At 45.7% G+C, this 72089-nt stretch overlaps 1 protein-coding gene across 1 annotated transcript; it reads left to right on the top strand.

The window, feature by feature from the left end:
• Positions 1 to 9167: 9167 nt before the first annotated feature.
• Positions 9168 to 39983, top strand: LOC310770733 (E3 ubiquitin-protein ligase TRIM39-like; the record flags this gene model as incomplete). Its single annotated transcript, XM_083663452.1, has 2 exons — positions 9168 to 9390; positions 38557 to 39983. The coding sequence occupies 2 exons, from the start codon at positions 9168 to 9170 to the stop codon at positions 39981 to 39983; spliced, it is 1650 nt and encodes a 549-aa protein (XP_083519578.1).
• Between the last annotated feature and the right edge of the window lie 32106 nt (positions 39984 to 72089).

Genomic DNA, 72089 nt, shown 5'->3' on the forward strand with positions numbered 1-72089 from the left:
TATTCTGTCGAACTGAAGTGGTGTGTGAAGTGTGTGTGTGTGTGTGTGTGTGTGTGTGTAGGTCGCTGTTAAATCTCCTATGGTGCGTTTGCATCAGCTTTATCGCTTTATCGGGGGATGGGTTGGGCGACGGGCATGCGCAAGCATGGGCACGCACTGGCACAGACATAAATCGGCGCCCCTGATTCCATTCAAGTTTTAAGACAATGTGCATTACAAGTGCCAACTTCACGCAGCATGCTCGCACAAGGCCGCGCCGCGCAGCGCACTTTGCGTGTGCTCGCACCTCGCACGTGCACGCGCACGCACCTCACACGTGCACGCGCAAAGTGCTCGGCCGCGCAAGTCCGAGTATATGCTTCAGACCCCCTCGTGGGAGAAAGCTTCCCGCGCGCCTGAGCACTAAGGATGGCTGTGTGAACGTAGCCTAAGGTACAGTGTAGGAGTGATCAAGACAAGACATTTATAGACAAGACTTTCATACGTGAACAGTAGTTAATCATATGTGGATAGAAGTTGCTTCTTTAAGTTTTTCTTAAAGGTGGAGACAGAATATGACATTTTTAAGTTTGCATCAAGCTCATTCCAGATCTGCGGTCCTCTGCACACAACACTGAGGCTGGTGCATTTTAACCTTCGTTTTTTTCCGGTGATTAGCTGTTTTTCTCTAGTGTTATAGGTGTGCAGGGGAAGGCAGATTAGAACAAGGTTACATAATTTATGATTTAATTTATGGACAACTTGGAACATCATATAAGCATTCTGGAGGTAATTATATTCTACAAGCCTCTTCACAACAGCGATGGTGTGCTGTGTAATAATAGACGGCTGTAGTAAATAGCAGCAATAAAAGCCTGGGTTAGTTTTTAAGCAATCCCTACTGTCCGCAAACATGAAGGGAAGAGACAGAGGCTAACATTAGTAGCAAACACTGGGCTAACATGCAAGCAAGCGTCAGATCATATCAAACAAACATTTAAAGGGATACACCACTTTTTTCGAAGTTTAGCTCATTTGCCACACCCCCCCAACATAACCAAGATACACCATGCCTTACCGGCACTGTCCGCTCAGTTTACAGTGAGCTACAGTTGTGAAGTTAGTAATTATCGCCATAGAATGGAGGTTAATGGTACAGCTGTTAAAAATCTGCCAAAACACACATCTCACAGCGCCAAAATACATGTTGTGCTTTGGGTACACACCACACGATGAAACGTGAAGGGAAACGTGAAGGGAAAGAGACAGAGGCTAACATTAGTAGCAAACACTGGGCTAACATGCAAGCAAGCGTCAGATCATTATCAAACAAACATTTAACATTAAGGTTATTTACCTTTGCTGTCACGACAATGTTTGATGATGATGATGATGTTGTTGGTGGCACAAAAGTAAGAATGTCACAGACCTTGCCACAGAGGAAATAGTTATAGGACTCTAGAGATTTGAAAGCCTTCAGCTCCTGAGACGTGTATGCCAATACTGTATTCACAAGGTAGTTATAAATGTATGGTATGGGATGGGCATTTCTAGCTAAAACACTATTCGAAAATTCGCTGGCCAAAGTCGACTTTTAATCGAAATTCGGGGGGGGGGGGGGGGGGAAATGTAAAAAAAATAAAAAATGTAAAGCTTCTGCTGTGGATTTTTAGCTCAAACAAGCATTGCACCACTGAAGTAAAGAACATGTTACATGACATTGACATTTTCGGAAAATAAAAAACAGTTTTGACAATCATAAATATTTAGTAGGCTCAGGTCTGAGTGCCAAAGGGGTGCCAAAGTCACCCCCTCTCCCTCTTCATGGGATTTCATCCGCCATTCATTTTTCCATAAACCTTGCTTAAGATGCTTATAAGAATTGTTTTACTTGCTCAAACCAAGCGATTCGACTATACTTAGAATCAGGGGAGACAATGCAACATTTCACTCACAAAAGAAAAAAGAAAAAAAACTTTTTTTTTCTTCGAATTTCGACTTTCAATAATAAAAGTCGACCTCGATAATAACAACGATTATTTGAAAATTCGAAATTCAATGCCCATCCCTAGTACGTTATACCTGGGCACCTGGCAATATAATGAGTTATCTTTACTCATGGTGGCTAAGTCAGTTTTTTTATAGGGGTCCACACCACCGACCAAACTTATTTTTTCATCACTTCTCTTTGACGAAGCCCTAACTGTTGCTATACGTTCAGTTAAACTAGCCGGCCAGACTATGTTATGGCTGCGGCTTGTCAACAATATGGCACCGTCCGGGGTTAGCGAATAAGGTCTATTCACCTTATCATTTGCCCATATTATCAGGACGGTTCTGCATACGTCGTTTTGTAATCGTTATTCCGTTTTAGACCCGGAAGTAGATATTTTATAAAGTTTTAATATTTTTTCTAGGGATGCACCGATTGCCATTTTCTTGGCCGATTTCCGATTTTTGAATAGTCTGACTTGCCGATACCGATTTTTGCCGATTTCCGATTTTTTTTCCTAAAAACAACAATTGACAGCTTACACAAACGTTTTTGTAACTGTGTTTGAAAATTAAGATTCAAAGAACAATTCTTACATCTAATGGGGATCCAAATAAACAAATAAACAATTATTATCATTTGCATGAAGTAGGACCATCTCACTCAAACACATCTCAAAATAAAAGTGTTCCAGGTTAGGCTACTGGACAGAGCTTTTTTGTGCAAATACAATGAATTCAAAAATTAAATTAAATCCAATAGCCTATATCCCACAGCTATCATGCATTTACTTTTCCAAAAGAAAACAGGTGCAACAGAACATCAAAATGATCCATGGACAAGGAGTTTATAGACTGGCTCCAGACCAGTCCTCTTGAGTAGAGGGGAAATGAGTTTATGAGTTACAGTAACGATCTTCAGTCTGAATATCAGGCAGAGTTTACACACAGTCCGAAGTTTGGTATGCGTATTTTTATCTGCCATCCGAAAAAATATCGTCACGCACAGAAAACCTGGCACACTTGTGAGTCCGATGCATTTTTATTATTATGTCCGTCGTTCTCATGTCGTTCTATTTGCAATACGAAACAAATAGTCTCTCCTGTTTCCACGTTACAACATGAGTGACAGGCTGAGGCAGCAGCGCTGATGTGGAATGGAGAATGCAGGTCGGGGAATGGTTATACTGGACACAATGCTCACGTTCACCTCGCCAAGCCGGCTGTGCGCGGTGGCGGGTTGCTGGAGCACCGCTTCCCGGGAAGAGAGAGCAGAGAGAGAGGGGCCAGTGAGGTGAAGCGAGCCGCTCAGACTGGACTCCAGCCGAGCGGGACTCGGCCGCACCTCTGTCTCCACGGCTTATTTTCGACTTGCATGTGTGACAAACTGCGAGCTTTGTCTACTTCACTGACGGTGAAAAAAATCCACAACGAGGAAGGTATGCTGGCGTGTGTGGTGTGGTGGCTGGGTGCCTGTCTCGGTGCTTTGGGGTGCGCGCACGTCTTGTGAAAATCGGCTCACAGAATCGGCTATTTAGAGTGACCGGCGCAGATCACCGATCGAGGCCGATCACGTGAAAATCGGCCATTTCCGGTCATGTGCCGATCGATCGGTGCATCCCTAATTTTTTCGGATGAGAACGTAACGTCCAAATATGTGACCAGTTTATCAGAATAACACCTATTTGGACATTTTTAATGACCGTGACCGGTCGGACTAGCTAGTATCTGTCAACCCAGCTGGCAGTGAGAAAACACTGTTGACGTGCTTAATTGTAACTAACGTTATGCCGCCCACCCGCTCGGCATAGCCATCGGCTCGTCGCAGCAGTAACGCTATGAGCATGTAACTGAAGTTGGCCACACTCGCTGCAGTGTAGCTGCTGAATGTTGCCAAACTTCATTCATAGTTTCCAGTTTATCGATGTTTACAATAGAGCTGCCATGATTAATCGATTAGTCGATCGACAGAAAATTAATCGACAACTATTTTGATAATCGATTAATCGTTTTTAGTACGTGACACCGTTCCAGTGCGCCAGTAGGTGCGACCAGAAACGAATGTCTGAACGACAGCCTTCGTCAAGCATGATGACGTCATGCAACTTATTTACTGAAGAAGCCAAAGTTAGCAGTCTAGAAATGAACGAGCGGCCCTGGGGAATTACGCGGATGGCAAAATTGAAATGGCCGAGGAGCGAAAGCATTTGCTGCTTGGTTACAGATGGAGAAGATGAAAATGACTTTGAAATGTCTCGAATTCGCTCGAGTTTCTCCTCTGGGAGAGAAGCCTTCATCTCCACTAGCCTAACTTTTGTGGGAAGAAATAAATCGAAAACTAGTCAGATATGACTTGAATGCCACTTGTAAAATAAATCACCCACAGTGATTGACGATGGTGCGACCACTATTTTGACTGGGCGGTGTAACAAAGGCAAGTGCTCATTTTTGGCACATTGCCACCCCTCGTTATTGCCTGAATGGTCGGAATGGATCCTCCGTTAAAACTGCATGTTTTTGAATGGAGTTTGGTTACAGATTCGCTAAAGCTGTTTCCATATCACATTTCTTGTTATCGATACATGCTACTGCAACCCCTCCCCCCGCCCACTGGCAGAGAGAATACGGACCATTTCCAGCTGTTTCTAAACACAGACTCCTCATGTCTAGAAAGGTAAAACCGGAAAATATCCTGCTCTTCATGTTTAGAAGAGGCTTAACACACACACACACTGGCTGATAGTCTGCTTGGCACACGCCCCCCTGCCCCCTGTCTCTCTCAATTCTCTCTCAATTTATTGGCATGAGATTATGGATCAAACATTTTACCAAAGCAAAAAGTCACATATAGACGTCAAAACAATATATTCAGTCGGTCTGTGTGGGAATGAACGCCCACAAAACGTTACTTCCGGGAACGTTGTGTCAGTAGGACGAATGGTGGACGGTGGGGAAAACCTCTCTCTCCTTGCACGGACGTAGCCTACAATGTAGGTCTAACAAAACGCATTCTTATAATCATAGCCTTGCGATCCAATACACTAGAGACTTCCTACTCCAGTGCAATACGAAAGCCCCAGCCAACATGGATTCAATACCGAGCTTTCTGCGGAATTATCCCCACACACAATCTAAACGTAAACGAGGACGGAGAGGCGGGATCAGACAGAGACTGAAAAGAATAAAGGACAAACTTCCCCTGCCCACCTGCCTGCTGATCAACGCCCGGTCCCTGAGGGGGAAAACAGATGAACTGACAGCAAATCTCCGCCACCTCCACGAGTACCGGTCTACCTGTGTGATGGCGATCTCGGAGACGTGGCTGGACGGTCAGGTTCCGTCCAGTGAAGTGGAGCCGGCCGGTTTTACCGCATACAGACTGGACCGGGACCCCAGCGTCACAGGAAAGTCCCGCGGCGGGGGGGTGTGTCTCCTCATTCGGGACAAATGGTGCGCATCAGTGGTGGTAAGGGAGCGTCTCTGTACTCCTGACATCGAACTACTCTGTGTGTCACTCCGACCATTCTATCTCCCACGGGAGTTTCCACAGCTGTTTTTCACCGTGGTCTATATTCACCCCCAAGCAAACAGCAACAAAGCATCAGAGGCGATCTATAATCTCTCTCAAAAACTTGAAAATATCTCTCCAGATGCTCCCAAATTTTTTTTGGGTGATTTTAATAAATGCTCCCTACGAGGTAGCCTACGCACCTACTACCAATACGTGAAATGTCACACACGAAAAAACAAGATTCTGGATATGTGTTATGGCACTGTAAAAGGCGCCTACTCTGCCTCCCCCCTGCCTCCACTGGGGGCATCAGACCACAATGTGGTGTACCTCCGACCAGCCTATCAGAGGCTCCTGGAGAGGGAGAAACCCCAGGTCAGAACTGTGAAGACCTGGAACGAGGACAGCATATCCCGTCTGCAGGGCTGTTTTGACTGCACCTCATGGGAGGTTTTTGACTGTCCAGACCTGAATGAACAGACGAACGTGATCTCGGACTATATACAGTTCTGTGTGGACTCTGTAGTACCAACTAAAACTTTTAAAACATTTCCCAACAACAAACCCTGGGTATCGAAAAAACTGAAGCACCTTTTAAATAAAAAGAAATTGGCCTACACCCAGAACGACACCACAGGCATGAGAGACATACAAAGAGAAATTAAGAGACAAATCAAGATCGATAAGAACATCTACAAACAAAAAATGAAGAACAATATGGCCCTGGGTAACCCCAGACAAGCATGGGAAGGCATCAAAGCCATGACCAGCGTCCCCCATAAGGGCAGACAAAAGCCCCACACCAGAGTATTAGAAGGTGTAGAGGAGCATGATATGGCCAACCAGCTAAACATCTTTTTCTCCAGATTCGAACATGACTGTAATGATGAGATGAAACAGATTAAATCTTCCCTTATTCCTACACAGAATAGCATTACCATCAACGAATTAGATGTTCTAAAATTGTTTAAAACCTGTAACACACGTAAGAGCCCAGGCCCAGATAATATCTGTGGAAATGTGTTGAAATTCTGTGCAGAACAACTGTCCCCAATTTTTTGTTCTCTCTTTCAGTCATCGTTAGACCGGCATGTTGTGCCACTCTTATGGAAAACATCCACTGTCGTCCCCATCCCTAAAGTTCCCAAGCCGTCCCAACTCAATGACTACCGTCCCATCGCGCTAACGCCCTTGGTGATGAAGTGTTTCGAAAAAATCATGAAGAAGCATATAGTGTCTCACATCCAGCAGTCTTTAGATGTCCTACAATTTGCCTACCAGCCTAACAGAGGCGTAGATGATGCCATTTTAACCCTGTTGCATCTTGTCCAGTCACATCTCGAGGCCCCAAATACACACGTAAAAATTTTATTTGCAGACTTTTCTTCTGCTTTTAACACGATTCGGCCCCACATACTAGCCCAAAGGCTAATAGACGAATTCTCCTTAGATGGAAGTCTGATTCTGTGGCTGCTGGATTTCCTCAGTCAGCGAGTGCAGCAGGTGAAAGTGGGAGCTGCACTCTCCAACAAAATATTCACCTTTATAGGTTCCCCTCAAGGCTGCGTCCTATCAGCCTTGTTGTTTATCTTGTATACAAATAGCTGCACCAGCTCCTTTCCTGGAAGGCTCTTAATCAAATTTGCTGACGATACAGCACTGGTCAGCCTTCTCCAGGGTGACGAGGAGGAACATGGCCAGGTTTTAGATAACTTTATCAAATGGTGTGACGACTCCTATCTCCTTCTGAACACCTCCAAAACAAAAGAAATGTCCATTGACTTCAGGAGAGAGCCCACATCCTGTCTGACCAGTATTAAAGGACAGCCTATACAGTCAGTAACAGAATACAAATACCTCGGCGTTGTCCTAGACAATAAGCTGAAGTGGGACAAAAGCACTGAGCTCATCAACAAAAAGAGCCAGCAGAGACTTTATTTCCTTAAAAAGTTAGTTTTATTCGACGTTAATCTGTCTATGCTCAAGATGTTTTACAGTGCCTTCATCGAGAGTGTTTTGACCTTTGGCCTTATCTGTTGGTTCGGTAACGCAACAGAAGCGCAAAAGAAAACACTGCGGAAAACCGTAACCGTCGCCAGCAAATTGCTGGGTTTTAAACTGACCAGCCTGGAAGACATATATAGATCCAGGTCTCTCACCAAAGCAGAGAAAATTATTGCAGACCACAAGCACCCCCTGTGCACTGCATTCGAGCTGCTGCCCTCCGGTCGCAGATTCAGGCAACCTGCCTTCTCAAAAAACAGGTCTAAACAATCATTTATCCCACAGGCGATCAAAACCCTGAACGGCAAGGCCAGATCTTAAATATTTATGTTGCTTTTATGTTTTTATGTTGCTTTTATGCTTTATGTTATATGTTTTATGTTATATGTCGTCCCATGTGCTGTACTCTGTCTACTGTAACATGCCAAATGATGATTTTACACCGAAAACCATTTTCCCCACGGGGACAATAAAGTACCTAACTAACTAAAAATCTCTGAATTATTTTTTCCATCCCGAGAGGCTATTAGCCTACCGGAGTGTCTCCTGGCCAATCCAGGAGGCTTGGCAATATAATTTGGACCGTTGGATTTGTGGCTGTGTGAACACAAACGAAACAAGGCACAAATGCAACAATTGTATCAATTAAGCCCCTGAATCGGAACAAAGCAAACGACCTAGAGGTGTGAATACACCCAAAGTCCTCTCGTGCAGCATCACTAAGTTTGGGTATTTCAAGAGGGTCAAAACAATTCTTTTCTATATTGGTTTTTATTTCTATTTTGCAAGTTACTGAACAGTACAAGTACAACCAAACTAATTTCAGTGTTGGTACGGGCATGAAACGGAAATTTAAAAGACAATTTCCAGACCCTGGAAAAGTTATGATTTTTTTTTTTTTTTTAGTTTTGGAAAAGTCATGGAATGTTTCATAAATGTTTTCATGTCCTTCATTCAAGCTGAGTTTACAATAATTCATGTGCTAAGAAATCAAATGTTCACAAGCAGGCATGTGCTCACTAACGTTACCTGAAAACTATTGGTGGTGGCCTGATACAGCTCCATAAACTCGGGGAGGCAGGCAAGCGGGGCTAGCCGCTTGGCTAATGGAGAAATACATGTCATGGGCAAACAGACCAAGCCCAGGCAGAGCAAAATGCAGGTTGTGTTGTGGCAAAACATTCAATATTTGCCTGCAAAGGAGGCAAACATCAAAGTGTTTCTCACCACAGCACAGCAGCAGCACGTCTCTCTTATGAGCTACCAAGCAGGCAGCGATAACCAATGCTGTAACGAAAAATGAAGTCTAAACTGAGGTAACATTAAGGTAACGCAACATTGGCCGCTGAAGGCAGCTAATTATTATTGTGTGTGTGTGTGTGTGTGTGTGACTGTGTGCATGCGTGCATATACAGTCAATGGCGTCAAAGGGATTTTCACAAGTCAAACCAACTCTCCCTCCATGTTGTTGTCCTACATGCTGCTCGCACTTTGCCAAATGAAAAGCGGGAGTGGAGGAAAACTTTGGAGACATAGAAATGCAACTAATAGAATGTGCACTGCATGTAGTACGATCTGTCGTACGGTCTGTCTGGAAAGGCAGATCGGGGAGACATTCTAATCGTTAATGATCTAATATCGTCATATCGCCCACCCTGTTATTTTTCTCCAAGATAGAATCATGGCCTGCCCCCCGGCCGCGGTGTCTGATGACCCGTTCAGAGACGAGGATGACTTCACTCAGGACGACCTGGATCAGATCGACATCATCATCTCGCAGGCACTGAGGGGACCCGCCCAACAGCACCCATGCCACCCAGTGGTCGAAGCCGGAACCAACACGGACAGGTTGAATGCCCACGGTTACGGCACCAGTAGAGAGGCGTCCGGGAGAGAGAGCATCGGTGAGTTTGGCCTTGAGGGAAGGGGGGGGGGGGGGGGTAAAAATTTGAGGCTGTCTTCCATTGTGCCAAAACAACATAGGAGAGCTTTGTGCAAAGGTAGTATAATATGGGTATGTATTTGGCCATTGGTATTGTTATTATTGCTACTACTCTCTCGCTCTCTGTCTCGGTCTCTCTCTCTCTCTTTCTCCCCCTGTCTGTCTCTCGTGCTCTCTCGCAAATGCGAGACATCTTCTCAATTTGCGGGACGTGTAAAAAGTCATGAAAATACTGTGCAGTCCCGCACAAAGTGGGACATCTGGTCACCCTACTGGCTGCCTCAGGCACGCCCTCAAACCAGGCAGAGAGGCCGGAACGGAGAGAAGCTCTAAGCAGATCAGATGCAGCTTGGAGCAGCAGCAGCATCAACATTTATAAGCTTGTCAAAGCAAAGTCGGGTTCCTGACTTTGAGAAAGCAGGAGAGCAAAGAAGCAAGCAGGAGAGAAAAGAAGGGGTGACAGTTTGTCACTCAGGTGGGTGTAGTCTGTGAATCATCAGAGATCTATGACATCATAGTAGGAATGATGACATCATCCTAACAGAAGGTGGGTGTAGTCTGTGAATCATTGACTTTATATCATCTGAACGGAGTGAGCCCATTGGATTTTGATACCAGAAAATGAAGCTAAAATCTCCTGCTTCCTGGTAATGTTTGATTGGATGAATGGATTTTCCTGGAGCATTGTGGGAAGTCCTGGTACTGCAGATGCAGTCTCGCAAGCCCAGCCGACCGGCGTCCGCCTGACTTGTGTTCGTTTTCTTGTGTTCTGTACTAGGGATGCAACGATTATACATTTTGATGTACGATTATAGTCTGAGAAAAAACCACGATTATTGTTATGGACGTATACAAATCACATGAGCATTCTTTAAATATAGGTTTTACTTCGTTTCGAACTCAAGCTCTCACTCTAGTGCCTAGTTCGCTGCTTACGCAGCCAATGGAAGATTGTCATTTTGCTCCGCAAAATTACTTTACATTAAAACCGTCCACCCACCCGTAGGTGGCGTGGTGTCCCCTGGGGCTGACGTGGATCCACGTGACTACGTCACGTCCTGTCATCCCAGGGAAACGTCTCTTCAAATCTTCCAGCCAGCGGGAGGTTGTGTTGTCTAAAGCTCCGGTGTTAGCTCGAAGTTAGCGCTCTAAACATAGCTTAGAAAATAGGCTCGTTCCGTCTGAACTGCCCACCTTGAGGGGTTTTAGGTGGATGAGGTAAAACAGGCTTCGGGGACCCGATCCTGTTCTCTTCACCAAGCGGCGGCGGATCAAGTCATCAAAGCTAAGCGTGTCTTCTTACAGTTAACACTTGTTGTGCTACCGCCGTGTAGCTGTGTGAAACGTTCCCCGGCTGGGGTAGCGTTTATCGGATTGTTCGGTTTTTTTGAAGTTGGGTCCTATCAGCTAGTCAGATACACTAACGTAATTAGGTACAGTGGTCTGGAAGCGGGCCGCAGTGTCTAACGAGATCCGGCACCCAGAGGAGCAGCCTCGCGCAGCCTCACCAGCCTTTTCTCTCTCAGTACTGGGGGTCAACAACTAAAACGTAATTTAGCCACCTCAAACAACGCCCACCTAATAACTAAATAAATAACGTGAAAACGTGCCGATTTCGTCATGCATTTAGACAAAAGAGGAAAAAAAATTGCGATAGTAGCCTACAAGCATGATGTGATTCCTATTTCATATCTCACCTGTGGTTTAGGTACAGCATCGCTCTTCAGAAAGTGCTTGTCCTTCTTATCTGCTATGGGTTGTTGATAATCCTCTTCAGAAAAATGTGCACTGCAAACGCGAAGTTCTGCCAAACTTTCGGGAGGAGTGCTGATGTCTCTATTCAGTGCAACAAGCCACAACTGTGTAATACTTCGGTCCCTCAAAGGAATACGGTGAAACCGATAACCAGACCAGGATCTTTGTCTGTTTGAACAGCCAGGAAATACACAAACACGCACCATCGTTGAATTATTGATGGGAAAAATACTCCAGACGTGCTGTCGCGATGTAACTACTTTGTGAACTGAGATAACCTGTGATCTGCGGAGTGATCCAGCACCGCGGCTCTGTGCAGGAGTTTAGCGGAGGAATACGGTAGTGATACGGTTGGGAGAAAAAGTAGTGCCGAATGAAATGACTGTTTGGCGGAAAAGTAAAGTGCAGAAAATTCTCAAATAGAGCGTGCATGTACACAGATATCGATTTGTTTAGGTGGGCGTTGTTTGAGGTGGCTAAATTACGTTTTAGTTGTTGACCCCCAGTACTGAGAGAGAAAAGGCTGGTGAGGCTGCGCGAGGCTGCTCCTCTGGGTGCCGGATCTCGTTAGACACTGCGCCCCGCTTCCAGACCACTGTACCTAATTACGTTAGTGTATCTGACTAGCTGATAGGACCCAACTTCAAACAAACCGAACTATCCCTTTAAGTGAGAGTAGTAGCTAGAAGCCATGCTCTTCAGTTAGCTAGATAGCTGGCTTGCTCCCGTGCAGCCAGTATCTAGCGTTGTGTAGCACTCCAGCTATCTTACCGTTGCAGGCTACTGTTAGTTAGCTTACACGGTAACCCCGTTAATTCCTGTTAGCAGAGAGAGGGGGGAACAGCTAGGTGCTGTGTTAGCTGTGAGGCTACGCTGGCCGGTTACGACCGGCACAATGAAATGAATGTGTGCACTGCCTAAGGGCATGAGCACGCTGCACAGGCATTGCTGGGACCTACATACGGCTTGTAGTGTAGCTATTACTGGCGTCGGCCCCCGAAGGGGCCACTCTGAGATATTAGCTGAGCGAATGCGCTAGCTAGGTGAGCTCGCTCCAACATTGTGTTGGCCGCTTCTCTCAGTACTTACGCCATCTTAGCCAGCTTGCTTGTCTGCTAAGTGTTGCTTGCCTCGTGCAAATAGCATCTACTAGATTGTAACTCCCTCTGAGGAGTTTCTTCTGAGATTGACTAGCTTCGCGGGCCGCTGGCTTCAGCTTGCGGTCACGCTTGCTTCCCCGTGTTACTCAGGGTAGAGACTCGCTGCACCGGCTTGTGCGCAGGCTTGGGTTAGCGCACGCTTGTCTCTCAGTGCTTATGCTAGCTTAGCTAGTGGCTTGTTCACGCCTGTTCTCTCGGGTTAACATGTTGTGGGTATTGTTGCCTTCCCTTCGGGCTGGGCTATTGCCGCTTACGTTACCGTTGCACGCGCACGTTCGCTAGCCTCCGGGTTGCTTACTGTCTAGCCTGTGCTTCTTGCTAGTTTGCTAGCTTGCTCAAATGGTACTCCCGCTAACAGGGTGCGGCCTGCGGGAGCTTGCTATTTAGTGATTAGCTTCCTGCTTTTCTTGCTACTGAGCAGGGAAAGTCAGCGAGGGGATGGGCCGTGTGTAAAACTACATTGGCCGAGTATGAACCGGCACGATAAGTGTGTGTTCTGCCTTGGGCATGAGCACGCTGCACAAGCGCTTTGAACCCTCGGTCTTGCAGCTGCTGGGCTATCTTCACGAGCGAGCCCTCCAAGGGAGCAGTTCGTGGGGCGATGCCCAGGGCCGCAGCTAAAGCGTCCGCTCTCAAGAGAGTGTGAGAGCTAGCTTGCATACGTGCAGATAGCATTAGTACTGTTAGCACAGAACGATAGTATTGTTGCAGATAGCTGGCGTGCACCCGTGCAGTTAGTATCTGTGTGCTAAGTACATTGGGCGCGAGCTACCTCCGCTACACGCATTCCCTTGTTGGGGCGTCCCCTGCAAGTGCAGGGAGCCTGACAGGGGGCACAGCGCACCTTGGTCCATGGCCACGGCCTGGCCTCGGTTGGCAGCGCTCAGATCAAGTTCACCGGTTGGCTCACCAAGGCTGGGCTCAGTCCCAGCCTGCGGCTTGTAGCTTTAGGCCCACCGTCCTCGGTGCCCAAGGCCCGAGTTCGGTCGGGAGCTCCCCCAGGGTCTCATACCCGTCATCAAGGCTCGCCGTTGGTCCATGGCTAAGGCCTGGCCTCGGCTAGAGGCTCCTAGGACAAGCCCACCATCAATGGCGCCGTGGGCCCATTGCTGGTCGGGAGCTCTCCTGGGGACCGCACTGCCGGACAAGTCTGCGTGCGGCTGGACTCGAAAGAGAACGTTACCTCCGCAGTCCCCCCCCAGCCTGCGAAAGTCGCACGGCGGGGGGGTTTACTTCGATACAACGCACCCAACGGGGCGCGTCAGTAGGCGGAGCTTGCGTAAGAAATTCTCCCCCAGCACGCACTAGGGATGGGCATCGAATTTCGAATTTTCGAATAATCGTTGTTATTATCAAGGTCGACTTATATTATTGAAAGTCGAAATTCGTTTATTGAATTTTTTTTTTTTTTTTTTTTTTTTTTGTGTCTGAGTGAAATGTTGCATTGTCTCCCCTGATTCTAAGTATAGTCGAATCGCTTGGTTTGAGCAAGTAAAACAATTTTTATAAGCAACCTCTCCCTCTTCATGGGATTTCATCCGCCATTCATTTTTCCATAAACCTTGCTTAAAATGCTTATAAAAAAAATGTACTTGCTCAAACCAAGCGATTCGACTATACTTAGAATCAGGGGAGACAATGCAACATTTCACCCACAAAAAAAAAAAAAAAAAAATATTGAATTTTGATTTTGATTTTTTTTTCTTTTTACATTTTTAATTTTTTTTACATTTTAATTTTAATTTTCGAATTTCGATTAAAAGTCGACTTTGGCCAGCGAATTTCGAATAGTGTTTTTGCTAGAAATGCCCATGCCTAGCATGCACAGCATGCCCCCCCATCAGGGTACCGGATCAGTCCTGGTGCCCAACAATATACTCAGGACGGGTTCCGCTCCTTGGCCACAAGAGACCATCTTTGTAAGCCAACAGGCTCGATGCCTGGGAGCATCTATGTTCCCCGTCCCCTTTAAACGGCGCACCCTCCAGAAGGGATACGCTCTACAGTTGCCAGGCCCCCACCCACGTTCGACGGGACCCCCGATACGGCCGTGGAGGGGGAGTCAATGGACATACTCCACAAGGAGGTTATTCGTTCCTCGCCAAAGCGGCGATGCGCTCGGTTCCCAAGGCAGAGGTGCGCTTGGGTTCTACCACAGGTACTTTGTCGTGCCCAAGAAGGACGGCTCCATGCGTCCAGAATTGGACCTTCGGCGGCTCAACGAGGCGCTGAGGAAGTTCCCGTTCCGAATGCTCTCTTTTCCCCGCCTGTTCAACGCGTTGAGACAGGGGGATTTCTTACTTCCGTGGATCTGAAAGTTGCATTCTTCCATGTCCACGTGGTCAGGAGACACAGGAAATACCTGAGGTTCTCCTTCCTGGGGAAGGCTTACGAGTTCTGTGTCTTGCCATCCGGCATGTCTTAAGCCCGCGAACCTTCAAAAGAGCAATGTGCGTGGAGACAGCCTTGGCTCCCCTCCGCGCGAGGGGGATCCGCGTCTTCCTACAGTGGTAGACGGATCAATAAGCGTCTTTTACCGCAACGCGGCGTTAATTCTGTTTGCCGTTAGTATGTGGTATCAAAGTGGGACACTAGGGGGCGGCAGTGCACAACTACCTACAGTACAGTATATGCAGCAAGCAGGGAGGCTCTCGCTCTCAGCCTACGAAATCAATCGTGTTTTGTCTCCCCTTGATGATTAAAGTCCCTGGAAACCAAATCCACAAACTAACTATTAAATTAACTATTAAATGTAGGGTCTTATGTGAGTAATTGTGTGCCTCTGAAAAGAGAGAGAATTACTTTCAACCCTAACCCCGAAAATCGACACTTTTCTACAAGGTCTGGATTTCCATTTCCTCATTGAAGAGAGCGGAGCGCGCGGTGCTAAAATGAATGATCTTATCACGTCATAATTATTATTATTATTATTATTATTCCTTTGTGTGACATTTGTGCATTCCTGCTGAATATTCTACATGCAGAATAAAATCACTTGCGATGGGGGGTGGAATGTTTCATGTACTCTGCCAACAGTATCCTTTGTGTGTGTATTTGTACATTGTTACTACAAATAACAGCAGTGGCTTGACCGGCGCGCGGCCGCATCCCTTAAAGCAATAGCCTATAATAGAGAGAAGTCTATGATCAACCACATTAAAACTACTGCGCACTCCACGGCAATTCAGCTCCTTTTATTTGTTCCCTCTAGACTATACGAACTAATTTTTATGGCCTTGCTTTATTCGTATTTAGTACAGCTGCAGAGGGCCATCCATAATAATAATAATAATAATATAGGCTAGGCTACCATAAAAACTATAATATATGTTTTATTATAAATATCTGTATTATTATAAATAAAATAAATAACTCCCATAGCCTACACCTTAATCAAGAGGTGAGAGTAGCTACTTTATTTATTTGTCATCTGGTTCTCGGCCACGCTGGCCGCCCGTCATGTCGCTCAGCAGGCACAGCAGCGTGCGCAGAGCCTGCGGTTCTCGTAGGGGAGCAGTGTGTGTGTGTGTGTGTGTGTGTGTGTGTGTGTGTATGTGTGCGCGCGCGCGCGCCGTGCCCATTGTCTGAAAACATATTTTTATCAAACAATATAGGCCTACTCTGGTTATGTAGGCTCTTTCACACCAGCCTTGAAAGCCACAGATTTTATATATAGCCTATTGTAATATAGGCTACTGTAGGCCTATTCTCATCGGGACTGCCCCCCCGGACTGCCCCCGTTCCTTTATTTACATTTCAATAGGTTGGCCACATGAGACAATAGACAGGGTCTATATGGTCTAATAGGGGTGAAACATTCCACCCTCCATCCCCCTCCCCCAATTCCAGTCTCCAGTGTCCCTGCAGAAGTCACAAGGCTGATGCAGATCGCAAGTTGTGGAAAGGGTTTGGAGGCCTTCAACTTTGCACATGCAGCGGAGCAGTTCAATGCAGTGAAGTCCCGACGCAAATAAATGCTAAACGAAAACGGGCAGAACCGAGCAGCCAGCCACTTTATTAAAACATTTTTTTACAAGTGATTCTTCATTTATTAGTTTTCAAGTTATTTAATTTCACGTTCTAGAGACATTCTAGGCATGCCAGACAGTGCATGTATTTACTTAGGTGCCCAATAATGCTGCTATAGGCTATTTGTTTAATTTATTGTTGCTTGCTGAGTTTGCACTTTGCAGTTAGGCCAAAGGCCTTTAATAGGCTACATTCAGCAGTCAGACACCTCAGGCTATCATTGAAAATGTTTTTAATTAGGCTACATGAATAAACAAACGTCTTCAGTCAGGGTTCCATAAGTCTCTACTCTTCCTTCATGTTCACTTGTCCGACTATCCCAGAAACTGAGAAAATGTAAACATAAAAATATGCTTCTAAAATATAGAAGGCTAAATAAAATAAGTAACCGACCAGCATATTTATTGTTGTTTTTAACTGAGCAGCCTACTAGCCTGCAGTTTGAGTCGCGCCTGACTCCGTACATGACATGTTTGTGAATGCGCATTCGCAGCAGTGCCGGGCCGGGCAGCCAAACAGCACCGCAACGACTTCATAAAATTTAATCAACCCCCCCCTCCTAATAATAGCCATATAAGACAAATAAAAATGTTACTATAATAAACAGAAATAAAAGAAACAAGCTTGTTTCCGTACAACACTTTTTATTTGCAAAAACACAGTGGGACATTGGGAAAACCTTCATCATTTCACACACAAAAATAAAAATAAATTAGCCTGGTAAAATTAACCAGTAGATATTGCTGTGTAAAATAAATACAAAACGAATTATGCAATTATCTTAAATGAATTAAGCTTGTATTAACGAACTTCAGGGATTTAAACAACACAAGCCCACCACACGATCTTATAAACTTAAAGGAATTCGAAATTAAACATTTTGGGCTTGGTTAAATAGGCTATAGGCCTTTAGCCATTAGCCTTTTTGCTTCGTTTTACCATTACAGGTTTCTGGCCAAGAATACCAACAGCTTTACCTTTTCGGGCAATAATTTGCTTCGGAGTGGCATTGCAACAATCCCTGCTGTGCTGAACACACGCTCGGATGGTACACTGGTGGCACAAATACACAAATATTTCCCTGCCAAGCCGGCCATGAGTGGAAGCCGTGCCTGGTTATCTTTCCACCAGCACCTGACTCGTCTTCTTCACCCTCCACTCTCACGCGTGCAGCGGGGCCGACTGCTGCCACAATCTCTGCTACCAGCTCAGCTTGGGTATCACTTAGATCGGTGGGATCCATGTTTTCCGCCCGGTATCTTGGGTCCAGAAGAGTTGCTTTCCGCATAATCCTCTGGGTTGCATAGTGTCATATTTCTGCTGCATCTGCTCCAGGATGACTCGCTTCAACACCTGCCCCTGCATGCATCCAGACATGTCCAGACATGCCCACCATCCCCTCCTTCCCTCTCTCTGCTGGATGGCGCTAGTCTTACTTTCGGTTTCAACACCTGCCCCGCATATGACACGAATAACACGTCGTTGCACGTTCCAATTCTTTCATACTTTTGGTAAATGCGATCAGCGGTATGGTGACCCTAGTGATCACAGCCTAACAGAACGGTGTGCCCCTTGAACGTCCCGTCAATGAAACTGGCCACGATGCCCAGGAAGCTGTGCCCTCTCCTATTTGTCCAAATGTCAGCTGACAAGACAAATCCATCACCCTTTTCTAATAGCGCCCGCAGTCCATGTAAATCATTTTGAAAAATGATATATCCAGCTCCCTTTTTCTCGCTGCTGTCACGGTTGGGCAATGAAGAAACTCTCAGATCTCCGTTTCTCTTTCTCTGCTTGTTGTTGGTTCGCCTCTCTATAAATAAAACATATTCAGACGGTCCGAAATTAAATTAACATTACAGGCTACTTTTTGCATGATAGCCTACATTTTTATTTTATTTTAACGCTATATTGGGGCCTATTTAGCTGCCGTAATTACCTTTTGTTTTCTTCCCGGCGCGCCCTATTGTGTCACATTCAACACTTGATCTCAAGGATGCTCACAGATGACACCTGGTGGTCAACGGTGCAACTACACCTCAATTAGTTTTAATGCCGCCGCGCGTCAATACACAGCTTGCGGTAAGGCACGCTTATTGATCCGTCTACCACTGTATATCGCGACGACGCTCTCATAGAGTTGGCCGACTCAAGGGTCTGTGCCACGGAACATACCAAGGTGGTGACCGATCACCGGCAAACCTTAGGGTTTTTGGTGAACTGGCAGAAGAGTTGCCTCGTCCCAGCACAGGCGGCGACCTTCCCAGGGCTCGAGCTAGACTTCCTGCGAGCCTTTCGCCAGAGCGACAGGCTCGCACAGTGCGGACAGCAAGCCAAGGACGTTAGGTCTGTGCCCTCGGTGTCAGTGCATCAGTGCACAGTGATGTTGGGCCTAATGGCCTCAGCACTGCATGTGCTCCCACTGGGGAGGCTACACATGCGCCCATAGTCCAAATCTGGTTCCTCAGGCTTCGCCTGGACCCGGCCGGGGACCGTCATCGCAGGGTTCCTCTGACAGGTCAGGCCCGGCAGGCACTGGCCATATGGGCGGACCCCCGTTACCTCTCGAGAGGTACTCTGTTGGGCCCTGTCCTGCTCAGGATGGTGATTCGCACCGACGCCTCCCTCTGGGGATGGGGTGCGATTTGCGGGCATTTTTCGGCGAACGGCCGGTGGGAGGCTCAGGAGCTTCGCCACATAAACGTGCTAGAGCTGAAGGCGATTCGCCTGGCTCTGTTTCAGGACAAGCCCGCCATCAATGGTGCCGTGGGCCCATTGTTGGTTGGGAGCTCTCCGGGGGACCGCACTGCCGGACAAGTCCGCGTGCGGTCGGACTAGAAGGAGAACGTTGCCTCCGCAGTCCCCCCAGCCTGCGGAGGTAACACTTCCAGCGGCTCACACATGGACACCATGTGCTGATTCGCTCGGACAATACGGCGGCGATCGCCCACCTGAACAAACAGGGCGGTGTGCGGTCAAAGGCGCTGAACCAGTTAGTGGCGGGGATTCACCTGTGGGCGTATCCCCGTCTCCTGTCAGTCTCGGCGGTTTATCTGCCGGGACGGCTGAATTACGGCGCCGACCTGCTGTCTCGAGGCTATCCCCGTCATACGGAGTTGTGCCTCCACCCCCAGGTGGTGGAACAAATTTGGGCCAGGTTTGGTCGTGCCCACGTCGATCTCTTCGCATCGCGGCGCGCGACGCACTGCCCATTGTGGTTCTCGATCCAGGAGGACAGCCCCCCGTTGGGACACGACGCACTAGCGAACGTGTGGCCACGGGAGGGGCTCTATGCGTTTCCACCAATCCCCCTGATCCGTCAGGTGTTGGACAGGGTGAAGGAACAACGCCTCCGGCTTGTTCTAGTGGCCCCGTTCTGGCCTAGGCAGACATGGTTTGCGGTCCTGCTCCTGAACGGGACCAGTTGCTAGCCCAGGGCTTGCCCGATAAGGTGGTATGCACTATTCAGAGTGCTAGGGCTGCTTCGACCCGCACTCAGTACACGTACAAGTGGCGGGTCTTTTCGCGTTGGTGCACAAGTAAGGGCCAAACAATATTAAGTGCGGTAGTTTTCGCGGCAAAAAAATTGGACCAGAAAACCCAGAAATTTTTTCTTTTCCTGTGCCAACAGGTTAAGACAGAGATAATTTAATATAACATTAGTATTAAACATTAATTCAGTATTTTTTTTGTTTTTTAATAAATAGACAATGTCAGGGTGCCCAAGTATAACCCATTTTCAATGGTTTTAAATTGAAAAAACGAAATGGGGGGAATCCGTTGTTTGTTTTTCAGTTTATTTTTCTTAATGTTTTTGTTTTCCCGATTTTTCCCCCGTTTTCGTTTTCGTTTTCGTTTTCGGTTTGCGGTCCTGCTCCTGAACGGGACCAGTTGCTAGCCCAGGGCTTGCCCGATAAGGTGGTATGCACTATTCAGAGTGCTAGGGCTGCTTCGACCCGCACTCAGTACACGTACAAGTGGCGGGTCTTTTCGCGTTGGTGCACAAGTAAGGGTGTGGATCCAGTGAACTGCAGTGTGCGACCAGTTCTCTGTTTCCTTCAGAGCCTGCTTGACGCGGGTCAGTCCCTGCAGTCGCTTAAGGTGTACGTAGCCGCGATTTCTGCTTGCCACATGGGAATTGAAGGGAGCCCCGTGGGGGCGTGCCCTTGGTCTTGCGCTTCATGACGGGGGCGCGTAAACGGCGGCCGCCGTCGCGGGCGTTTTTCCGAAATGGGACCTGGTTACGGTGCTGGACGGGCTAACGGGTCATCCGTTTGAGCCCTTGGACTCCGCCGATTTAAAGGTTCTGTCCTTAAATACCGCGCTGCTGCTGGCCTTGTCGTCAGGAAAGAGAGTTGGTGACCTGATTGCCCTCTCGGTGCAGCAGGCCTGTATGGTTTTTGGGGATGATGGGCGCAGGGTTACGTTGCGACCTAACCCGGCTTACCAACCCAAGAGTATTAATGCCGGCTATAGGTCTATGGTCATAGACTTATCAGCATTCTGTCCCCCGCCGCTCAGTTCGGGTGAGGGGAGACGCTTGCACATGCTGTGCCCTGTAAGGGCGCTCTCGGCCTATGTGGCCAGGACGCGTTCATCACGCACTACAGACCAGTTGTTGGTCTGCTTTGGGCAGAAGGCCCAGGGTGGGCCCCTTTCCAAGGATCGCTTATCACACTAGATCAGGGGTGGCCAAACTTTTTTGGTTGTGGGCCGCATACAGAAAAATATAAGGAGTCGCGGGCCAAACAATATTAAGTGCGGTAGTTTTCGCGGCAAAAAAATTGGACCAGAAAACCCAGAAATTTTTTCTTTTCCTGTGCCAACAGGTTAAGACAGTGATAATTTAACTCATTCACTGCCAATATCTGACTGGCATTTTTGGCACAGGCCAAGTATTTCCATAATGTTTGGTCATCTTTCAAGACCCACAGTAAATTCTGTACTAGGACTACAGTGATGTCCAATACCTCGAAATGAAGATCTAAGTCTCTACTTTCATCCCCAAAAAGAAAGTTAGCTTTTAGCATGTTCTGTACTCTACTTATAACCCTTTTTATACACCCCATGTTCACCAAAAAAGCCTGTCTGGGAAGAGAAAAGGGAGAAAAAAGCATTTTTGTAAAAGGGCACAATCTCAGGCATAACTCACTCTCAATTCTTTTATTTTGAACTGTATTGACATCAGACATGTAAATATTATTCGTTAGGACACAAATGACAAAAAAAAAATATATATATATATATATATATACACACATGAAGTGCTTTTTTTTTTACATTCAACAATACAGTTTACTCGGTGTGAGTGTGCAGACAGACAGACAGACAGACAGACAGACAGACAGACACACCGACAGACAGACAGACAGACAGACAGACAGACACACACACACACACACACACACACACACACACACACACACACGATCCCCCTTTTAGATTTCTAACCCAACATAGGATAAGCAATAACCACGCCCTGTGGCGCTGGGATTGGCCAGGAGCAACACTGGAGGGCACGCAGCCCAGCGATTTCATGAACCAAGAGCTCTTGAGAAGGACAGCGGGCTGCTGTGAGTGCCTTCTGCCCGCTGCTGCCTAGCTGTTCCTGTGTTTATTTTTGATTTGTTCTGGTCCTCGTCCTCGTCCCTGTCATATCAACTCTGCTATTTGATCGTTCCCGTTTTCTCCTCGGCTATTCAACACGTCCTCACCGCCCTCGCAAACTGATCGATCATTTCCTCATTCCTCCGATGATCAAACACATCTCTTGATTACTTTCTCCCGTTTTCTCATGGCTGGCACAGAGGAAGGCGACTCCAGCTCGTGCAACGCGCCGAGGGCGTTTCAATGTAGTTTCTCCTGTCTGCACAAGGAAGCGTTACCCGTTTTGCTGCTTTTCCTCTCGCTCAATTTCAAAACAACAGCTGCGGTATGTGTTTGATCGCGTGCTGTCGGCTACCCTTTGAAGGCAGGGACCTGTGTCTGTGTGACAGGCTGGGCAAGTGTTTGCTGCAGGCGCTGCACCAATAAAAACAAAAACACGTCAAACACGTCCTTGGCGGGGAAGGCCATTGCTGATAACACGTCAAAGACGTCTTTGGCGGTGAATGAGTTAATATAACATTAGTATTAAACATTAATTCAGTATTTTTTTTGTTTTTTAATAAATAGACAATGTCAGGGTGCCCAAGTATAACCCATTTTCAATGGTTTTAAATTGAAAAAACGAAATGGGGGGAATCCGTTGTTTGTTTTTCAGTTTATTTTTCTTAATGTTTTTGTTTTCCCGATTTTTCCCCCGTTTTCGTTTTCGTTTTCGTTTTCGTTTTAAACTTTGAAACAGAAAAAACGGAAAAACTTTTTTAGAAAAAATAAATAAAAAATAAAAATCCCTAAATTCATGGCGGGCCACTTAAAAACGGGCAGCGGGCCGCAGTTGGCCCGCGGGCCGTAGTTTGGCCAACTTTGCACTAGATAGTGGAGGCGATCGCGTTGGCATACTCTGCCATGGGTAAGATACCCCCGGAGGGTATCAAGGCGCATTCTATGCAAGGTGTTGCGACATCCTCTGCGTTGTTGCGTGGTGTTTCGGTGGAGGACATGTGTGCCGTGGCCTCATGGTCCTCTCATCACACGTTTGTCAGGTACTACAGTCTCGACGTGTCCGGTTCGCGGTTCGCGCACGCGGTGCTGTCGGTGGCAAGGAAGTAGTATCGTTGCCACTCTATGTCAGACGGTCAGGCATGAACGTTGCCATACGGCCGTGGTTCACGGACGCCTTTCGGGTCGCCCTGCAGGGTGCTCCCGGCAGCAAGGGCGGTTGAATTTGGCACTAGAGTGAGAGCTTGAGTTCGAAACGAAGTAAAACGTTAGGGTTGTACTACAACCCAGGTTTTACGAGTGAGAACGAGAGCTCTCACTACCCAGCCTTGCTGCGTCGATGCGTCGTTGCTTGCGTCGGATCTCAGCTGGCTGGAAGAATGAGTGACGTTTCCCTGGGATGACAGGACGTGACGTAGTCACGTGGATCCACGTCAGCCCCAGGGGACACCACGCCACCTACGGGTGGGTGGACGGTTTTAATGTAAAGTAATTTTGTGGAGCAAAATGACAATCTTCCATTGGCTGCGTAAGCAGCGAACTAGGCACTAGAGTGAGAGCTCTCGTTCTCACTCGTAAAACCTGGGTTGTAGTACAACCCTAACGTTTTATTGTATTTCCCCTACAATCTTAACAGTTGCTGCCTTCCGGAAGACTAATAATACAGTAACCAAAATTAGGGATAGGGATATTCATCAATTATCGAAAGTCGATAATTGATCGTTAACACATTGAGTGCCAGCCATTTTTTCATCCTGTAGGTAAGTTGTGCCAGTTTTTTTTTTGAGGATTCTGGCTCATTTTACAAGAGCCGAGGATTATTTTCTGTTAAGAATTCATGAACACCAATCATCTAAAAATAACTAATAGAATGTGTGCTTTCTCTGTCTAAAAGAGTTAGTTTGCAGAGTTAGTAGTTATGTAGATATTAGCCGTTGAGTACAGCATGGTTTCAGCGTCTGGAAATTTATTCAGAGATAAATGGCTTTTTGTGAAATTCGATAGAACAGTCACTTTAACCATTCATTTTTGGCATCAGTAAGACCGTCAGACATTCTAAACAATAGTTTTGAACAGTAATTTCCTCCATAACAACAGGAAACACCCCTCTCATTCAAACTCCTCCCTCCGTGTGTCTTCTCCTCCTTCCTCCTGGCTCTACAGCGGGCGTGTCAGAAGCGCGTTGCTGCTGCCTGCCTGCCTGCCTGCGTGCCTGCCTGCCTGCTTGCCTGCGTGCGGACGCTCCTTGTGCGAGTCAAGATGGGCCGGGGAATGCGTGGGCGATGGGCAGATGTTGATTCTGGCCTTTCTGAGGTGTTTCAAAGTGTGTTTCACCTATAATCTATTTTGCAAATCGCTCTCCGCTCTCTGTGTGCTGCTGCCTGCGCGCGGCCGCTCTCGGGCAAGACAAGTCTGGAATGGATTACTGTAAAATCGCCTCGCCATTTCCTTGAATGGCTTGCTCCCGCGGCAGTTTTTTCTTTGATTTCGCTCGTCTGGGGGAGCACTGTCAACACTTAGTGGGTCGGTAAAATAGATTATACACATTCTCTTGCTCCAATAGTGATCTCGAAGATGTAAAAGTTGTTGATTGATGTCCCACCGTCAAAAAAAAAAAATGTTTATGTAAGACGAGATATCTCGGCTCTGGCACTCAAGCGTTGGATTATGTAAGACGAGATATCTCGGCTATGGCACTTAACGTGTTAAGGATTGGAATCGATCCTGTGGCATTTGGATCGATTTTTATTTTTATTTATTTTATTTTTATTTATTTTTTTGACTAGGTTTGGGTGGAATTCGTTCCTCCTCGCCCCACTCCATTGCACAGCCGACTAACGTGAGGTGGAGCTTCATATAGTCTCTAGTTTTCTGGCTGGGCACGGGCCTTTGTGCCAACAAAACTGTTTTAAACATGGGGAATTCACACCGGGGACAGCAGTGTTGGAGAGGAGACACAGTGAAATAAAGAGTTCATTGAGGAGAACACGTTGTCTTTCGTATTTTCTGCGATAGGCATTCATTTTGTTAAAAAAAAAAAAAAATCTGAAAATTTTCTAAGTATTAATATGATCGATAATCGATAATTGATTGTTAATTTTCACCGATTATCGATTTTGGAAAATTTTCTAAATGAACATCCCTAATTAGGGATGCACGATTATGGATTTTTACAGCCGATAGTATACGCTAACCGATAAATATTCTCCTGGCCGATAACCGATACGATAAACCGATTTCACATGTTTGTCTTTAAAAAAATAAGTTCTTAACCTGTAGCCTATTTTACGCACACCTGGGAGAAAAAAAAAGAAAGGAAGAAAGGGCAGATGTAGTGAGCAAAGATGATTTAATATTCCATAGCTCTGACCTAACCAAATCTAACTGACATCACTATTGTGAACACAAAACAAACAACACTTCTGATATAATATAATTGTTTTAGTAAAGTGTATCACTCAATATTCAATACAAAAAATAAAGGCTTTTATAGAAGCGAAAGCCTATAGCTGCTTAGTCTGCAGATAAAACACAAAAGGCATAGTAATTTAGACTAACTAAATGGGCCGTCTGAATTTTGCATTGAGGTCAGTTCTATTGAGTGATGGGGCAGGCATGGAAAGCCTCACTATAAGCCATCATGTGTTGTTTCACTTTTTAGTGAAAAATGCTCCCTCTAGATTAAAGAAACAACACTGTGATGTTGACTGGTGTTTTTTATGTAAATGTACGCATTTGTTTTCCTTATTATTGGTCTCAGTCAGATCATGACTGCCAAGCAGCTAGCTACGTTAGCTTCATATTAGCTTAGGCCTACATGTAACGTCAGCGGGTTGCTTTTGGAGTTAAGACACAAACCCTGGACGTTTCTTTTCAGGTAAAGCATGAGGTTCTCTATGGTTTACGCCAGCTCTGGGAGTATGAAGTGCTTTAAATGCGGGGATGTTTTGTCACAACGAGTTGAGGACCGCTGCCTGTTGAACTATGTACGCTAGGCCACGGCCAGCTAACAGCTAACGTTAACGCCATTGACTGTGTGTTAACGCTAAACAAATCCGCTGCCTCCTCCCCACGTTTGGTTTAACATAACACCAGCTCAGACTTTCCCCTAATCTCAGAAACCTTGCGGGACATGTATTGCAACATTTATGTTGGGCTGGTGTCCATGGCTAGGCTACAGACTGGCTACTACTGGGAGACATGCAGCTGCCTGTGTTTGGTGCTTCCGCTAAATAGTCCGTGCGGAAACGAAGTGAGAGAGACAGGTTCCTCTCCTTCCAGCGCTGTCTGCGCCGCACGGGAGTTTAACCTGACGGACTGTTGTGAAACAAAACACTCGGTGTAGCGGAGCCTCTGCGGTTATATAACCGTGACGTTTTAAATCACGGTTAATAGTCAAACCGGTTGACCCCTGCATCCCTAGTAGTACAGTAGTGTAGCAAGAGCTAGCATAGACTGTAGCAACAGCTGAGCAAGAACGCTAGCAAGTAACCAGTCGTCCAGAGCTAGATCCATGGTCCAGAGCAGCAGCAGCATAGCATACAGCAGCATAAGCGGACAACAAGATGGCGGTAACATTTTTCGGAGAGCAATTCAGACACTCCCCCGACTCACGCCCCTTCGCCGCTCCAGATTTGAACAGATATCCCACAATGCTCCAGGAAAATCCATTCATCCAATCAAACATTACCAGTTAGCGCGAGCTTCAAGGCTTCATTTTGCCGTCACGCTCATTATGTCCATATATTTACAGTCAATGGTAACGACCACCAACACTGCTTACCATGTGTACCAAGGTATTAAAACAATGTGAACGGCGAGAGACTATACATTTTTGATCCCGTTTGAATTGTGCCATGGTCCACATGATGTGACATGTGACATGTGCCATGTGCCATGGTCCACATAAAGATTTTGTCAATTTAAAAGACTAGGTTATCAGAGAACTGCAGGAGGACCCTCCTTCATCTCCCTGTGATACCAGGAGGGGGGTCTGGACCGGCAGTCCAGCAGGCGCTGGAGCACAGCGTCCATGTGGCAGACTTCAGGTGACACTTTGCCAATCTGAGTAGGGGCTCCACCCTTCATGGGCAGGCCTCCCTCTAAAAATTAGCCACCTTCCTGGGGGACCTTGGATCAGCGGACACAGCAAGGTGGGGTTTACTCCATGTACCTTCTAGTCCCCAGAAAAGGTGACGGGATGAGGCCCATACTGGATGGGGGGGGGGGCTAAACCAGTTTGTGAAGGTGTTACCATTCCGCATGTTGGGTACCATGGACGTCCTGAGGGCGATCGGGCAGGATGCCTGGTTCACCTCGATCAACCTTGAAATGCACATATTTTCAGTTAGGCTGGACCCATACTGGCGGTGGCATCAACGGTGGTCCCGCTGGGCCTCCTGCACGGCCTGTGCCTGGACCCCTGCCGGCAGAGTCACAGGATGGTTCCTGTGTCCAGACGGTGCTCCCTCAGCCACAGTCAATGGAGGAGCTGGCAATATCTGCTCGAGAGTGCCCCCTTAGGGGCAATCACCTCTTGGAGAGAAAGGTGACCATGGAGGGTGGTGGTTTGGCGCCACACGGTGGCGAGGGGGCTCTGGAGTGCACAATGGTGACAGGAGCACATAAATGTACTCAAACTCTGCGCCATTTTCCTGGCTCGCCTCTCACACAGGGCTTTGGGGTATCCCTTTGGGGCAAATGTGTCCTTGTTAGGTGAGACAGCACCTCAGCAGTCTGCTACGTAAGTCACCAGGGTTGTCAACCTCTTCGCATCAGAGGCCTCCACTCATTGCCGTCTGTGGTTCACAAGGCCGCTGGGGCAACATGTGCTGGCCGATGCTATGCAGGGTCCAGAGGGACGGCCACAGCATGCTGCTGTACTGGTCCAGAGCACTCTGGGTTCCTGTGCTACTCAGACTCCTCAATAGGGAGCTGTGGGCTTTCCCGAGGAGGCAAGACCTACTGTCGCAGTTAGGTATCCATGACCAGAGCGCATGAAGCTGTATGTATGACTCAGCGGTGGTGTGGATCGTCCTGAATGCCAGGTCGTCCTTCACCAGACAGGCATATGCCAATGAATGGAAACTCTTAAGCGAGTGGTGTGAAGCCTGGAACACAGATCCTAACTGGTAGTCTTTGCCCAATGGCAATGTTGTTTCTATAGTCCCTACTGGATGCTGGCTGAGCGGCCGCCACCATTAGGGTTTATGTAGCCGTGATATCGGCTCAGCATGTTGGGGAAGGTCACTGAACCTTTGCTGCGCTGAACATCGTGGACCATTTCCTGAGGGGGGCTCTGTGGGAACAGCAGGTAAAGAGGTTCCCTTCATCGGACTTGCTGCTGAGGTGCTTGAGGGCTTCTGCCAGCCCCCGTTCACGGCTCTTGGACAGGTGGATCTGAAATGGCTGTCAGTTAACACTGCGCTGTTGTTGACCCTCGTCTCAGCACACAGGCCTGGTCTGTATGCGCTGGAGACCCGATGGGTCAGGAGTGGTCCTCTGACCCAAACCCTCCTTTTTATCCAAGATGCTGTGCCCTGCTTTTGCCAATCAGGGCATTGAGCTAGCGGCGTACACTTCGGCCAGGGGTCCAAACTCCACCCTTGCAGCCTCGTGGGCTCAAAAGTCGCTCATCCCGATCGTGACTCTTCTCGTCCCTGCGGCCACAATGCTGGAACAAGCTCCCCCCTTCGGGAAGGATGGCCGAATCACTGCCCATCTTTCGGCGATGACTAAAAACACCTTTTCAGGCTCATGGGCGGAGTTAATGGGGGTCCAGGGAGGCCAGAACCCAGTAAAAAAAATGTCATGTCATTGTCAATGTCTGGCTGAATATGATAAAAAAAATTATATCCACTTTGACAAGCATCACAGGTATCTCTTTGCTAAAGCTGTGACAGGGGGCCACTGACAGGCCAAAACTCTTTGGGCTCTATCTTTCCAACAGCGGTAATTTTGCATTAGCGCCCATTTTGGCCTGGAATAGCGCCGCGCAAAGCAGGGCCGGCGCCAGGATGAAATTACTTAGGGGTTATAACTGGGGAGGGGGCTGATATTTTTATATCGTAAAACATAGGTTACATACCCGCTATGCCTATTTCTGGAGTTTTTAACCATAATAACCTCTGAAAAGCACAATAACAACACAAGAAAGACTACTATTCAAAATCAAATAAAACATTTATTTCACAGCAGCTGATTAAGGCATTAATAGAGCTGAGCTTTGCATAACGTGAAATGCGGGATCTGTCTGGAGCACTCTGAACATATATGTCTATGAAAAGTCATAGAATAAACAATTGCTGCAAAAATCAACAAAAATATACAACAAAATAATAGCCAGTCAGTGCCAGGTTCATTAAATTAAAGAAATAAAGTGATCAGATGCGTTGTCTCCGTCTCTGCTCATGGCATGCTGTGTGCTTGGGTGCAGCTGATTTCTCTGTGTGTGTGTGTGTGTGTGTGTGTGTGTGTGTGTGTGTGTGTGTGTGTGTGTGTGTGTGTGTGTGTGTTTTAATCACGTCATGATCACTACAACATGCAGTGAGGTTCAAATTTAATAAATAGCTACATCTCTGGCACCAAAGCACAGGAAATAGCACTTCACTGCCAATTCTGAAACAACAGAGCTATGTTTATAGGGGGTAGCCTACATCAACTTAAACTGATCAAATTTGATGAAGACTGCAGAAACAGCAGCCGAAACATGTCAGGTACAAACATTGCCTAAGTGGCCTTTATAGATTAACTATTCTAAAAAAAAAGAATAATAATAAAGTGAGGGGGCAGAAAATTGAACGGAGGGTGCAAAGCCCCCTGGTGCCCCCTCGTGGCGCCGGGCCCGGCGCAAAGCCCTAATTGTGGGCGTGTCGGCCCGCTGCGCTTCACGTCATCTCAGCGCAAACGTCCATAGGCGTGTTTATGCCCATAAAGGATTCACAAGGTGAGATCACTCCCCTTAAAAGCCACAGCGTCATCGCCATCACGTCACCAGCTTCTTTCTTGCTGAGAGCAAGCAGAGAAAGAGAGAGAGAAAAGAGAGAGGGTGAGAGAGAGACAGAGACAGAGCGAGAGAGAGAGGGCGGGGAGAGAGAGAACGAGAGAGGGAAGAGAGAGAAGGCCGCCGCGCAATTACGCAGTGATGTCCATACGTTCATATAGGCTATAACATAGGCCTACACATCTAAAAATATTTGTTTCTTTAATAGGGTAGGAATGTGTGAGATTTTACTTCTAGCCTATTTCAATAGCCTGTGTCAGAATTGTCCACTCTGGTTAAGCCGACTGCGGTCACGCCATCCGCGCTGTGGAGAAGCTGGTCTTGCATGCGTGCAATTGCAGGGAAAGAGGTTACTGTACTGGCCGGACACTACGGGTCGGTGCCCTGGGTGCTTTGGGCCGGCCAGGGTGGGCAGAGGCAGCTTGGCGCAACATCTTCACAACTTTCTCAAAAGCAATCTACTGTTACCTCACACCACAAACCTGTATGGTCGGGAATTATGTAGCCTAATAAAACCATGACAAATGAATTCTCATTTTTAAATCAAGGTGTGTTTTTTCTGCAATGTAGGCTATAGTTGAAAATAGGGATGTTCATTTTGAAAATTTTCCAAAATCGATAATCGGTGAAAATTAACGATCAATTATCGATTATCGATCATATTAATACTTAGAAAAATTTCAATATACGGTATATATATATATATATATATATATTTTTTTTTTTACAAAATGAATGCCTATGGCAGAAAATACGAAAGACAACGTGTTCTCCTCAATTAACTCTTTATTTCAATGTGTCTCCTCTCCAACACTGCTGTCCCCGGTGTGAATTTCCCATGTTTAAAACAGTTTTGTTGGCACAAAGGCCCGTGCCCAGCCAGAAAACTAGAGACTATATGAAGCTCCACCTCACGTTAGTCGGCTGTGCAATGGAGTGGGGCGAGGAGGAACGAATTCCAGCCAAACCCAGTCCAATTTTTTTTTTTTTTTTTTTTTTTTAAATACCTAATTAAAAAATCAATCCAAATGCCACAGGATCGATTCCAATCCTTTAACGATCAATTATCGATTTTCGATAATTGATGAAAATCCCGAAAATCAACATGGCATTCCGAGGAGAGAAGAGTGTGTGCAGGCGCGAGGAGAGTGACATCCATGCCGTGCGTAAATGTATCCAAGCAAGGATTTCCTGCACTACACGGAGAATACTGTCTGCGCTCAGGCGTACGCCTGGCGTAGTGGGGTTGTTTGCGCTAAGACCAGCTATTTGCTGGTGTTAAAATTGAGAGCACCCAAGGCCCTTTTTCTAACACATTGCGCTGGAACGCCTATTTTGGAACGGGCAAGGCCCAAACCTCTCTTTGCGCTCGGCACATACCGACGGTATCTTCCCCACAGCGCTAAATGACACTTGCGCAAGACACATGATAGGCTAGAGGCCCACTGACACGCCTGGGCCACGCCTACACCTGTGTCATCCCAGCGCAAAACTGGACGGTGGAGGCAGACGATAGCTTCCCAGCAAGCAAAATTACGTCATGGTAACGTTGTGATGACGTATTTCAGTGACGTCCAGGACATGGCCAAATCACATGCTGGTTTGGGGATGATTTAGATGTCTACGCGGGAACGTCAAGCTGACGTCGAAATATGACCATTACCATGAATGGGCATGTTCAGTTATTCTGCTATGTACACAGTGTATATTCAGCAGATTTATATGTAAAGCTATAATTATGTCCAGATTAACAATTCATGCTACATTTTCAAAAAATATAATACTGCCGTGAGTGGGATTCCGGCCGGCTTCTACCACTACACTATCTGTTCACTGAAAGATTCCGCTGTACGTTGGAGTAATATAGCCTCCCGTTTCAAAACATGGACCCCTTGTTCTTTTTATACCGGTATGAGTCGGGACAGTTTTAATAAAAACGAAAGCTAATTTAATTCATACCTTAATCTGGAACTTGTTTTTTATTTAAAACGTTGGCGTCAAGTCTTTGTGGATCGCACATCACAGTGTAACCGTCTACAATCTGTGTAAACAGAACCCCGAAACACATTAACGCACAATGCTACAGCATGCAACTCCCAACTCAAATGTATAGTTTACGCCTCGCAGTGTATTTTCTCTCTTTCAAAACAATCTGGCAACACGATATGCAAGTGAGACAATTGGATTCCCCTGCAATTCATCTCCTTGTAGTCCCACTTCCACGAATAAACAGTTTGTTAATCAGCGCAGATTCTCCAGTGTCTACATGCAAGTGCTGATCTCTCTGATTTTGGATAAAATAAAAAATAGCCCAGAATAAGAAATACGTGATTGATTGCAACCATTTAGTTATCCTCATGGATATTTCAGTGGTGAGTGAAATTAGTTGGATAGTGATACAGTGATAATCTGGGCCAGATCTGACTCGTCATGATATGACTTGAGCTGGCCCTGATGGGGCTCTCTCGATTCGTCCCGGCCCGTCCGTGCTTGCTGGGTTAAGACACTGGGAAGATAGCAATAAGAGGCGTGCAAACGCAGCGCAAACGATAGCGCCGTACGACGATAGGCCCTTGTCTTTCATACTCATATGTCATCTTCCCCACCCCCAAAAAAGCCTTCAAAACCCACCTTTTGTTGCTTTTGACCTATAATCTTTTTTCTCTCTCCCCCTTATCTATTTTAATAATTTCTCTCTTTATTAAAGTTGCTTTATCGTGTGTTTGTAAAGTGTCTTTGGGTCAAAAGCAACAGTGAAGCGCTATATAATCTAAATGTACATTACATGTAAATGTAGTGTACATCATTATATTACTAAACATACAATAATGAGTATTGATGTTTTGTAATTCTACTCATATTCTAATATTTCTTATATTTCCATTCTTATACTTAACAATAATTACAATAATTACTCTTATTAAAGCAGCTACGAGCAAGATTTTCGATTGTTATTAAACAGTCTAAATTTAATATCGATGCATCACATCTTACCTCTAATAGTAGACGAGACCAACGCCGAGTAGTCTCGCTTGAACCCCGAGTGAATCGGCCAGTGTTTTTTTTCCCCCCCCCCGATTTTTTATCCCATTTTTTATCCCCCATTAGTGCTCATTTTATCTCAATCCTGGTTGCTACTCTCTCCTCTGCCGATCTTGGGAGAGCCGAGACTGGCTCCATGCTTCCTCCGAGACATGGGCAGTCACAAGGCCGCTTCTTTTCACCTGCCAGAGGAAGCTTCACCGGTAGGACATAGCACGTGGGAGGTTCACGCTATTCCAACCAGTTCCCCTCCCTCTGAACAGGCGCCCTTAATGATCAGAGGAGGAACCACATTAGCAGCCAGGATGTTGCATGTTTTTGTGAAGGGGGTTCCTATATGAAGGAAACCCCCGGGAGGCACGGGGAGAACATGCAAACTCCACACAGAAAGGCCATTTTGCCGACCCCGAGTCCTTGCACTCGAGGACATGCGGTGTGTGGACGGGCACGCATTCCTTCAGCGTTCACCTCGTCCCCAGGTGGGAATCGAACCCGCGACCTTCGAGCTGTGAGGCGATAGTGCTAACCACTGCACCACCGTACCTCCCGAATCGGCCAGTGTTGTCTTGACGATTAGTCTGTCTGCGGCCGGGGCAGATCAGGAAGTGAAATGAAACGGTTTGCGGCAGCCACTTCGGCCATAACCACAAAATAACAAAATTACTTCCAGACAAACTTTTAGAATATAACGAGAGATGTTCGCGAGAGTAGCAAGCCCCTGCATGGCGTTCTCTGTGTTTATGGTCTGTTGCTAGGCAGAGCGAAACGGTTGAAGGCAGGCAGCTGCTGTAAGCCGTTTCGTTTCACTTCCGGGTTTATCCAGCCCGCCGGTAGACAGACACAGACTCTATAATCATCAAGAGAGCAATCTCCGATTCACACGGCTTTGGTCTCAGCTAAAATTATAGGTAAGATGTGATGCATCAATATTATAATTATACTGTTTAATAACAATCGAAAATCTTGCTCGTAGCTGCTTTAATACCACTAACAATAATAATAAAACAACAATAACAATAATTATTATTTTATTATTATTATTAGTTGTAGTAGTAGTAGTAGTAGCAGCTTATAATACTACTTTATTATTCAGAGACTAATTGTTGTAATTATTGTACAGTAATAATTCCTCTAAATCTGGTTTCAAACTTTCAAACAGCAAAAACATTTCCCTGGCCGGCAAAGTCCCCCCCCCCCTTCCTTGCAGCCCTGTCTGGTGGCCCCCCCAAGTATAAAAGTCAAACTCCGCCTATGTTCAGGCTCCACCTGCGCCCGTCTTGAATTAACATCTTTCTCTCTCTTCTAAAAAAAAATCCAACTAATGTGACTTATTCCTTCTCAAACTACTTTCTACAAGTGCTAGTCTATTCCTTCAAAAACTCATAGCTGTCATAGATTGTGTTGCATAGTTGCTTTCTCTACTGTTGACAGAATGTGATATTGTTTGTTGCTTTGGATAAAAGTGTCTGCTGAATGACGTAATGTAATGTATGTAATGTGTCGGGCACGTTGCCTGAAGCAGCACAGCTGTGGCCAGTGAGGACTCTTCAGTATCTGGAGGTGACGGCGGGCTTCTGTCACTACAAAGGCTTCTGCCTGTTAGTTTGCTTGGGCGGGTCCAGGAAGGGCGCCACCTTGTCGAAACAGGGGCTTTTGAAATGGATTGTGGAAGCCATCGCTCAGGCATACAGGTCCATGGACCTACCTGTTCCTTCGGATGTGAGGGCCGCAATATTTCTTCCCCCCAGGATGGCGAAAGCATGACCCACCCATGTCTGCCTCTGATTGGCCTAGGCTAGCATCAAACGTTGTTCATCCAATCACATTCGCTTGGCTATCCTGCATCTCTTTCTACAGTCTGTGGTCAGACAGATTCACTTGTTAGCATGCATGAAAGACGGCAGTGTTTATATATTTTTTTATAGTCTGGTCTGTGGTTAATAACGCTGTCGCTACTCTGACAGTGCACATATATGTAGCCTATAGCCTATATAGACATATATTTTTTTTTTATGATATAAGATTCATGAGAATTGATCAAGGGTGATATAGTGATAAAACAAAATAGGCTCAATAAGCAAAGTGAACTTGAATTCAGCTTATTGGCTCAAGAGTAACATTTGAATTGAATAAATAATTAGAGGAAACAAAGTTTAGAGTGACAACAAAAATAACGGGCCCCGTGAGTTAAATTGCCAGGAATCCCTTGTCGCCAAAACATCAGGGGCCCTATCTTCCCAAACGTGCTAATTTAGCGCTTGCGCCCGTTTAACGCCGTGCGCAATGCAAATTAGGGGCGGACACAAGCGCATGCCTGTGATAATTGTACTGGGCATTGGCTGCCACAAGCCAAAGCAGGCGTTTCAGCGCTAAAATGTGGTGATAGATGGCATTATGCTATCGTCAGCAGCGCGCAATTACTTTGCACTAAGCTTTGAAAAGGACCTCTTATGCGCAAATACCTCTCTGCGCTGGGTCGCGCACCATAATCTCCGTGCAGCGCAGCGCAGTGCAAAAAATAATTCCTTTTGGATATGTCATTACGCACAGCCTTGACATGCCAGGACATCAAATGATGCTGCTAAAATTGGGTATTGGCAGATAATTCAGTGAGGCAATCAACTATAACTCACTGAGAAACTTTTATCACATCGCAAAGAGGGAAATGAATTGAGAAAACTTGTTGGACAATGGACATAGGCTATTTACCTTCATAACCACCCGGAGGGTCGTTGGCACCACAGACGATCTGTCAATAAGCTCTCTCTGTCCTCGCATGAGTGAGTACACTCTATTACGCATGGAGAGAATTACAGCATATTGCACGCCTCGCGCAAACAGCCATTGCGAGACGGGAATCTGATTGGTTTTGATTGACGTAATGCCCAGCCTTGCCTGGCCACGCCTGTGAATAGTTCTGGTAGTTAAGACCGCCCAAATCCCATTTGCGCAGGCATTTTGGGGCGCAGATGATTTTGGCACGGCTCTAATTTGCGCTTGCGACACGTGCCGTGAACCTTTCCGCATCCCGGCCGAGAATTGCATCTCCAACATATTTCGGGGCTGTTTTAACTTAGAAATCAGGGAGGTCACGTCTAACAGACAATTATATCACTTTTAAACAGTTAAATTTCTGTATAAATCATTACAAGTACGCTCCCGTGAGGTGGGGATGCTGTTTTTTTGCTGCTGGGCGGGGGAGCAAAACTCGGCAGAACACTGGCAGATGGCGCAAGGCGGAATGCTATCTTCCCTGCTATAAGGCACGCGCAAACAGGTGCGCAAGCGCTATTAGGGGATAGCGCCTGTCGGAAGATAGGGCCCCAGAGCCCTAACATTGGTAGCCCAGTAATAATGCCTAAACACTGGTAAGCCCCCCCAAGTTCCCCCCCTAGGGCACAGCGGACAGGCCCCCCGACCCACCAGAGGAGGTACTAGTGCAGTGACCAGGACCAGGACAGAGAAAGAAAACCTATTCAGGATGAACTCTGTCTGATCGGGATGAATAATGGATGACAAATGTTTATTTAGCTGGGTAGCCAGCATTTTAGTGATTACCTTTCTGTCAAAATTCTGGAGCGCTAGAGGTCTGTAGCTGGCCGGATCAGCTTCATCCTTCCCCTTTTTTTTAAATGAGTGAGATGTTAGCTTCATAATGTTTTAGGCAAGACTTTGTCCTTCACAGAGTTAGATGCCTTTCTGAGGAGGAGTGGAGACCTTTTGTTTATCATTTAAAGTCCCTGGAAACCAAAACCCACAAAAACCTTCTAACTATTCAATTTAGGGTCTTATGTGAGTAATTGTGTGCCTCAGAAAGTAGGAGACATTAGTTTCAACCCAAACCCCCAAAATCGCCACTTTTCTACAAGGTCTGGATTTCCACTTCCTCATTGAAGAGAGCGGTGCGCGCGGTGCTAAAATGAATGATCTTATCACGTCATACGATTTAATCGAATCACACGCACGCACGCGCACACACACACACACACACACACACACACAGTAGCGCTGTGCACTCGCAGCGGCAGTCTCTCTTCCTCTCTGTCAGTATGCGCTGAGCAACGAGCGAACACACACACACACACACTCCATCTCTCTTTCCTTCTCTCTCTCTCCGTTTCCCTCCCTCTCTCTCTCGCTCTCTCTCTCTCTCTCTCTCGGAGGAGACCTGCAGTCCTGCACGCACACACACGGGACACGCCCACACAGTCCGCGGGAGAAAATACACTCTAAAATCGAATTGATTCTCATGACTTTTGTCATGACTGTCAAACCTAAATTTATATACTTTGCGACATTCATCATCGTTCAAATTTGGCTGGTGGCTTATTAACATAGGTTCCTGTGATGTGATGAACTCAAAATGCTAAATAATAAAAAATATATTTCTGGTTTCCAGGGACTTTAACTCATTGAGTGCCAATGACGACAATCGTCGTCAATTGCTTTAGTAACGTAGAGTGCCAATGACGACGATTGTCGTCAATTGCCTTTTTTGACGGTGGGACGTGGATCAAAGCCTAATATATATATATATTTGGGGCATGTTGAATGTGTATAACCTATTTTACAGAACCCTTAGGTGGCGACAGTGCTCTCCAGATTACAGAAAGGCGAGGAAAAAACAGAGAAGAAGTCGTTGGGGAAACGGAAATCGCATCGCATCCGTATGCATCGATATGCATGAAGCATAACGTTAGCTGTGCCTGCAGCAGCCAATCTGCTGCCACAATTGAGCTCCTCCGTGTCCGCTGCGACAGCCCATCCGCATGATCAGCCGTGGAGTTGTTATTATTCTCAACTGGAAGCATGGGAGCTGGTGACAAACACACGTGGAACGCTGTAAAAAAGCTGGATGTAGCGCACCCTTCACTGTGCACAGCAAACGCAGCAGAAAGCCACCAGAGACACTCCCACGGAGGAGGGGTTTGCAGTTGAGGGGGGGGGGGGGGCACGCAGAGCAGCACACAACACTGACCCAGACAGACCCAGACAGCAGGACAGGATTGGCAAACGCAAGCCAGAATATCCGATGCCCACCAGCAGCAAATCAAGACCAGCAAGAAGCTGCAACCAGCAGCGCACGCAGGGGCCAGCGCTGCTGGTTGCAGCTAAAAAATATTATTCTGCCAAACAAAATTCCCTGGCCTTCACTGTTTTATTGAAGGAATTTATTTTTGAGGTGTGACTACATCAGAAAATATTAGCTTCAGAGTCAGTGATGTGCTTGAAATGTTTAATTTCACAAAAGGCTCATTATCTCAGCTTCTAGAAAAAAACGGCTGTTTTTGGTTAAATCAAGCTATCTTCTCCGGCTGATAACTAAAGAACGGAAAATGATATCAATAAACCTGTTTTTGCTGATGATAGAAGAGAGTCTCATCGTTCTTTTTGCGTGTTCGGTGTTTACATAGTAATATCACACAATATTCTGTGGGCCTCGAGAAATCACTGAAAACGCTCTGAAACTCTGGCACTGGAAGCGTCCGTACTCCAATGAGTTAACATATCTTATCTCTGTCTGGTTTGTTTTCAGCTTCACTCAGAGAGAAAATGCCTTCCACATCAGAGGAGCATCTCACCTGTCCTGTCTGCTGTGACATCTTTAAAGATCCTGTCATCCTGAAATGTAGCCACAGCTTCTGTAAAGCCTGTCTGCAGAGATGGTGGACAACGAAACCCGTGCGTGAGTGTCCAGTTTGTAGGGCTGCATCTTCACAGAGAAAACCACCATGTAACTTGGTGTTGAAGAACATGTGTGAGGCCTTCTTACTGGAGAGAGATCAGAGAGCTTCAGCAGAGTCTGAGCCTTTCTGCAGTTTGCACTCTGAGAAACTCAAGCTCTTCTGTCTGGACCATCAGCAGTTTGTGTGTCATCGCTGTCTGGATTCAGAAACACACACCAACCACACAATCAGATCCATTGATGGAGCTGCACAGCATCACAAGAATAAACTCCAGGAATATCTGAATACTTTAAAGGAGAAACTGAAGATGCTTAATGAAGTTAAAGGAAACTGTGATCAAACAGCAGCACACATTAAGGTCCAGGCCCGACATACAGAGAAGCAGATTAAGGAGGAGTTTAAGAAGCTTCAGCAGTCCCTTCAAGGGTTTCTACAAGAGGAAGAGAAGGCCAGGATCAATGCACTGAGGGAGGAAGAGGAGCAGAAGAGTCAGACGATGAAGGAGAAGATTGAGGGTCTGAACAGAGAGATAGCAGCTCTTTCAGACACAGTCAAAGCTATAGAGAAGGAGCTGGGAGCTGACAATGTCTCTGTCCTGCAGAACTACAAGGCTACAGTGGAAAGAGTCCAGCGCCCCCTGCTGGAGGATCCACAGCTGGTCTCAGGAGCTCTGATAGACAAGGCCAAACATCTGGGCAACCTGAGCTTCACAGTCTGGGACAAGATGAAGGAGATGGTATCCTACACTCGTGTGATTCTGGACCCAAACACTGCCCATCCAGCATTCAATCTGTCCGAAGATCTGACCAGTGTGCAATGGGGAGAGACACAGCAGCTTCCTGACAATCCAGAGAGGTTTGACAGAGATATATCAGTCCTGGCCTCTGAGGGCTTTAACTCAGGAACTTACAGCTGGGATGTTGAGGTTGGAGACAGTCCATTATGGGGACTGGGTGTGTTAGCAGACTCTGTCCACAGGAAGAGAGGCCTATGGTCTGGATTATGGGGAATATGGTTCTATGATGGTAAATACAGAGCAATCTCCCCATCGGGTCCAAACACTGATCTCACCATGAATGAGCTCCAGAGGGTCCACGTGAGTCTGGACTGGAACAGAGGAGAGCTGTCATTCTCAGATCGTGATACTAAAACACACATACACACCTTCACACACGCCTTCACTGACAGACTGTTTCCATTGTTCACCACTGGGGTTCATGGAACTCCTCTGAAGGTAATACCAGTGAAGGTCTCTGTGACAGAACAGCCCAGTTAGAGAGAGAGAGAGAGGGGGGGGGAAGGGAGAAGGCTGCAGGGATCTTGCACATTGAGCCGTCTCATAATAGGGCTAAAGTAATTCAGCAGCACCGCCATGTGGCGGTAATCTGTAATTACATCACAGAAAGGGGTGAGAATGCATGGCATTCGAAGTAACTCCTGTATTTGCAACACACATTTGGAACAAGTTACGTATTGATTTGAAAGCATCCCTGTTATTTAGCCCCTTATCACTGCCACAAGCACAGACAGTTTGTCAATGAAAGTAAAGCATATATTAACACGTTCACTGCCAACGACGTGTTAACACGTTTTCAGAATCCAGCTGTTGACTGCCAACGACGTGTTAACACGTCGTCAGAATCGATTTTCTTTTTTTTGACGGTGGGATGTGCATCTAACCCTTTTACATCTCTTATATAAGTATTGGACGTGTACAACGTGTACAACCCATTCCACCGACCCACTAAGTGGCGACAAGGAAGGAGGAAGGCAAGCAAAAAGCAGTGTGACGAAGCCATTCTCATGAAAATGGATTGGCGAAAACGCTTTCGTTTTCGCGCTGATTGCTGGCAGTGCGGGATTGCAAATTTGCATAATATATTACGGATGGAACACACTTTGAAACACGCAGCATAAATATGACCAGAATCGCAAAAGCTTTATCAAAGCTCTCAACCAAAACTCCAAGAAGCGAGCGAGTCCAACCAGACTTCCTCAAAGAGCGGCCGCGCAGACAGGCTCACAGCCGCACAGCAGCAGCAAAGCAGTGAGACTGGTGACAAGCTTGTGGTGCAGCAGGCCATTTTGCCTTGCAAAATAGCACCAAATTGGAAACAGCCATAAAAGGCTTTTAGAATGGGATTTTCAACCCATTCTTTTTTGTTTCTTTTTCGCTCTAATTTAGAGTAATTTAATTTCTATTCAGAAATTTATTTGAGAGGTCGAGAGTATGAGAAAGTGCATTTGCACAGGTAGGAAAGTGCTTGTGACACGGCGCTGCAGCCAAGAAGAACGCCCACGGAGGGAGGAGTTGGAAGCAGAGGGAAGTTTCCTGCTGTTATGGAGGAAATTACTGTTCAAAACTATTGTTTAGGTCTTACTGATGCCAAAAATGAATGGTTAAAGTGACTGTTCTATCGAATTTCACAAAAAGCCGTTTATCTCTGAATATTTTTTCTGACGCTGAAACCATGCTGTATTCAACTGCTAATGCTTACATAACTACTAACTCTACAAACTAACTCTTTTAGACAGAGAAAGCACACATTCTATTAGTTCTTTTTAGATGATTGGTGTTCACGAAGTCCTAACAGAAAAGAATCCTCGGATCTTGTAAAATGAGCCTAGAATCCTCAAAAAAAAACCTGGCAGAACCTACCTACAGCATTGAAAAAAGGCTGGCAGTCAATGTGTTAATGGACGCTTTTATTCTAATTTAGGGGCACTCACAAAATTTGAATCCAATAGTGTGAATGTTATCCCCCCAAAAATGTATAGTTTTCTATCATGTAGCCTACTGTTAAATAGGCCTAGTAGTTCATTTTCATACTAATACATGAAAGTACTTTGTAAAGATGTACATTTGAGAAAAGTTTAATCTTGTATGCCATAGGTATGTTTTGTAATGCTTTAATGTTTAAGTTAATATTAACTTAAAGTTAGTTAGTTTAGATTAGTTAGTATTAATCTTTCTGTGTTTTGCTTATCATTGAATAAAAAAAGTTCTTCACAACATTGCATATGATTCACAACATCTGATGACCAGTCGGATGTTTATTATTGTCAGACACTCCAGCTTGAAGAACGCACGCTGTCACTGCATAGGGATATTGCATAATAGTTGTATTTTCTATCAGGCAACTTGGATTTACAACAGTATAAGTGGAAATGAAAACGGGTACAATATGAGCTCTCAGACATTTATGAAATTGTTCTAAATTTGAATGTTATTCTTTTTGTAGGTTTCCAATTCCTCATGAAGCCTTGGTTCGACGCTCCCACAACTCCCCTCATTCTCCTCAACCGAAAAATAATCCACAAGACCATTTGATGAAGTTTAACTGTTTACTGAGACGAAAAGGACAAAAAACAAAGCTTACAGTACAGAAAATATGTCCATTTCCAAATCCTCGGTTAGAGAGGGAAAAAGAGAGATAGAGAGAGAGAGGTCAAAAAACCGTGTGGCTCCACTCTCTGTTCTGTTTGACTGCCACACCCCCTCCTCCCACCAGCATCAATTTACCCAACTTAAAGTGACAGTGTACGGTTACTCCACAACAACAGCAATATTCAACCATGTAACTTTATGCATTTTAAATTATCCACAGACTCTATGAAATTACTGCAGCAACGTCTGTAAATACATTAACTGTAAATACTGCAAATATCAATCAAATTACTTTTAAAACAATGCAGTCTAACTTGCTGATATTTTAATTATCAACTTCAATTATTGCCTTTTAATTTGTCACCCATTAATGAATTGCATTTACGCTCCTACACTTTTAATATGGAATTCCAATATATACGCTTATGTCACATAGCCTATGTGATCACATACTGTATGACATGACATTTTCATAATCAACATTTATTTGTCAGTATGGGAGCTGAAACTAGGCGTTTCCTTTCAATCTAAATTTTGCATCATTGCTCATTTGCTCTGCTGGGTGAGTCTGGAGCGGAGGATTTCTGGGATGATGGTGTTAAACACCGAACTGAAGGAACCTTGCATATGTCCCTGAGGAGTCGAGATGTTGCAGTATGTGATGCAATCCTATGTTGACTGCATCATCCACACCGACCTGTTTGCCCGGTAGGCAAACTGCAGGGGTCCAGCAGGTGTCCTGTGGCGTCCTTCAGGTGGGCCAACACCAGCCTCTGGGAGGATTTCATGACGACAGACGTCAGAGAGACGGGCCTGTAGTCATTTAATCCTGTGATGGAGGCCTTCTTGGGAACTGGGATTATGGTGGAGCTTTGAAGCAGGAGGGGACTTTACACAGCTCCAGTGATCTGTTGAAGATCTTTGGGAAAGTGGGGGCTCGCTGGTCAGCACAGGCTTTCAAGCAGGATGGAAACATGCCATCAGGGCCCAGAGCTTTTCTAGTCTTCTGTCGCTGAAACCGCTTCCTCACCTCCTCACAGATTTCCAATGCAGGTGGGGGGGGGGGGGGGGGGTCAGGGGAGAGGGGAAGGGGACTAGGAGGAACAGGGGAGAGGGGAAGGGGACTAGGAGGAACAGGGGAGAGGGGAAGGGGACTAGGAGGAACGGGGGAGGGGTGGTAGCAGGAGAGGATGGCAGGGTGATGGTGGGAGAGAGGGGACTAGTGGCAGGGGGGGCGGGGGAGGGGATGGCCGGAGTAGCAGAGAGGGATGAGGTGGTGGCAAGGGGGGAGAGGGGAGTGGGGTGTGAAAGACTTATCAAACCGGCAGTAGAATCCATTCAGTTGTTCTGCAAGCTGAGGGCTCTCTGCAGTGAGAGTGTTGGTTTATTGTAGTGGGTGATCTCCTTAAGGCCATCTGCGCAGGAACCTATTTCCCACAAGGGGGGCTGAAGCATATACCCTGACCTGCGCGGCGCGCGAAGCGTGCACGCACTTGCGCGTGCACGCACCTTGTGCTGCGGCAAGTAGGTTGCACGCACCTTGTGCTGCGGCAAGTAGGTTGGCACTTGCACATTGTCTTAAAACTTGCAAGGAATAGCCTAATATTACAGCACAATGGCTCTAAATAAATCTTGGTCAGCATAATTGTAACTAACAAACACAAACTGTAGGCCTATTAGCTATCATGCTTTATTCCATCTATCACAAACATTCCCACTGAATCCCACACATCATGCATTAGCACTGAAAGGGAAAATACGGTAGGCTAAACACATGGCTATTCACTTTTCCACTTTTCTCCTTTAGCGGACATTTCAAACTGTCATTTTATAGAAAACCACACAGTTAAGTTCACATTTAGAACGAATTTGAAGAGAGAGAACCCCGACAGTTGATATGAACCACAAACTATAGATTTTTTATTTTATTTATTATTTATTTAACTCGGTCTCTTCAGTCAGCGGATTTACATTCTGAGTGTATCTTACTCCAGTTTCAAGTCTCTCTCTCTATCTCACACACACACTCATACATTCGATTCAAAGCTTTGTTGCGCTTTGTTGCGCTGTCCTCGGTGCTGAAGTTTCCCCAAACACTACAAACAATTAAAGTGGCTTTGGCAGTGACGCTGTCCGTGGTGCTGAAATCGATAGTCTGTAGTCGTCAACTTTAAAGCCGTTAGAATAGCGCAGCGGCAGACGGGAGATCACGGGAGTTTCGCCAAGTGAAAATGTAGGGCTGGGGGTGGGGGCTGCGTCAGGAAGGTGCAGGGGCTGAGGCCGCCACCAGGGGGGGCTGCAGCCCCGGCAGCTCCCCACTTCCAGCGCCATTGCTTATGGCCTCACCACACTGATGCTTGGTCATTGTCTGTTTTTCATGGGGTTTTTTTTATCATGCTTTATATCTCCAAGCCCAAGTGACAGCAGTGTTTGAAAGAAGAATCTCAGTCCTGGGTTACATAGTAGCACACAACTACCATAACTTTCAGATCACAATGACTTTTATTGCCACAGTATACAAGATCACAATTTGTCTATTCAGAGATAAAGAAATAGGAAAAACAACAAAAGGACAGTCAGAACATTGCAAGTGCAGTCCAAATATAAATTTGGCAATGTCTGTTCTCTGTTAAATGTTTGTCCCACTGATGATGTCATCAGTGATGTCAAAGGGGGCATACACACACAAGGAGGCATTGTGACATCACTGATGATGTCATCAGTGATGTCATAAGACTGATGATGTCATTAGTGATGTCATAAGACTGATGATGTCATTAGTGATGTCATAAGGGGCACACACATACCCACACGTATGTAAACTTAACTCATTGAGTGCCAATGACGACTATAGTCGTCAATTCGAATAATAACGTAGAGTGCCAAAGACGACTAAAGTCGTCAATTGCGTTTTTTTGACGGTGGGACGTGGATCAAAGCCTCGTGCATCTCCTGTAAAAATATTGTAGCTATTGAAGGTGTATAACCTATTTTACGGACCCATTAGGTGGCGACAGTGCTCTCCAGATTAGAGAAAGTTGAGGAAAAAAAAGCAGAAAAAGCCCCGTGATCAAAGAGAAACCGATGCATGAGCCAGAGCGGCACAGATTGCTCTGGCTGCCTGGAGCCAACGTTAGCTGCGAACAGCAGTCAATCCGCTCCCACAAATGAATCCCTCTGTCTCTGCTGCATAGTTTCTCCACACGATTAGCCGCCAGAAAATAAAACCAAAGCCAAACCATTCTCATGAGAATGGTTTGGCTTTTCAGTGTCGCCCAAAAGTGGCTGGCACTCAATGAGTTAAGGGCAATAACATTTTGTGAGCAACACACAATAGGGCAGGCGAGGCCATGCAGCACCCGAGCTGCGGGTGAGGCCGTACTCAAAATGGCTTCTGTGGTAGTTCCCGCTACAATAGGTGTTTTATTTGTTCCAGCGTGGTGCACATGTGGTGCAGAACATGTAGCAAAGGGACAGAGGAGGAGCAATCGCTGATGATGACTTCACCAACATCAGATTTTCTGCCAAAAAGTTTTGAACCATTTCATTTCATGGTACAAGATGGTAATTTTACATGTATGGGGGAATCAAAAAACAGTGGGCTACTTGTGTTTGCTGGACATTCATACTTTTCTATTAATGACTGCAGTTAGTTATAGTATAGCTGAGGCTATAACGTTACTGTGGGTCATCTAAGAATTTGTTCATAACCCTGATGTCAGCAAATGCAAAACAACCATTAAATCAACAAGCATGAGATTGCAGATGACAGCATATAAAATCAAAGGTTATGAGATCATACTTCATATAGGCTAGTTGAACTTGCAATTGCAAAACGTATAAGTTTGTGAGTTATTTACTTATTGCACAGAAATGAATGCGTATTTTTCTTGTCACTCTAAATTTCATCACTTTGTTTCCTCTAATTATTAAATTCAAATGTCACTCTTGGTGTTACAATAAGATGAATTAAAGTTCACTGTAAATGCGTATATTAACCCTATTTTTATTATCACTATGGTATATCACCCTTGATCAATTCTCATGAATCTTTATAATATTTTTCAAATATTTGTCTAGGCTATTCACCTTATGTAGCACCGCCCACTTGACCCAGTTGTGTTATGACTTCCTGTTCAAAATACAGTCTGTTTTACCTGGTCACTGGTACTGTACTGTCACAGGAAGTGTAAACACAATAGGAAATAACTGGCTCACCCCTGTGTTGGAACATAAGGTGAATAGGCTACATACGTGCACTGTCAGAGTGGTGGCAGCGTTATAAACCATAGACCAGACTATAGGAACTTATATTTTTCTCCAACAACATATAAACACAGTGCCGAAACTGCAGAAAGAGATGGAGATGCAGCATAGCCAAGCGAATGTGATTGGATGAACAACGTTTGACGCTAGGGCAATCAGAGACAGAGAAGGGCAGGTCATGCCTTCGCCATCCTGGGAAAAATCTGGCCTCCAGGCCACACTAATGAGGGTTTCCAACTTCCATGATTGGAAATGGCCCCCGTGAAAAAGGTCTATACCGGCCACACGCTGTCTTGTGTGTGTGTATTGGGGGGGGGGGGACATCAATCAGTCCTGAATCTTCATGCTGGAGTGATAAATGGAAACTCTTCATATCTGCTCAAAGACTTGGTATGCGTTCATTGGAGATGTCAACAGTCCCACGCAGTGAGACCTCACATAGAAAATCACCACTGTCATTCAATGACTCAGCAGCAGTGGCTGAGCTGAAGCACAGGAGCCTTGTGGGACAGTACAGGTGATGCCTTCATGAACTGCCAGAGGACTGAAAAGGAGCAGATTTCCCTCATTAGGAACAAAGTTCAACAACCACATTTGATTCGTTCCCACAGCAATTTCCAACACTGAAGGCTTCATTTAATTTCTCAAAATGCTAAATGAAGGATTTTCAAGGCCTGTGCCAAGCCTAATGTTGGCCACACTCATTCAGTGTACCTTGTCAGCAGTGTTCATTTTGTTGACTACAACTAAAACTAGACTAAAACTACCCTTTTTCACTGTCGAAAACTAGACTAAAACTGACTCAAACAAAGTTGTGATGACAAAGACTATGAGGAAATCTATTGACATTTTCGTCAACAAATAAAAACTAGAAGAAAATGTTATAGGGAGGGACGAATTGGGAAGAGATCCAATCAGTAGAGAAAAAGAATAAGTTAAACACTTAAATATGTGTCTGTATTGCACATTCAAACCTTAATACTCCATAATAACAGATTAATAGATGTTTCCAATGAGTTTGGAAATTATAGAGAAACATGTAAATAATGCATTACACTTAATCTAAGCCCGTTCTATTTCAGTCAACTAAATCTACCGTAGATTTAGTTGACTAAACTAGGCTAAAACTAAAACATTTCAGATAACTAAAAATATGACTAAAACTAAATGGCATTTTAGTCAAAAATGAAATAAAGATTTGCTATTAAAATTAACACTGTCAGATCATAATTCTCAACTGATGCAGCAACGTTATTGCAAATGCAAATATTTCGGCAGGCCTTTTTGAATGGGCCACTGTGACCTGTACATCATGAACACATTTCATAACATTTAGTGCATGAACTTTATTCTATGGATGCTGTTGTAAATCTGACAAGGCCTAATGACACCATTAGCAGATGGGATGGTGGTTTAACAGTTGATCCGATATAGAGAGCCAAAGTGAACATCACTTCTTGCTTCAGCACTGTACCAGAGATTTTCATCCGCCATTTATTTTCCCATATACATTTCGTAAAATGCTTATAATTTTTTTTTACTTGGTCAAACCAAATGGTTCAGCTACATTTAGAATCGGGAGAGACCATACAACATTTCACTCGGACCAAAACTTAAAAAAATATTGTCGAAAAAAGATTTTAATGTTTTGGTCTGAGTGAAATGTTATGTTGTTTCTCCTGTTTCTAAATATATCTGAACCGTTTGGTTTAACCAAGTAAAACTATTTGTATAAGCATTTTACGAAATGTCTATGGGAAAATAAATGGCGGATGAAAATCTCTGGTACAGTGCTGTAGGAAGTGATGTTCACTTTGGCTCTCTAGCATCACAGTGATGAAGGCATGCAGTAGAAAAGGAAAAATACACAGAAAACACAATGATCCGATCTGGCCAGAGATATACCACCCACTCATTTGATTCCATCTGCAACAGGATCCCAGGAGTCTAGTCTGTTTAAAGCACTTGACAGGCAGCTGATGGGAGGCACAGCTGAAACCAAAGAGAGCTGCAATGAGTGAAAAGGCTCCAATCAGTTGTCATGGTGGTGCCATTTTTACCCTCCTCAACATGGTCATACTTCTTTTTGCCACTAGAGGGAGGCAAGCGCTAACAAAGTCAGTCTCACAAAAAGGAACATGAAATAAAATTCAACAATTGCTGCAGAATGGCATGCATTTGTAACAGTGCGTACGCAGCAACTTTTCAATAAAATTATTGTCAAACTGCTCACTCAAGAGTTACATGATGAGCAGAGCAGAGACTGGCCCGGTTACCACTGGACACACTGCTGTAACTGTAGGCAGAGGTGAAAAGAGTACTTACAAATCCTACTCAAGTAGGTATTGTTACTTTAGTGAAAATTAGCTCAAGTACAAGTACTAGTCCAGGAAATTACTCAAGTAAGAGTAAAATAGTAGCCTATTTAAAAGTACTCAAGTAAAAGTACATTTGTGTTACTTTAAAAACGTTTTCTATTTAAATTATTTACCCTAATACATTTCACCAGGCGAGTTTCTAGGTTCTCAAGACATTTGGGGGCTTAGCCCAGCCCTCTTTAGTGATGCAATTTGAAATGAATAGTGAAAAACTAGATCAGTGGTTCTCAAAGTGGGGTCTGGGGACCACCAGGGGTCCTTGAGATTTTTCCAGGCAGTCCCCAAGCTTCAGCATTAGCCTTGATTGACAAACAGACAAGGAACCTATAAAGAAGGAAAATACATCACATATCAGAGCGTTCAAATTTGCAATCTGTGGAAGCACACAAATACTGTATGATGTTTTATAGTGGGACTTTCCATGCCTGCCCCATTCACTTCAATAGAACTGTCCCCACAGTCTAGCCCCAATGAAGAATGTGAACGCTGTAATGATAGTGATGTCTCTTCCTTCTATACAGTAGGTTACTTGCACACAGAGAGGAAGGAAAGTGCTGCATTTCTGATCAACTATGTCATATATCATGTTATTTTTTAGGGCTTTAAAGCATGAATGACAGATGAATAGATCTGGTGGCAGGGGGTATAAAAAAAACGAAAAGAAAAACGGGACTATTCATAAGAATAGTAAAATTTGCTGCTGCTATGATCCGCCAGAGTGGGGGGTGACGTAGAACCCTCGCTATATATACTAGGAAGAACTGACGATGACTGACGTCATGAACTGAGGACAACTGATGTCATGCCTGACGTCACGCTTGGGCTTGACTGACGTCACGGGCTGATTAGGTAATACAGATATGACGGCCTCTCTCTCAGCTTGAAATTTGGTATGGAAACCTCACTACATGAATACAGTACATATAAGGTAATGAAACTGGCAGCTCCATTATTTAGCCTACTGAATGTTATTGACTTTAAAAATACATACAGTAAGTTAGGCCTCCAGCTGTTTCAAACACAGCAGTCTCGCATAGACAGAGACGCGGCCATCTTTCCACAGACTGACAGGCAGACAGAGATGCCGTGATCTCTTGATATACAGACAGACATGCACCGAGTATCGCTGCCGTATCTCGTTGGCTCATTTTTGACATTTTTTAAGTTAAAAATAATAAAAATACTGTAGCTTTAAAAAAAAATCCATTGTTCTAACTTGTGACAAGGCCCAAAATGATCCCTGTAAGTGCAGTATTGATCACTATGAGTGAATTATTTAAACAGCATTTGTATCAGAATGATTCACTGTAAGCGGATTCCACTGGATTTATTGTTATTGTTTTGGTGGAATGCCACTGTAGAAAATGGAATGTTGTGGAATGTTTAAAGGCATTTTTCCCACGTTTTACTTTTAGACACCCAACAGATGAAAATAGTCATAGCTTTTGATCTAAGAGAGCTATCTCAGTTATTCAAAATGTTTAGGGGCACGGTGGGGCAATGGTAAGCGCTGTCGCCTCACATCTAGAAGGTCCTGAGTTCAATTCCCACCTGGGACGCTGTGAGTGCTGAAGGAGTGCGTGCCCGTCCGAATGTCCTCCAGTGCCCATCGCCCGGGTGGGGTCGTCAAAAGGGCCTTTCTGTGTGGAGTTTGTATGTTGTCCCCATGCCCCCTGGGGGTTTCCTTCATATAGGAACCCCTCACCAAAACATGCAATATCCTGGTGGCAATATGTGGTGCCTCCTCTGGTCAATAGGGATGCCTGTTCAGAGGGAGGGGAACTCGTTGGAATAGCGTGATCCTCCCACGTGCTATGTCCTACCGGTGAAGCTTCCCCTGTCAGGTGAAAGGAAGCGGCTGGCTAACTGCCCCTGTCTCGGAGGAAGCATGGAGCCAGTTTCGGCTCTCCCCAGATCGGCAGAGGGTGGAGCAGCAACCAGGATAAATAAATTAAAATGAGCACTAATGGGCGATAAAAATGGGATAAAAAAGGGGGGGGGGGGGGTAGGGGGTTATACATAGGGGGAGGGAGAGTTTCTAATTTATGGAAACTCTCCCTCCCCACTGTATATATATAAAAAATTTAAATGTTGAATTTTCACCATGTGAAGGATTTTTCAAAGGCCACCAGACATCCTACAACTCTAATTGGAGAGCTGTATGCGTGTATGTAAGCAGGAAACTTCCAGGACACCATAATAGTTAATACTTTAGCCAGCATAATACTGTAAAATAAGGAATTGAGTTACTGCAGGAAGTAGTACAGTCAACATTGTCTGTTACATTATCTTACATGATATAAAATATATACCTGATCATTTAGCCTGTGGTACAGGCGTGCACAAACAGCAGCAACAAACAGAGACGTGCTTGCTTGGTATAATTCCAGTGATCCTTGCTTTCGTCAATTTTAATGTAGCACTATTTTTTTTAAACCAGGGCATATGATGTATAACGCTGCTGAATGCACACTGTGTGTATAAACCAGGCAGAATAGCTGAATATCCTCGTTGTGGTGACCATGTGGATAGACATAGATAGACTAGTATATGAGGCGTTGAAATGATGGTTGATCAGAGAACGACGTCAGATAAACTTTCATATCAGCCTATCAGATCGAACGTTGAGTCGAATGTGATCAATGTCGAAATGTTTGCCTCTAGTCTCTACTTTACACTGCTACTGCCCACGCAGCAGGCGGAGCTGTTTTGACGTTGAGTGCGCGACAACAACATGCGGCGTTGCCAAGCCAAAACAAAGCAAAGTTGGCTTCATATTATCGGCAAAGATTTAATTATCGGAATAAAAAACAATAAGGTAAAATGTCCCATATCTGCTGATAATTTATCGGGTCCATATCGTACAGTACATCCCTATTCCTAATTAAATGTATTAAATGCAGTCAAACATCACTTGGTAGATACCTTAGTTGGAGCATAGATCACTGCACCATCCTGAACCTGCACGCGTCCTGCAGTCACCATCATGTCCCATCACAGCCAGGTCCCTTTAAACAGACGAGCCAGTGTCAGTGTCAGTGGATCTCCCACATCACAAACACTGCGCCCAGCCCGGCGATTTCATGAACGGGCCCGAACAAAATTATTTTCGCTTGTGAAACAAATGTTCAGTGTCAAAATCATAGGCAGCGTGAGGGCATCACGCATGGGACAAAAGCACATAAACAGCTCGACTTGCACTATATGAGATAAGAAAGGCCACATCTGGCCATGAAATAAAATAATACATTATGATGCATAATATTGTAGCGTATCGCTCATACGCCAAGGAACGGAGAGTTGTAGTTGGTACAGGGTCTTTATTCACAGGCTTCTTTAGCTCCTAGCAGCTAGCTTCACACCGCTAGCTCTACACATAACAACCGGTCTCGCTCACTCTATAGCTTGACTTCCCCCGGCACAGCGGCCGCTGGTCCTATATATCCCGTTTCCCCTAGGAACACACCCACATACATTAGTTCCTAGCTACCGTTGAGACACTTATGTTGCACATCACATTACGGGTAATACCTGGATTACCCGAACACGTTACATACTCCTCACCCAACATTAGCTCGACGCCCACGTCGACACCCACAACCCAACATATCCCCCTGTACCAAAACACACCACCCCACAACATTTTGTATTCCCCCAATTTGTCTCTTCTTATTTCAGCACACTTTTCAATTTCCGTTCCACCACCACCATTTGCATTTCTTTTCATTCCTTCCCTCTTTTCCCATTCCTTAAATTCAACCCACATTTCAATTCACATTCCCATCATCATTTAGTTACTTCCCATTAGCACCCTTTTCCCCAACATTTAAATTCCCTCTTTTCTCTTTGCACTCATCTTCAATTCAACCCACATATAATTTCAGTTCGACAACAACCCCAACATTTACATCATTCTTTTTCCATTACCTTCATTTAAACCTTTTTTTCTTATTCACATTATCCCACTTCACTTCAACCACTATTTCCATCCCCCCTTTTACAGCTTCTGTCCCATCTGAAGCACATTAGTCCTGCTCAAACCCCAGTGGGGTTAGCCCTCCGCAGGGTGACTCTCCTCGGTCTTCCCCCCCGTGTTCCACAGTCCACACATGCACTGCAGTATCTCCGCACGTCCTCCTTTTGTTTGCCCCAGTAGAAATGTCTACGGAGGAGGCTGAGTGTCTCTTCGGGCCCACGATCACCGTATGGCCCATCGTGCGCCCCCTTCAGTGCCAATTCTCACAGGCAACCGGGTACAACCCACTGGGTCCCGCTTTTCCCGTGCCCCTTTCTCTCTAAAACCCCATCTCCACCCAGATGCAGGTCCGAAAACATGTTCCACAGTCCCCTCGTGGCCCCGGAACATGTGTGAATCTCCTCCACAGGGGGCCGGCATCCGGCCGCCACCCACGCATACACCGGACCGATATCCGCATCCTCCATCTGTCTGCGTCTCCACTCACCCCCGTTGACATGCGTGATGTGCCTCTCCTCGTCTGTCGGCTCCACCGCTTGCACTCGCTTGTCCTCCCGTCCCGCTCCCCCAGGGTGCGGCGTGTTGAGGACAGCAGGGCGGACACCATCGGCGTCGATCTCCACCTCGACTTTCTGCAGCGCAGCCGTGGGGGCTGTGCAGCGGCTTGGCTGGGCCGACTCCTCCAGCGTTGACCCCTCTCGCTCCCCCGGGGACACGAGCGCCGCTCCCCCTACTGTAACAGCTCTGCAGATGATGTCGCTCACCTCCCTCTGGCTGTTCAAAACGATTCCCATTATCCTGATGGTCTCGTCGCTGATGGCGATCTCCCCCACCACTGGCTGGCATGCAGAGCAGCTAGCCTGGGCCGGCTCAACAGTCACTCTCCTGCCCAGAACAATCGGCTCTATACTGCTCCGCTGCTCCGCCGCTTGTTGCTCAGGCTGCTCCACTGCTTGTTGCTCGGGCTGCTCCCCCGGCTGTGTGTCTCTTCCAGCGTTCACACTCTTAGTGCAGTCTCTAGCTAAATGTTCAGGCGACTGGCAAGCCCAACAAAGCCTCACCTGTCTCTCCTCTCCCGCTGTCCTCCAATCCCCGACAGCCTCTTGACATTCTCTGGCTAAATGTCCGATCGCGCCGCATGCCCAGCAGGCTCCCTGCTGTCCAGGTCGTTGTCCCGCATACCCGGTCCGTCTCCCGGGCTCGCCTCGGCACCACCTCGCCACGTGGCCCGGTTCTCCACAGCTCCAACACAGTCTATTTTGTGGCTCCTCCGTCCGCTTCTCTCCGTGCTGCGCGCCCTCTCGTAGCAGCTCCATAAGCCCCTCTGCCCAGGCTGGTATCGTCTCCAACAGCCGTCTGACTTCCTTCAACACACTGGCTTCCATGCCCGCCAGCATCGAGCTGATCTCTGTCGTCAGCCCCTCTTCTCTCCCGTTCGCCATCACACGTGGCGCTCGTAGCAGCTAGCTCTCCCAGCTAGCTCGCTACAGCTAGGTCGCTCGAGCCTTTGATCTCCAACTTTTCTCCGCCGTTCCTCCTCACTCTCTCCCCTCTCGACCGAAACAGAGGCGCTACCGCTTCACTTGCTGACACCAATGTAGCGTATCGCTCATACGCCAAGGAACGGAGAGTTGTAGTTGGTACAGGGTCTTTATTCACAGGCTTCTTTAGCTCCTAGCAGCTAGCTTCACACCGCTAGCTCTACACATAACAACCGGTCTCGCTCACTCTATAGCTTGACTTCCCCCGGCACAGCGGCCGCTGGTCTTATATATCCCGTTTCCCCTAGGAACACACCCACATACATTAGTTCCTAGCTACCGTTGAGACACTTATGTTGCACATCACATTACGGGTAATACCTGGATTACCCGAACACGTTACAATATGCTCAAAATCACTGGTATGGCCAAATTGAGATACTTTTCCATTCCTTCTTCACAAAGAAGCAATGCTCACCTCTATTCGATTAAGGCAGCCGTGCAAGTCTCCATGCACTGTGCATTCCACAACAAAAGAACATCGCCAGCTCAGATTGTTCATTTGTTTTGTTTTCTCCAGATAGTCCCGTATTCTGGTTTAACACGCTTTCTCTAAATTGGCCCAGTTGGCGTTGTGGGCGCTGGTAGATGCGTTCCATAACACACAGTCAGAATGTAGGCTATTCTGTTGCACACTGAATGTATTCTGTTACACACTGTTAATGCGTTAATTGTAGCAATATAAGTTCATATCAGCTTGTAGCGTACGAATCGGGGGCTGTAACAGAGATCAAAGCGGCTGGATCAGGTGAGCTGGCGCTGCCCAATTACGCACAGGGGGGAGACCACGGCTTCAATGCACAGATGAAATATCATCAAAGTTGCCAATTGATTTGTACTGCCGCCACCCACGGCTCAACGGGCATTTCTGCACTCCTCCAGTTTGCCCATGACATTATTCAGGTGTTTGTTGTTTTTCTTCCTTGGAAAGAACCGTGGTGGGTCCCATAATAATGCATCGCAGTCGCACTCTTCTTCATGCTGTCGTAAATAATAACGCACAAAACACCCCTTGGAGAAGTGTGGGAACGCCGTTCCCCCGCGTTACATTAGCACTACACCTATGCCTCTCACCTCTAGACGAGGGGACAGGGAGAGAGCTCTCAACCAGCTAGAGAGTAGATGGATTGGACTCCAGGCCTGAATGACACCATCGATATGGTCTCTTTCTTATAGTTAGTCTTTGCCATGTTTATGTTAGTCTTGGAAGACCCTGTATTTCTCATATTGTTTATTAGTGGCCGGGCCAGCGAAGCGGCAGGGCCACTTATTGTATTTGCCTGTATTATTTATTTATTTTTTCTTCCTCCCGGGAAGTTCGACTTCCCATGGATGAAAACTAACCAAACTTTGCACAAAGGTCCAGTCCCATGCCAAACGTCTTTGACACAACTTTGGGGCCAATAGTCCTAACGGTGGCACGACAGCGACCGTCTAAAGTTTAAAACTTAAAAAATGCATAAAAAATCAGGCATACGTGCTACAGCTTTGCAACTTTCACCGAAATGTGCGCCTAAATGAGGGGAAACTTTTGTACAATGCAACCTATGGCCAATTATGAAGTTTAAAGACCGCAAAACTGCAAAAACTGCAAAAACGAATTAAACCCTACTCCTCCCACATTTTTTCTTCAAACGACACCAAACTTCAGTATCTGCATCGTTAGACTGTTCTACACAAAAGTATCAAACCAGATTTTCGATCGGTCAAAAATTGAGCCCACAGTGCATCAAAACGTTGAATTCTGGCCCCGTGTATAGCTTAATTACCTTAATTACCTTTGGCAATTAGGTTGTATTTGTGATGTCATCAGTCAGTCAAGCAATTGTGATGCCATCACTAATGTCACTCGAGCAATTGTGATGTCATAATATTTTTTTCCCCCATTGACTTGCATGGGGTTTCGAAAAATCTTGTTACATTTGGCAATTAGGTTGTATTTGTGATGTCATCAGTCAGTCAAGCAATTGTGATGCCATCACTGATGTCACTCGAGCAATTGTGATGTCATAATATTTTTTTTCCCCATTGACTTGCATGGGGTTTCGAAAAATCTTGCAGTAAATTAGCTGTAATTCAGAAACCATAACAGCTACAGCTACGAAACTTGGTAGGGAGGTGCACAGAGGGGCCTTTTATTCTACACGAAAGAATTACACAAATTGAGCAGATGGTGGAGCTATAACAGCCCTCTTTACATTCTGGTCCATAACTTCTGAACCGTATGGTCTATCATCAAAGCCTTGAGACTTGCCCGGCCACGACCCATTGCTGCGCAGCAGCTATAATTGTTCTTGTTACTTATTGTTAATTATGTTTTTCTGTATTTCTTCCTATGTATTTATACTATCTGCTAGATACTGACCTCTACTGGATTCTTTATATTCAAGTTATACTATAATGCAACATTGTCTAGGTTGAATGTATGCAGTTGCTCAGATCTTCATCTCATCATATTGGTTAAAACCAAGACAATAATCATCATTCCAACTGCTTTATTGTGAAGGGATCCATCTGACCAGGTTAGATGTAAGAGGTAATGAGTTGTTGAAAAGGCCTTACCATCAGACTTGACTAGCTGCCTTGCTGCCCACAGCTTGTAGCGTCCACTCTGCAAAAGAAATCAACACTTAAGTCAAAGTGCCAAAGAAATGAGGTTGACAATTGAGGCTTATGTTTGATCAGGGCTTTGGTGACCAACTGCCATGTGTTAATTAGTCATCCAGAAATATAATGGGTGTTTATATTTCATTTCATCCTCTCAAACGACAAGCCATCACAAACACCTTTCCCTTACTTTCAACATGGTGGGCAATCAGACATTTAAAATGGGCTGAAGTAATTTGTGATAAGGAGGACTGGTGTTTTGGGTAACAAGTAGGCCAAGGTCATTTTTCAGTTTTCTACAGATGATAAAAGTGCAGTTTGAAATCTTTCAAATGATTGTACTGTATCGTACATTGAGGTTAAATGTCTGCAGTTGCTCAGATGTTCATATTGTCACATAGGTTCAAATCGGGCTCATTCATCCTCATTGGACCTGCATTATTGTGAACGGATCCATGTTATGAGGTAATGAGTTATTGAGGCCATTTACACCTGGCAATAACATGCGTTTTCTGCCATCAGATTGCAATCAGATTGTGTACAGGTGTAAACGCCCCCAAGACACATTGAAGACCGATTGCAATCTGAATCTGAATTGAACAATGTAACATTGAAATCCTAGGGAACTCATACAATTTACTCATTTTGCTGGGGACTCTCCTGCAACCTCGAATGTCAAGCTGACATTCGAGTATATATATAGTATAGTAGTCCACAGTAGTCCACAGGCCGTCTGTGTAAATAAGAATTTGTTCTTACTGACTTGCCTGTCTAAATAAAGGTTAAATAAAATAAAATAAAATCAACATCTGGCATGCTGCTGCTGCCCGCAGGGCCATCCCCAGACTGCAGCGCATCACACCGAAAAGGTGGTCGGGTGCAGCCTGCCATCCATTCAGGACCTACACACCAGGATGCTAAAGCGGTCTCAGAAAAGTATGTCCAAGCCCACATATCAGGACATAAACTGCTGTCAGTTTTCTGCCAGCTAGTTAAATTCTACACACACACACGTTGTTGGTCAGGATCTGTAACGTTAACGTTATTTGTTTTGGGCCGTTCAATATTGCTGTTAGTGCTGTATCGTATGTAATGGAGCGACTTCAACTTTCACTTTGGAAACAGGCAAGTTAAACTCAGAGTTGAAGACTTGTACTCACTTTGGGTTGAAAACAGGAAAGAACGTGAAGTTACTGGGTGCGCTCGTTTAATGCCGCCGGCGTATCCCCCATGCGTCACGGTAAGTTGACTTGGTATTTTTTATTATTAAAACTGCAACAGCCCTAAAGCCCACCTATCAGAACATAAACTCTTCAGGGTCCTCCCCATGGCAGAAGACTGATGTCTGGCAGTACCAGAACCTCCCGTCACAGGGACAGCTTCCACCCAACTGCAATCTGCCTCTTCAATGAGACATGAAAGCCCCCACAAACCAGGTGTTTGCCCCCCTGAACAAACTGTCTCTGCAATGACTGGGTTCTCCCCCATGGACATTATCCTATGGACACTTAGGGCCCTATCTTCTTCGCTATCATTTGCGCTGCGTTTGCGTGCCTCTTATTGCTATCTTCCCAGGGTCTTAAGCTATCTTCTGCCTCCACTGTCCAGTTTTGCGCTGGGATGACACAGGTGTAGGCGTGGCCCAGGCATGTCGGTGGGCCTCTAGCCTCATGTGTCTCGCGCAAGTGTCATTTAGCGCTCTGGCGAAGATACTGTCGGTTTTTTTCCGAGCGCAAAGAGAGGTTTGGGCGTTGACCGTTCCAAAATAGGCGTTCCAGCGCAATGTGTTAGAAAAAAAGGCCTTGCGTGCTCTCAATTTTAACGCCACCAAATAGCTGGTCTTAGCACAAAAAACCCTCTACGCCAGGCGTACGCCTGAACGCAGACAGTTATTCTCCGGTGCAGGAAATCCTCGCTTGGATAGGCCCATTACGCACGGCTCGCGCGCGGACGATTTTCAACTAACCTACACTGCAGAAAAAAACACACCTTGATTTAACACGTTGACTGCCAACGACGTGTTAACACGTTTTCAATATCCAGCTGTTGACTGCCAACGACGTGTTAACACGTCAAAAAAAAAATCGATTTTTTTTTTTTGACGGTGGATCGTTGATCTGGCCCTTTTGCATCTCCTATTATAGTGTTAGAGCCGCCGGGCGTGTGCAATCCATTCCGCCGACCCACTGAGTGGAGACGGTGCTCAGACTATTGAGAGCCAAGCAAGCCAAGACAGCAGCATGGAAGCCATTATCATCAAAATGGATGGGGCGAAAACACTTTCGTTTTCGCGCTGATTGCTGGCGGTGCGGGATGTCAAACTTGCATGGTGGATTGCGGATGGAGCACACTTTGAGGCACGCAGCGTAAATATGACCAGAGTCGCAGGGGCTTCATCGGAGCTCTCGGCCAGGGCTCCGGGAGGCGGGCGAGTCCAGCCGGGCTTCCTCGGGGAGCGGCCACGCAGACACGCACAGCGGCAGCGGGGCAGTGAGACTGGCGACAAGCTTGTGGTGCAGCAGGCAATTTTGCCTTGCAAAATAGCACCAAATTGGAAACAGCCATAAAAGGCTTTTAGAATGGGATTTTCAACCCATTCTTTTTTGTTTCTTTTTCGCTCTAATTTAGAGTAATTTAATTTCTATTCTTGCCTTAAAAATACGTGGTCCACCCAGGTATTGCAGGCCTGAAGGTCGGGGGTATCGAGACACGTATTAGTTTGTATGCTGATGAGCGTATGACGCGGTTCGCGGTCTTAAAGGGATACACACACAAATGCTGCATCAATGGGTTAACCCTCAATCTTAACCCTCAAGCTCAACCCTCAATCTTAGTAGCCCTCAAAACTGCGTGTTAAGGGCTATCTTGCGACTTTAAAATGGGACACCCCTTAAAAGCAGATACGTCTTCAGAGTGTGGGGGGCAGCAATACGCCAAAGCTCCATCCAGTCTGTCAATTCAAAAGAAGAAGAGGAAAAAAGCATCCCTAAATGTAAATATTTCCTTGTTAATATAGATGTAGAAATTACGATAACCATTGTATTATCTTAGTTTAAATGTATTTTTTTGGATTTCCGTTTTGGAGCCTAACACAATTGTCGTTGCTAACTATCGATAGTCAGTAGCCATGCTGGTGTGGTCAAGCCATCTGAATGGATCTAGCTGATGACACGCAAGGGATTCTGGGATCGCACGTATAATATATATTATAAAATGGGTACCTCAAATCAAGCAATCTGATTGGTTCACAGCCATTGTATAATTCCAGTAACCGAGTTCAATAACCCATGGCCATGGGTTATTGGTTACCATGGCAACTCTCTTACTGCGCTCGAGCCAAACAGCTTTCTCCTGATCTGCTGTATGGAGGGTCACTAGTCCTTCAAGTCTTTGTACAATGAGTCATTATGGACGCATGATGGCGCAACTCTCTTACTAAAAGTACGTTACTTGCTGTCGGCATACGGCTCTGGGGCCGGTTGCACCAACTGGTTTTACACTGGTCTTAACTGCCTGTAACAGAGATCTCCGCGGAGACCTTTTTGACCGTCATCGTCGTAACTGCGGTCAACTGAGCCGTGTTCGTCGTAACATCGCCAGTTCGACGTTAGATTATAACTAACTAGTTGTGTGGCTTAGCCTTCCAAAATGTTGCCGTTAGTTTTTTAGAAGTTAATACATAGAATTGGGAACGTTACATTCAATTTCATTCAGACTGTCTTTCTGGCTCAATCGCCGCCATTGGTGCAACCGGCCCCTGGTCGGGCTTTGCTCTCAGCAAGCGCCAGGATTGGCCAATGTCGACTTCAGTCTCCAGAACGATCCAATCAAATCACCCGCACGTCTATCTTCTTGCTAGAGGTCCCGCCTTCAGTAGTGTTTCAACTGACTCTATCAGAATAAAATGCCAGTCGGACTTATAGTGTTATTATTATTATATTATTATACTTGGAACCCTTTTATAAAAGCAATATAGCACTCGAGCAGCGTGTGTTGTGAAATATATCACACTGATAAGCTGTTATCCCACTCGGCCTGCGGCCTCGTGGGATAACAGCTTATCAGTGTGATATATTCATCACAACACACTTGCTCTCGTGATATATTGCTTAAATATATATGTATATATATATTATAATTATAATTATATATAATATAATTATTATAATTATATATATATATAATTATATATTATATATATATATATATATATATATATATATATAATTATATATAATTATATATAATTATATATAATATAATTATATATATAATTATATATATAATTATAATTATATATATATATATATAATTATATATATATAATTATATATAATTTATATATATATAATTATATATATATATACACACACACACACACACAACTTCACATTTTAACAACTAGGTCCTAGGGTGGAGACTCTGGAGATGATGTGCCATGGCTGCAGCTATGGAAATCGCCCGCTCTACAGCCTCCCAAAATCATGACTGACAGACAGACACCACCCACCCACCTGGGCACCATCATGCAACTGTGCACCATTGTAATGCTGTGATATTGAACCCAGGAGCAGAGACGACAGAGTCAAAGTCAGTTTTAAGTCTTTTACTGAGACTTAAGGAATTAGCAAAGAATTATGTCACTGTGTTTTCAGAGGCTGCTTTCTCCCGCTGCTCCGCTTAGCACGGGATGGCTGCCTAGTACGACGGACAGCAACGGCTTGTGCCTCCGCGCGCTCTGGCTGTTTCAGCACCTCGGACAGTTCCTCTGCTGTAGCCTGGCGCGCTCGTTTCAGGGGATGTGTCAGCCATCGCTTCATACTACTGTTTATCCTGCCTTTTAGACAGAAAATGGCAGCTGTGAAAAGGGTCTATCATGACAGACACTGCCGCCAACCACGCCCACTTTTTTTTACTTTGTCAAACCAAATGGTTGAGCTATATTTAGAATCGGGAGAGACCATAGAACATTTCACTAGGACAAAAAAAAAAAAAAAACTTGAAAAAAATATTTTCTTTAAATCAATTTTTTTTTAAGGTTTTGGTCTGAGTGAAATGTTATGTGCGCTCTCCTGTTTCTAAATATATCTGAACCGTTTGGGTTGACCAAGTAAAACTATTGAATGAATGAATGAATATTTTATTTTCGTGTCAGGACAATTACATGACCCATCCCACATGGGATTATCAGACACATCAACATTCAGTATTTAACAAAACATAACATTCCGGTATGTTACCCAACCAGAAGCTTTCAGTGCAGCCCAAATTAGAGAGTATATATACATGCAGACATAATATGCCTATAAATATACATACATATACATTCATACATACCTGCACATAGAATACGAAAATAAAAACAAACAAAAAAATAAACTATAATTTATCAGTTATACGTCAACCTTCTCCTCCTGTCCCACGCTTTAGAAAGAAATTCAGAGAATGCAAAAATATTATCAAAAAGATATTCGAGTAGAACTCCGTTCTCACTATCTATCATATTTAGCTCAGGAGTATGGACTATTTTAAACATTGTTTCTCTCAAGTCATGATACAAAGGACAATATAAAATGAAATGAATTTCATTCTCCACCTCATTCAACTCACAGTATTCACATATTCTATCCTCCTCAGCTACCCCTCTGTATCTTCCTGTTTCAATATGTAATGGTAGGATGCCACATCTTATCTGTGCACGGAGCGATCTCTGACTTTTGGACAAATTATACAAAACATATTTTTCACATTTATAATATTTTTTAAATAAACAATATGTTCTTAATTTTGGCTTTTGCCAAATTTCTTCAGCCCAGGATTGTAGACATTTAACCCGGATTCGATTTTTAAACTCCTCCACATTCACAGTTTTTCTTTGAAAATAATGGTCTTCCAGACCACATTCCTGTAGTAAGTCATACAGTTCAGAAACCCATTCCCCTTCAGCAAACAAATCCCAAAAGAAAATATGGCTAGCCACCCTGTTGGGTGGTAAACCCAGCAGCCTGTTCCAAAGACCCACCATACTGGCCTTCCACCTAATTTCACAGGAGTCCCACCCCATATCTCCATTAGCTGCCAAAATGGGGGCATATTTATGAAGTCCCAGGTAGAATCTGATTGCTCGATTCTGGACTCGTTCATTCAACTGAAACCTTTTGAAACCCCAAACCCCCGAAACATAATCTAAGACAGGACATACACACGTTTGATACAATTTCGAATAAGTAGAGTAGCCCATGTCTCTCAACATTTTGGTCTTACCTATAATACCTCCCAATGCCCTGCTTGCTGAGTCTGCTAGAACAGAAACACCATGGAAAAACGACATGTATTCATCAAAAAACAAACCAAGGTACTTATACTTATCTGTAAACTCGAGTTGTTTGTCCCCAATACAGAACTGAAAACAACTTATCTCTCTACCTGGACTTCTAAAGTGCATTACTTGTGATTTCTTTTGATTAATACACAATCTCCATTTCTTACACCACTCATTAACACATATCAGCATCATTTGTAAATCTTCTTCCCTTTCTGAAAGCAAAATAATATCATCCGCGTAAAGAAGGATGTTTACAATTACCTGACCATATAATACCCCTTTCCCCAGTTGCTTTATCTCTCCGGCCAAATCATTAATAAAAACGGTGAATAGAGTTGGAAACAAAACATCCCCTTGTTTGACACCAGAGAGAGTAGAAAACCATTCTGTAAAATAATCGTTCACTTTCACACAGGCAACAGGTTGTTTGTATATTGAGGTAATAGCTTGATGGACCTTTCCATTTACCCCAATTTGGTGAAGCTTATATTTAAGGAGGTCGTGATCAACAAGATCAAACGCCTTCTGGAAATCAATAAAACAACAAAAAGTGTGTTTTTTATGGTTCAGTCTGTTTCTAACGACTGTAGTCGCTGTATAAATATGATCTACTGTATACACGTCTCTAAACTCTGTCTCTGACAGTGCGGTGTCTAAATTCTTCAAATCATTTGTAGAATATATCACATCTGTACGGGCCAGCTGGGACATATTAAAGTCGAACTGAACCTGTTTGTCACGTGCATACTGAGTCCATTTCAGACTGAAAACATAGTTTGTCTAAGATGACAGGTTGAGAGGCGGGTCATAGTATCATGTCGATGATTTTATTTGACAATTCTGGGGACTGGATTGGGCTTTGGCCAATCCTGGCATGTTCCGCCTCCAAATCGAGTGGGATTCAGTGTGTTGTCGCGCTCCCCTCGGGAAGAGCCTTTTGACGAGAGGAGTGGAGCTCAGTGAGCCGCAGGCAGCCAGCTGCCTTCGTGTTGCCGAGCGGAGAGTGCAGCACGTCGGCCTGTAATCTCCGAGGTGCAACCCCTGACAACCAAGCTCTCAGATGCGCGTGCCATTATCGCTGCTGTAACGATACGATATCCCTGGAATGCGCGTTTTAACGAGCCAGTTACATTTCTTTGCATTCTTAGAGATTATAGTTTTTGTTTTTTGTTCATGTTTCTAACAATTGGCCAAGTAGTTAGTAGTTAGTTTATGGGATAGGAATTCTGGCAGATGACAGGCACTATAGGCGCCATTTTCGACTTCATTTGGAAGAGAAAATTATCCAGAAATGAAGATTTGATTGACAGCTGCATTTCGTGATATGATTGGTTGAAATGGGGTAGAAATTTGATAGTACTAGGTGACGTCAGCAAACTGTACATTACTGTTATCAATGAAATCTTGAAAAACAAACTTTTGATGTGAAAAAGTGTGAAAAACTAAAGAAATTAGATTGTTGTGATTTGTTTTGCACACATTATTAAATAGGTGCACTGCATACCCAGGTATTTGAACTAAAAGAAAAGAAAAGTCATTCTTGGGTTCAGCTCGACATTAAGAGAGCTAAGATGCGTTCTCACACTGTACATATAGTTTTTCACATTTTTCAACTGGGACGCCCTGGGCGGCTCTGTAAGCGTGCGTTTCTTTGGGCGTCACGTCCATAGAAACACACGCTTACAGAGCCGGGTGTCTGGCAAGCTGCAGAGTCTTTGCCAATTTTTAAAACGCGCATGCGCTCGATTCCTAGGCTCGCCCGTTGTGAGGGCTCACCTCGCGGCCTCGCCCGCCCTACAGCTCGCGTACGCAGCTTGGCCACTGCGCGGCCTCGCCCGCAGCTCAGCTGTTGTGTGGCCTTGCCTCCCCTATTAGCGCATGCACAATGTCTCTCACTCTCTCCCTCAGTCTCTCTCTCTCTCTCTCCCCCTCTCCTTTCTCCCTCAGTTGCTCTCGTCTCCCTCTTTCTCTCCTTCAGTCTCTCCCCTCTCTCTCTCTCCATCAGTCTCTCTCCCTCTCTCTCTCCCTCAGTCTCTCTCCCCCTCTCTCTCCCTCAGTCTCTCCCCTCTCTCTCCATCAGTCTCTCTCCCTCTTTCTCTCCCTCAGTCTCTCCCCTCTCTCTTTCTCTCCCTCAGTCTCTCTCCCCCTCTCTCTCCCTCAGTCTCTCCCCTCTCTCTCTCTCCATCAGTCTCTCTCCCTCAGTCTCTCCCCTCTCTCTCTCTCCCTCAGTATCTCTCCCCCTCTTTCTCCCTCAGTCTCTCCCCTCTCTCTCTCTCCCTCAGTCTCTCTCCCCCTCTCTCTCCCTCAGTCTCTCCTCTCTCTCTCCCTCAGTCTCTCTCCCCTCTCTCTCTCTCCCTCAGTCTCCCCCTCTCTCTCCCTCAGTCTCTCCCCTCTCTCTCCTCTCTCTCCCTCGCCTCTTTCTCCCTCTCGCTCAGTCTCTCTCCCCCTTCTCTCTCCCTCTCCCTCAGTCGCTCTCTTGTGTGTGTGTGTGTGTGTGTGTCAGTGACATCATGACTGAACTATAGCCGTGTGTGTGAGTGAATTTATGAGATCACTGATGATGTCATCAGTGGGACAGAGAAACAGACAGAGGCCGCGCTCCCTTTTATATACTGATGATTTACGTAACACAAACTAACGTTGGTCCTATTTGACGGTGTGCCTGTTGTCACAAGTTGTTAGCAATTAACACGTTGACTGCCATTGACGAGATATCTCGGCTTACAAAATCCAACGGTTGACTGCCAATGACGAGATATCTCGTCTTCAAAAAAAAATTGACGGTGGGACGTGGATCAACGCCCCCCACGTCTCCTATAAAAATATTGGAGCCACCGAACGTGTACAACCCATTCCACCGACCCACTAAGTGGCGACAGTGCTCTCCATTCTAGAAAAAGCCGAGCCAAAACTGCAGGGGAACGCGCGATGAAACCATTCTCATACAGTAAAATGGATTGGCGAAAACGCTTTCGCTTTCGCGCTGATTGCTGGCGGTGGGGGATTGCAAATTTGCATAATAGATTATGGGTGCAACACACTTTGAAACACGCAGCATAAATAAGACCAGAATCGCAAAAGAAACGAGCGAGCCCATCCAGACTTGCCCAGCGGCCGCCAGCAGACAGGAGCAGCAGCAGCAGCAACTCGCTTGTGACACGCCCGCTGCAGCCAAGAAGAACACACACGGAGGGAGGAGTTTGAAGTAGAGGGGTGTTTCCTGCTGTTATGGAGGAAATTACTGTTCAAAACTATTGTTTAGATGTCTGACGTCTTACTGATGCCAAAAATGAATGGTTAAAGTGACTGTTCTATCGAATTTCACAAAAAGCTATTTATCTCAGCTTAAATTTTCAGACGCTGAAACCATGCTGTATTCAAGTGCTAATGCCTACATAACTACTAACTCTACAAACTAACTCTTTTAGACAGAGAAAGCACACATTCTATTAGTTCTTTTGAGATATTTTGTGTTCACAAAATCTTAGCAGAAAAGAATCCTCGGGTCTTGAAAGATGAGCCAGAATCCTCAAAAAAAACCTCTGGCAGAAGCTAACTACAGTAAAAAAAAAATGGCTGGCAGTGAATGTGTTAAGCAAATCAACTTGGTGCATGATAGGGCTGTAGTGAAGTAAACGCACGCAAACGCCATTTATGTAGCACATTTAATTACACCATAGTTACAACTCTTCCTTTTTATGATGGCAAATGGGTTATTCTCCCAAACGAGTACAGTTTCCACCGTGACATTTTCAAAATTTTCATCAAGAGCAAACTTTTTTCTTGAAATCCACAACATGAAAGGAAATGTTTATCATCCAAGAAAACATATTTTTCCACCTCAGGCATAACATTCTTAAAATGATTCATAGTATCCCATCTCCGTCACAATAAAACGTGACGGGGTGGTGAATTTCATCCTAAAATGACCACAGTTCTCTCCCTGTGGTAAAGTTCCTGACCTTACATGGTAAGCATTCAATTTGAAATATAATTCATTAAAAAGATTTGAGTAAGAAATTGCTTTCCTTCTCTATTTTTGCGTTCCGGGGTGGTTGGGTTGAGCTTGACGGACCCCGTCTAACACGAAAAAGCAACAAATAAACAATCTAAAATAATCTCATAACTTGACTGTTTTGGTTCCTGGCTGCTCCAAAGGCTTAAGCCCCGCCCACACATGATCCGCGGTAAAACAGCGGATGCGCCATTGTTTTCTATGGTGAGAGCGGTGCCGCCCAACTATGTGGCAGCGCTACCCTTGGCATCGAATTTTCCACCGTGTGCTGCGCTCAAAGTTCAAATGATTTAAACTTTGAGCTACCTACCGGCTACCACTGAGCTTTCTCTGCTCTACCTCCCGCTGAGAGAAGAGTAGATTGCTTATCATATGAAGGCAGCTTTAAAATAGAGAGCCGCAGGGATGACGTATTTTTGTAGTCAGAACGCGGAAGTCCCGGACTTCCTGGTTCTTCACTGTTTCTGTCTATGGGATTTTTGAATGGGTTTTTTGCCACGATGCTTCTAATAATCTCTCTGGGCAACGCTGGCTTAATCAAACGCGAACCAGAGTTCAGTCGGATAATTTTCACACATGAGGACCACTTTCATGAGTTTTGTAGCGTAAATGCGAGCCCTAGAAGTAAAAAGCTCGAGCTAAACTAATCCAGAACTACATACTGTCGCATAGGCTTCCACGTCACGTCAGCGCTCAACCTGGACTGTTGTTGATGTGTGCACTGATTACCCCGGGCTAAACGGGCTGAACCAGGTGAGGGAAAGAGAATTTCCGTGTTCGTCCTTTGAAGTGGTGATGTTATTGACGTATATATCCCCATCGACTCAACAGTGTAGTCTCATTTAGCCGTTTGCTAGCTAGCCGCCCTTTTAACGGCACGTAAAAGCTTCAAAACTCATAAAAGTGATCCTCGTGTGTGAAGATGATATTACTAAACACTGGTTCGCGTTTGATTAAGCTTGCGTTGCCCAGAGAGATCATTAGAAGCATTGCGCCAAAAACCCATTCAAAACTCCCATAGGCGAAAACAGTGAAGAACCAGGACTGTTAGCATCGATGATTTCCGGACTCGTTCCTGCGGCTCTCTATTATACTCAGAAGGAGAAAGACAGTACAGAGAAATACTTCATAAACATACTAAAGTAACAACTTACCAGGAGTGGGGTTCGAACCCACGAGGACATTTGACCATTGGATCTTAAGTCCAACGCCTTAACCTCTCGGCCATCCTGGTACGTAAGATCAAGTTAGATTTGAGTTTCTTTTTTTGTCAAACATGGAGTTTGCAGTGTCTAAATCAAATCAAATTGATTTACCACTAGTGCAGTGCCTGTTCCCCTCACCTTCCCCCCATTCACACATCATGCTCTCCCTCTCTTCAACCCCCCCCCCCCCCCCATCCTCCTGCGGCTTGCACTGCCCCCCCCCCCATCCTCCTGCCCCCCCCCCCCCCATCCTCCTGCGGCTTGCCCTGCCCCCCCCCCCATCCTCCTGCCCCCCCCCATCCTCCTGCGGCTTGCCCTGCCCCCCCCCCCCATCCTCCTGCCCCCCCCTCCCCCCCCATCCTCCTGCGGCTTGCCCTGCCCCCCCCCCCCCCATCCTCCTGTGGCTTGCCCTGCCCCCACCCCCCATCCTCCTGTGGCTTGCCCTGCCCCCCCCCCCATCCTCCTGTGGTTAGCCCTGCCCCCCCCCCATCCTCCTGTGGCTTGCCCTGCCCCCCCCCCATCCTCCTGTGGCTTGCCCTGCCCCCCCCCCCCCCCATCCTCCTGTGGCTTGCCCTGCCCCCCCCCCCCATCCTCCTGTGGCTTGCCCTGCCCCCCCCCCATCCTCCTGTGGCTTGCCCTGCCCCCCCCCCCTGTGGCTTGCCCTGCCCCCCCCCCCCATCCTCCTGCGGCTTGCCCTGCCCCCCCCCCATCCTCCTGCCCCCCCCCCCATCCTCCTGCGGCTTGCCCTGCCCCCCCCCATCCTCCTGTGGCTTGCCCTGCCCCCCCCCATCCTCCTGTGGCTTGCCCTGCCCCCCCCCCCCCATCCTCCTGTGGCTTGCCCTGCCCCCCCCCCCCCCCCATCCTCCTGTGGCTTGCCCTGCCCCCCCCCCCCCATCCTCCTGTGGCTTGCCCTGCCCCCCCCCCCATCCTCCTGTGGCTTGCCCCCCCCCCCCCCCCCATCCTCCTGTGGCTTGCCCTGCCCCCCCCCCATCCTCCTGCGGCTTGCACTGCCCCCCCCTCCCCTCCCCTCCCCCCATTTGGTCAAATTGCATGAAATTCGACAATGCACTTTCTCGGGTATCCATCAGTGCACACACCAACTTTCAAGTCGACCGGATGAACGGTTCTCCAGATATGTGAAAGCTGTGTTCTGATTGGTCGAATTACCCCGGTACTCAAGTCACTTCACTGGTTACCTGTTGCCTATAGATTCCAGTTCAAAATCATCACCCTCACCTACAAAGCACTACACTCTCAGGCACCTGATTACATCTCGGACCTACTTCACCCCCTTACTTCTGCTCGTTCCCTCGTATCCCTGTTTTGTTGATGTTTTATTGAATGATATATATTTTAACAACGTGGTCCGTTTGTAGTGTGTAGTTTTGCTCTACCCATTGTTTACTGTCCAGCAGCCTGTTGCACCAGCTGAACGTAAGTTCTGTCTTAAGTTAGGGTGTAAAGTCCACACTAACTGCTACGTTCAAACTAGTTAGTTTGACACTAAAGTTGTGTCTTTGTTGAGTTGCACCACGGAGACGTAAGATACATCTTAACTAGTAGTCCTTAAACCTCACACTAGCCAAAATAGTGTCGCAGAAAATGACGTGTACAGTATCTGTGACCAATCAGTGAAAAGCACGGTGGAAACGGTGTTTATTTACCGTTGTTTAAGTAAGTGGAGTGAAAACAGGACATGTTGCCCACCGCAAATTAGTGCTTTTATATTTCATCAACACTAACCAAATGAGAACGTTATTGAGTAACGTTCGTTTAGGTTCATATTACTGTTAACGTTTATCTGTGAGCTCTATCAGTATTGTAGGCTAATTTACCACCATCCTGCCTCACTAAATTGTTGCGGTTATTTTAATTTGTATGCAGTGCTGCAGCTTGTGGGAAACAAAATCGTGAGTCATAAATATCAAAGGGTGTAATCATTTATCACGGAGAACACGTTACCGACGCAAAACAACGATGCGCCACGGTGCCAATGCAATTCGTGCCAATGCTTATTTTACGGAGGACTTTACACCTAGTAAGACGTAGGTGTAAAATTTAAGTTCTAACTTATGCCTACGTTGTAACTATTTCACTTGGTGCAACCCAAATATTTTTAGTAGTGCGTAAACTCGGACTTAGTGAGACTTTACGTTCAAACTAGCTTACGTTCCAACTTACGCACAGCTGGTGCAACCCACTGCTGAACACTATGTTCAGTGACCTCTATTTTTATTCTCGATTTTAATATTGTATTCTCTGTATTTTCTTTTGCTTTGTAAAGCACTTTGTGATTTCGGTCTGTGAAAGGTGCTCTATAAATAAAGTTATTATTATTACTATTATTATATTACAGAAAATTTGACACTGCACTTCCTTGGCTGCCCATAGCGCACCCACCAATTTTGAAGTCGATCAGATGGACGGTTCTAAGGATAAACCACTTTTTATGTTAACAGTAGGTGGTGCTATGACTATGCGCATGTTTGAAATTTGGCACCGCACTCCATCGGATTCCCAGCAGTGCACCCCCCAAGTTTGACCTCATTTGGAGGAATGGTTCTTGAGCTAAATCACTCTTTATGTTGTCAGTATGTGGCACTATACCGAATTGCACGAAATTCGGAACTGCACTTTGTCGGCTTCCCTGCAGCGCACACACACACACACACTCCATCTCTCTTTCCTTCTCTCTCTCTCCGTTTCCCTCGCTCTCTCTCTCTCGGAGGAGGAGACCTGCAGTGCAGTCCTGCGTGCACACACATGGGACACGCCCACACAGTCCGCGGGAAAAAGACCGTCTAAAATCGAATTGATTCTCATGACTTTTGCCATGACTGTCAAACCTAAATTTATATACTTTGCGACGTTCATCATCATTCAAATTTGGCTGGTGGCTTATTAACATAGATTCCTGTGATGTGATTAACTCAAAATGCTAAATAATAAAAAATTATTTCTGGTTTCCAGGGACTTTAAGCTTGCTGAAAGCAGCAGACACTAGACTCAACGGAGTTAACCATCCTCTCTGTTTTTCCTTCGTCTGCAGGCTGCCAGGGTGGAAGAGCAGGCCCATGCCAAAGCAGATAGCGGACATGCTGGGCCAAAGCAGCACAACCACACCCATCTGCACCCCCATGAGCATCTGCACTGCCACGCCCAGTACTCCCAGTACCAGAGCGGACCAGACCATCAAGCCCAGAGGCTCTGTTGGGACTGTGGTGGATCACCCTGCTCCTTCCAGGTCGTCCCCAGCAGCAAGCTTCTGCCCCGGCCCTCGCAGACACAATTTGGGCATAGTCAGACTTAAAGTGGAGATGAAGCACTGAACAATATGAGTGTAGTTTGTTTGGTGAGTACCTTAGTTAAGACAGGGCCCTGCAATCAACTGTGAAAACCACCTATATTTGCAGGAACACTCAAACCTATTTCCCTGTTTCACCCGTTTTCGCCACTGGGCGCCGCCATGCTTGAGCAAGCTAGATGGTGACGTCAGCAACATTGTCCCTCCCGTGTGCTTCTTGTTTACTCACCCGTAACAATGGAGGATGCAGATCAACACACTGTACTCACTGTACCCGGAGAAAGACGGAGCCGAGGAGGATCGTTCTGTATTGCCCCAGGGTGCTCAAATGAGTTTTATCGTGTAAAGGGTAGTGGTAAAGATATTCATTTTCATGT

Source organism: Poromitra crassiceps, assembly GCF_964638095.1.
Source record: "Poromitra crassiceps genome assembly, contig: HAP1_SCAFFOLD_202, whole genome shotgun sequence".
In the NCBI taxonomy this organism is placed as follows: Eukaryota; Metazoa; Chordata; class Actinopteri; order Beryciformes; family Melamphaidae; genus Poromitra; species Poromitra crassiceps.